Source organism: Cyrtonyx montezumae, unplaced genomic scaffold (genome assembly GCF_038088225.1).
Source record: "Cyrtonyx montezumae isolate F1298 unplaced genomic scaffold, pur_monq_1.0 scaffold_3, whole genome shotgun sequence".
NCBI classification, from domain to species: domain Eukaryota; kingdom Metazoa; phylum Chordata; class Aves; order Galliformes; family Odontophoridae; genus Cyrtonyx; species Cyrtonyx montezumae.
The window spans coordinates 81,624,349-81,696,437 of record NW_027072034.1 but is presented as its reverse complement, the minus strand read 5'-3'; the positions used below and the strand labels follow the sequence as shown (position 1 = coordinate 81,696,437).

Below are 72,089 nucleotides of genomic sequence, written 5' to 3'. Positions count from 1 at the left end.
GGAAGGTGAAGGGGAGTAGGAAGTCATCTCATCTCCAGTGTCCAAAAAGACATGCTGTGCTTCATAAAGACATTTGAGAAATTGACATGTCCTAAGAACAGGGCCTGGGATGTTTTGTGTTGGGATGCAAGAACAGAGGCTGTTTACACTGGTGTTTGCTCACATGCCGGTGGGAATAGGCTTGTTCTTGGATAGCCAGGCACTTTGGCTTAATAAATTCTTGTCTATGTCTGAAGCACATGCATTCCTCTGGTCCATTTCCATGACGCAGGTGTGTTTTTAGCCCTGTGCCCGTGGGTGCTCGACTCATCACCTTCTCTTCTTACTCCTTTGCATTCCCATTAGCTGACACACCTCTCCACTTTTGCTGGCAATTGGTAGCTAATAGCCACAGAAGCCTTGCTGGCTTAGCGCTTCTCTCTCCTATTTCTGCTTCTAGTGCTTCATTTTGTTGAGCAAGCATGAGCCATTTGGCCCTTATGGATTATTTATGAAGATGGAGACCTTTTCCCTTAGCAGCTCAGCAGTGGGGTGGGTTGGCATGGCAGGAGCTGATAGGGTGGGAGTGGAGAAGGGGCATACATCAGGCTGGACACACTGCTGGGATGATGCACCCATTATGCCAGTAGAAGATGAGGATGTACTGATCTCCTTGGGGTTTGACAGTGCAGAGGTGCTAAGAAAACACCAGCAAAGGATGAAGCACTTTTCTAGTAAAAGGGGACATGTTTTCAGGCTGGAGTGGGCAGAGAAGGTTACACCCCGCATGGGGTGTGGCTGGAGAAGAGCTACAGCATGTTCAGGGAGCTAGGGCAGAGACTGAGAACAAAGGATGCACACAGTTCTATCCAGGCACGAAGGGGGAGAGGCTGCAGCTCTCCGGTGAGACCACATGCCGTGATTTCTGCAAAACCAGGCAAGTCACGCACTTGTGATGGGTCACTGAGACCTGCTCAGGTGGAAACGGAAAATGAGTTTCCCTCCCCAGCACTCAGCCTTTCCTAGCCAGCTCTCCTTTTGTGTTTTTCCCCTTTTCATTGCCTCTCTGCTCACACAGCCTGCTGGTAGTCCAGAAAATGGAAAAAGAAACACAGATGAATAAGTGTTCACAAAGAGGAGTGTCTATATGAAATAATGCACACCTGGGAAGGTACGAGAATCGCTCCAAAAGTAATGCCGCCTATTTATTTCCATGGAAACTGCAACAGAGACGAAGAACAAGCAACACTATTTGACTGAGCATATTCTCAGCAGCAAAACAACACAGCCACCATTGCTCACTGTGCATTTTGGCCAGCCGTGAACAACAGCCTGCATGCTGCACTCACAACAATCTGCACCGGCAGAGGTGCCCCACTGCCACTGTCACCAGTGCTGAAACACACCACCACCACCACTTCACTGTGCTTACATCTGGTCTTTATAAACATTTGGCAAGCATCAGTGAACGTCAGTGGGTAACAGTAACAGAACATTGGTGGGAAGGTTCAACCACTACTGTCACACCAACATCCACCTCTGATAACATGGGCCAACTTAACAAAATAGGAGGCATTACTTTCAGAGCCTCCTTGGTACGCTCATGGCATCCATCACACAGACACAGAGCTGACAGCCTACAGAGGTGTCGTTCCTTCCTCTACACACAGGGACATGGCACAAATCCATCACATTCTGAAAGCCGCTCTAGAGCAAAACAAATAGATCAGAACTGAAGGACAGAAGCTGAACTGCCTTGTGAATGGATATGCTATTAGAGTGCAATGCCAACAGGATAATGGACTATCAGTCGCTGTTAATACTGAATAGGAAACCAACACAGAGAGAGTTCAATATAGTTCTCCTAAAATTTCTTGTCACTACTGCTCTTCCCTTCATCCAGTAACAGGTGAACCTGTCGAACTCCAATCTGCCCCATGGCCCACGGAAAAAAATGTTTATGGAAAAAAAAATTAAATGCTGCTCCTACAGCAGCCTGTTTGTTACGTGAGGTGCCCTAGAGGTGATAAGCCAGATATAGTAAGGCAAACATGAGGAATGAAGGGCAGCAGCATTCCCCTCCTTCAGTTGCATGTGACTGTGGTGTGCAGTGATGTTCCCAGGTGGCACAAAAGCAGAAGAGCATGGGGTATCTGTGAGGTAGCTGCAGTCAGACAAAAAAGTACATGAGGTGTCTTTGGTCTGCCTTAGAAAAGGATGGATCCCAATGTTCTTTAACATCACTTGAAAAATGTCTTTCTCCATCATGAGTGGGGCAGCATGGATGGCTGCTGAGGAAACTGAAGTCCCAGTGGCAGGGGTGCAGCACCTACACTGCAGCACAGGTATCAGAGCATGCAGACTGGGCTTTTGGGATCTCTCATGGCTGACCACATGAGCCAGGAGTGGGTGCTTCCCTTCAACCAGCTGCGGGGCTGAGCTTGCTGTGAGGCTTGCTGAACAAAAGTTAAATCTTATCTTATTTTCCCCTCCAGCAGTCTCAACTGCAGAAAAAGGCAGGGCTGGTGTGTCTGCACAGCACAGGGCTCCCTCCTTGCGGTGCGTGGCTCTCTGGCTGCTCACTTTCCAAACACTGCAGCACCCTGGGAGCTGCTGCCCCAACCATTTTTTTCCCCAGCACAGCATGTGGAGGAGTCCCCCATTGCCCATTCACATATTAAACTCAGATACTGGTAAAAGGCTAACCAGAGAGTGTGCTGGTTTGCCCATCAACCCCATGGGCAGCAGGGGAGGACAGAGTATGGATGAGGAGCCGAGGGAGCTGCAAAAGTGCGCGGGTGCTCCCCTGGGGCACTACCCTTAGCAAAGTGCTCTCTGCAGAGATGCTCCCAGGGGGTCTTTTCCCCTCTGAGTGCTTTATGAGCAGGAGCATTCCCCAGAAATCATCCCCAGAGACACTTCTACCCTCAGAAGGCAGCTGTCTTTGTGGTATGTATTTTTACCAAAGCTTAAAGGTATGTTTTATTCCCATTCTCTCCCCCGCAGAATAAATACTCTGGAGCAGAGAAATTATTGATCTGATCTGCACAAGCTCCCGAGGGATGAGCTCTCTGCAATTTTCCTGTAAGAACAGGGAGGATAAGTCACATCTTACGTGTGTAATGGGCAAAATGTAAGGCTGTGTTTGTTGGCTTCCTTCTGGTTTCAGACCGCAATGTTGATGTGTTAGTTCAGGGCACATCTAACACCTGAATTTCTATTTTAAATGAAAGGGGACTTTCTGTGCTGTCATGACAAGCACTGGGAGGTAAAAAAGGTTCCTGGTTCTGGGCTCTACAGACCCCAAGATCCCCAGGATATCCAGTCCCCAGAGAAGAACGATCTTAATCATAAAATCATAGAGACATAGGATGGCTTAAATTGGAAGGGGCTTCTAAGATCATCCAGTTCCAGCCCCCTGCCTTGGGCAGGGCTGCCACCCACTGGATTCAGGCTACCCAGGTCCCTATCCTGACCTTTAATGCCTTCAGAGGTGGGGCATCCACGACTTCTCTGGGCAGCCTGTGCCAGCACTTCACCACCCTTTCAGTGAAAAATTCTCCCTGACATCTAATCTAATTCTCCCCTCTTTTAGTTTTCTGTTAATGGTCTCAAATTCTTCCAGTCTGTGCAATATTATGACAGGATTGTCAAGTGAGTTTTGCTAGTGCAATGCCACGAGGAAGGAAATGAAGACAGCTATTGTTGCATGAAGCTTCCAGACCCTATCAAGCCAACAGAGCAATGAAAGGAAGCCTGAATCCTTCTTCCACCTGTCCTTCATACCTCGGTGAAATCACCTGAGAAGGTACAGGAGGTGTTTGTGTTTTTTGCTGCAGGGCTGACAGAAGTGCACTGGTAGAAGCTGAAGGCATAGCCGTGATCTTTGCAGATGTCCCCAGACTCAACCCAATGCCTTCAGAAATGTTCTGCTCAGCCATGAATGGCACTCTCATTGCATGAGATGCATTCTCCTGCCTCACGGAGCAGCCAGCACTGGAAAAAATTATGCCGAGTACCTGCTCACTGCATTTTGAGCCAGCCTACAATACATTTCTGTGTGGCAAGTATAAGCAACTACTTGCTTTACAGTGATGTAAATAGCAATTTTTATTCTCTGGGGAATGTGACTAGAACCTATTTGAGTAGGGATGCACTGGGATTGCTTAGGGAGAGTCAAGCACTGTAACAGCTGCATCTCAAATAATAAAATCACAGAATATTCTGTGTTGGAAGGGATCAAAAGGATTAAGTCCAGCTCCTGGTCCCACACAGGATCACTCAAAACCCAAACCCTATGTCCAAGAGCAGTGTCCAAATGCTGCTTGCACTCCATGCCCACTGCCCTGTGCATCCTGTTTCCATGCCCACCGCCCTGTGGTGCAGCCCCTGTCCCTAACCCCCAGCTGCCCCTCCCCTGACAGCTCCATGCCGTTCCCTCGGGCCCTGTCGCTGTCACACACAGCACAGCTCAGCGCTGCAGCTGCCATCAGGCCTCCCCTCAGCTCCTCTGCTCTGTGCTGAGCACACCATGGGACCTCAGCCCCTCCTCACACATCCTCCAGATCCTTCCCCATCTTCATTGACCTCCTTTGGACACTCTTCCATAGTTTTATTTTCAGATGTGTGAGAAGAGACAAGACACAAATCTGAGTCGCAAGCTCCATGCTGGGACTCACAGAGCACCTGTCTTGCAGCATTTTCTTCCCACCTCAGCCAGAACAAGCAGTTCTCCCTTTATTATGGAAGTGCCCATTTGCCATGCACCTACGTATGTCAGGGTGAAACACATGGGAAAATGAGCTTTATCATTTCCCCTTTCTTGGTACTTAAGTCCTTGATTAAATGTTCTTTTTATACAGTGAGTTAATTGCAATACTCTGGACCTGGCGTGTTTAAACCCAAGATATTCCATGGCTGCTGGTGCATAGCTGCTGGTTTGCAAACTTCCCTCTCCCCTGCCTGCAAGCACACAAATAACCCCATAACCGGACTCCCCTCCCTCTTGGGTTCGTGGTCATGAGCTCCTGATCGCAAGCACGGTTTGGCAGTAAGGTAAAAACATGCAGACTCATTCACAACGCTGCACAGGGCTCCGCAGCAGAGCCTGTGGGCGTGTGATGAATACCTAGTAATTAAGCTGATTCTTGGCACGCTGATTATCACTTCATGAAGATGTGGAACATCCTGCAAGCACTTACACAAACAGCTGATTCCTAAGGCACACACACGTGTGAGGTGGAAGTGGGGGGGGAAGGGGAAGCAGCTTGTCAAGCACTTTGAGAGCGAGGTAAATAGGTGCTGGCGTGTCTGCAGCTGTGTTGGGTTTTTTTGTTTTTTTTTTTCCCTGCCAGGCAGAATTGGGAGCCCCTGGCTGAGCACCTCTAAGTAGTTTGCAGTGGTTGCACTCTTGTAGCAAGAATCTGTTTTCTCAGGGCACTCTCCAGGTCCTGCTGTTATCTGCAGAGCCACTGATAAGAACTTCCACAGGACTTGCCTGGACAAGCTGGGTGCCCCATCCTTGGAGGCATTCAAGGCCAGGTTGGATGGGGCCCTGGGCAACCTGATTTGGTGGGGGCAGCCCTACCCATAGTAGGGGATTGAATCTGGAAGGGCTTTAAGGTCCCTCACAACCCAACCATTCTGTGATTCTATGATTCTATGACTTTCATTCAGAAAATGTCAGACTAGAGAGGGAGAAGACAAGAAAAAAGGAAATGAGCGCACCTGCGAAGGATCTGATTCATATCACGGCAGGTTGTGTCATGAAGTCTGACCGCTTTTGCTCTGTGCAAGGGGGGAATGCACAGATACCATCTGGTCCTGATCTTCTGAGACATTTCCTACAACGGAGTGCAGTGGCACTGTTTATCACACCCTTTCTTTCCAGCAGGACCTTTGCTGTGTCTGGAACTGAGCATCTGAAACCCTGCACACTTCTGCACTGCCTCCCTGAAGCTCTGGGCTTTCCCTGTATCCCAGCACAGCCTCAGTGCTGAGGTGAGGAGGGAGCTAATTGCCTCCAGGCATTTTCCATCAGCCTGTGCAATTCCTGTAGAGCTCCTGGCTTCACAGATGAGGAAGACAGGCAGGGAGACAGACATGTGCTGTACGTCTACAACAGGGTTGGGGCAGCAACTCCAGGGAGTACTCTGCCTAATTGGTTTCCTTCCTTTCCTGCTGTATTAATCACCTTCCTGCGCATGCTGCCCTGGGCTCATTTTGAGGGCCCAGCAAGAGAGATGGGAGCAGCCCTGGCAACTCTGGTCACAAGCTCAAGTCCCTTCCTCTGCCTCCCTGGCTCCATGGCGGCCTACTTTCCACTCAGTCCCTCTTCAATGCTCTTTAATGGAGGAGGAGGCGAGCATGAAATGGACTGCTAAAACGCATGAATATTTCAGAGGGAAAAGTCAAGGGACTCCATTAAATCCTCTTCAGTCTCTGCAAATGGAGTGGGGGAGGGTGCACTGGTTAATGAGAAACTCCAGCGGCATCCAGGCTATGTCAGGAATGCACCCAGCAGCTTCCAGGCTCCTGTTACCATATGGGTTTCACCCCATATCCTGGCACCCCTTCTCCATACCTCACTGTCTCCGCAGCCATCCAGCACTGTTCCCATATTCTCCTTCCCCAGACAGGCCTCAATAATGTCACCATCCATTGTGTCTTCTGCTGCTGCAGCCCGGCCCAATGTGCCTAACCAATGATGGTCACCTGGCCATTCTCTGCCCCTGCCGCACTTCCCACTCTCATACCCATTTAGTCCCAGCTGCCATTGCACATCCTTTTGCCTGGCTTTGAACCCCGTGTTCTCCTCCAGGAGCCCACCCTCTCTCTCAGCCACCATGTCACCTTTGCACAGCCCTATCCCCATTACTGCTGCCTTCAGACAGCTTCTCCCTCAGTCAGCAAGCGGCGAGCATGGCGGCAGCTTTCATAGCAACAGCCAGACACCGCCTGACAGCCCCATATGTTTCAGCAGAGACAGTTCCTCCCCCTAATGGGCCCAGAGGAGCACAGCTTTCAAAAGATTCAGTGTAGAAGTGACAAGCTGGAAAGCCTTATTAATGGGATCTCGGCTGGCAAGGGCCTGGTAGGGAGTGTGGGTTTGCCCAACAGTGGCTGGAGATGACGAGAGGGAGTTCACATCTCCAGGCCACTGCCACCCTGCCAAGGACAGTGACATGCCACCATCTTTCCCACCCTGCCTTCACCCTACTCAGTCCTCCTCCTCAGACATGAAACATAGCTGCTGTGTCCCTGCAGTCTTCAGGTTTTTTCTAGTGTCTAGTAAGTCCGCAGGGTCTTTTAACACTTCTTTTCGCCATCTAGAACAGGACTGACACCTGTGTGACCAGCTGGTCCCCAAAGGAACCCCATTTCTACCAGGGATTGACCTTTGGTCTTTTAGTGTCTTCTAGAGAAGATGACCCGAACCCTCATCAGCTCCAGGGCTGCTCCATAGCTTCCAGGGGCAGCAGTTTTCCACATCCCAACTTGTGTCTGCCCATTAGACCCCAGCACTCTCTTAGGCCATGATTACACTTAGGAATTTCATGACTTTTCCTGTGTTGTTCCTAAAATGTTCAATCACAACACAAACTGAAGATGAATATGGAGGTGAGGACTCTGCCCCACACAGCACCCACAGTTAAATCAAGCCTACATTTAAACATGAGCACAGACAGGAGGTGAATGAGGCCCATCAAAATCTAAACCACAGTCTGAATGAACATTCACAAATGGCCATGGATGGGCACACATGGCGTGCACAGGACAATTGAACCTTCTCCATTAGGCCTGTCCTTCACCAAGAAAAATTGGTTCTCTCTCTCTTGGTCAGGGTCCTAAGGATGGCCACAAAATCCTTTCGAAGATGACCATCTGAAGAGGAAAAAAAGAAAAGAAGAATGATAGACTCGCTAGGGACTATGCCAGCAGTTTCCACCCCAGCCCAGATAAGCTCCCCCTGCTATCCAACCAGTGATGGCCTGCATCACCCTTCCTCTCTCCCTCAACAGATAATGACTCTTATCTCTCTCCTAGCTTAGCATCCACCCATGGTTCCCAAAAGCCTAATTACATTTTATTCATAACTTGTTTCATCAATTACCATAATTAAATTACGCTTGAAGCAGTGCCTTTCTACCTGTACTCAGCTCGTAATTTGGGTTGTAGGCTGGTTCATTTAGAGACTAAAGCACCCTGAAAACCACCTGTTTCTGCAGCTACTGCAGCTTGCCTGGTGCAAGCTGTCACCTCTTCAAACCTTGCCACTGCACTACAGATTCAGTGGTACTCCTTGGAGAGAATCAGGCTTTCACTGCCTTGACTTTCTATTATTCATGCTCACCACCCTGCGCCAAGTGAAATTAAAATTATTTCCTCTTTAATAAACAAAAACAGTCATACAAACAGAAAAATAATTTCATTTTTGATAAACAAAAGTGATCTTAGGTGCAGAAGTGCATAATTTCCTTTGTCTGGCATTTCCTGCTCTTCTTCAGGGGGCAGCAGCCTCTGTCAATCTGGATGCCAGATCTGCATACAATAGTGAAACAGGGCAAAGTGTAACCAATTAGGAGGCAGTAAATGCCTGCTGCAGGGTGCTTGAGGAAAGCAGACTTAGAAATGTGAGTGAAAGCAGCTAATCTTCTGCCCTGACACACTTTTGAAGCTCTTGGTGCACTTTCTCCAAGGAAAGGACATCTCCCAGCAAAGCGTGGGATGTGTGGGCAATGCCATGGGAACCAGAAACACATTCATCTGCCCACACCTCACAACAGTCATGGGGAGGCTGCTGACACAGATCCAGTATGTAAAAACCTCCTAGAGAAGGTTGTGCACCTGGACAGGGAGGCAATGGGTGCCCACACCCAAGGTGAGCCTCATTTTGTACAGTTCAGGCAGAAAATCAATTCTGTCATTCTCTGTGATGCTCAAGGATCTTTGTGGTTGGAAAGGCCCTGGAGAGGACTGACATGAGCTGAGAGTCTCTGCTGACATGTGTGCCAAGGGCTAACCATTCAGCCTCCTGCCCCTACACTGTCATGCAAGGAGCAAGGCAGCCCTGGCACTCCGAGGGAGCCATTCACTTGGAGGGAGGCCTTTACCTTCCCCTTCCTAGGTGCTTCCCCCCACCAAAGCGAAACCAATCTGCCAAGGATGAGCCCTACAGTCTGTTTCTGCGGCTAATTGAAACCACTTGATTTTGAATGCTAAATATTTGTTTGCACACAAGCTGGAGTCTACGCCTTTTTTGGAGAAGCCATGGGGCAACTGATGATTACATGCAAGAACACAGACATCTAATTGTGTCATTTTCATTTGCAAATTGGCACTTTGTCCAGAGCCCATGTGAGATGCTGAGGTCTGCTCTGTTTCCCAGGCAGCTCCTTGGAGCCCCATCAGGAATTTTCCTGGGCCCTTGCGAAGCCAGCTGTTGTATTTCAGAGAAGAGATGCAAACGGTTTCTAAACGGTGCTTGCAAAGCTTTCTGGGATAAATAGATGAGATAAAAATGTCTGATTTCAGCTCTGCTCTTGAGCTGCTGACATATACAGCACAGTATTAAAGGCAGCAGCCTAGCACAGCTTCAGGCATCACTGCACTGTTAGTATTTCATTGCACTTGGCACAAAACTGATCCTAAAGGAAAGAACTTGGTCGGATTCCTAAGGTTGTGAAATATTTATTCTTATCTCAAAAGCTTCTGGAGTTTCCCAGTGGGTTACTGAAGCTTTAATTCCTATGGGGGATTTGATACCTTTAGGTACAGTTGCATTAAAAAAACCCCAAAACAACAACGAAAAGCCCCAACATATTGTCTGATTGTTTAAAAGATTTGGTAGTCACTTTTCCTTAAACATGCAGAGTGCCTTCCTTAATGGTGAGTCACACTGCCTTGCACATGCTAGCAAATTCCTCCACCTAGAGCATCCCAGGCCCAGCAGTTTGCTGCAGACATGGTGCTGAAAGCTCAGCTTTCCTCAGTTCAGCCACATCCTGGGGAGCACCCAGACAGACACAGGCCTTTTCTGGGTCAAAAGAGTCTGCAGTAATATCTGTCTCTTATATAAGTATCTGTTACTTTCGCATGGGAAGACCACATCTTGCTTTGGTCCTGTGTCTTCTACCTCAACATTTATTTAACAACAGCGAAACCATACCAGGCCTTTTACTTCACCCTTTCATTTTAACGTAAGTTTTTTTGCCCAGAGAGAATAAGTAGTATTTCTTTCCACCTTAACAAGACTTAATTGCTAAGGTTGAGGGAAAATGGAATGAGATCTGTCGCAAAAGCACTGAAAATGTACATGAGGGAGAAACTGCTATTCCAAGAGCAAATAATTGCACACAAGAGCACATATCTATAAGTGAGAGACTTTATTTGAACCAATTTTTCAAATACAGACATCTGTATTATTCTCACTTCTCGGGAATGTTTTCTGCTCAGTTTCGAAGCTTGCAACCTTAGGACAATATTCAGGACATATGTGTACATTAGATCTCTGCAGATGGACACATTCATAATGCACAAGTACAATGAGTGAGAGACTCTTTCCAGATCCTCACACAAGAGCATCGGAAATGGGCCACTCTAATCAAGTTCTGCTCTTATTAGCTTCCAGACACGTCACAGTTCTTTACACTCTCTAGGCTGTAGCCTTCTTTTTCGGGCCCTGATTTACCACTGTGTTACTTCAGCTGTATGCCAGTGTAACTCCTCAAAATAGGGCTTAGGTGATGCATAGGGATATGTTTTGTTCATTGGGAACAGGTATGAGCAGAAAAAACAAGCTATTGGATGAACGGCTATCCTAGGATTTTCTTTTATGAGAGCAGTCAGGATCTCGGGCTGGGATTTTTGGAAGTGGCCGGTGGTTCTGGGTGTGTAATACATAAATCTCGATGCTCAGAGTACACAGAGGACCTATAGTTTGTGACCCAGTAAGGAGTCTCCAAGTTGGGCACTCCAGACCTGAACCACTCGGTCACTAGCCAGTTCTGCAAATCTCAGCCTTCACCTTTTCTTCTGAGTATTGCTCAACAGAGGAATGTGGTAATAAAGCATCGTAGGTAAGAATGCAGGCTCGCACATGACCTGAGATCAACACCCTGAACAATGGATAGAGGGTAGTGTTTTCAGGATCACCTAAATGACTCGGGATCTTTAGCTCCTTTTTCCAAAATTGACTTGAGAATTTTAGGCGTGAGCCCCGACATGGGCTGCAGATAGAAGCTTGGACATCCTTCAGAATCTGGGCCTTAGGAGCATTAAGTTTCTTTGAAAGACAGTGAAATGTATATTCTTAAGCACCCACGTCACTTGGGTTATTCTGAAAATGATACCCTATATACATATGGGTAGGTAAGGGGCAGACTTTCACAGGCACAAGTGGCAGTTAAACATGTAACTCCCATTGATTTTTTCCCCCTCGGGGACCTGGAAAACTCCCCCCGAAGAGTTGAATCCTCCTCTTGCATTATTTTCACACCAGATTAACACCACTGCTTCCAGTGGAGCGACTCCTGAGTTACCCCAGTGTGAGCGAGAGGAGAACCAGTCCTGAGGTGCTCTAAATATCCAGTGAAAGTGCTAATGTGGCAATGTGGAAAAGTGGGGAATCTAGCACAGGCCTGGAAGAGGACCCCGCCACCGCCACCCCAAGTCACTGAGCTCAGGTGGTCACTGAACAGACTCTTGGCCAAGATGGCCATGAGAGCCTTCCCTCCACTTCTGCAAACCACAGCCTCACTGCTTGCCTCCAAAGACACCTATGACAAACACCAGACCTTTGGTAAAAAAAGCCTCGCGTACTACTGTGTGCCATTTGGAGAGCACTGAAAAACAATGAACTACCTCATTTTATGTTTTACCTTCCTTCCTTTCTTCCTAAATTATGGTCACTTCTTTCGTCTATAGTAACACGTTCCCCTAGTGACAGTGCTCATGTAGTCACCATAGATGAGTTCCTTCCAGCTAAGGCCTCTCATGGGGCTGTGTTAGGGTTTGGTGCTGGAAAACACAGGGTCTGGAGGGGTCCCAGCAGGACGCACTTCCCTCCCTTTGGAGAGTGGCTCACAGAGGATCTTCTTGGCTGATGCAATGCTTCCAGGTGTTGTGGTTTTTCATATGCTATCAATGCATCAAGTCCATGGATGCCACAAGCATTGCAAAGCAGACCAAATGCAAGCAAACAATTCATTGCACTGATGGGGGAGTGGGGCTGTTAGTTTTGGATTTTTTATGGTTTTCCAAGGCTTAATCTAGATGAGGTGAAATGTCAAGAGCCGGCCTACAGCTGTTAGGAGCATTCAGTACAGATGTGGCTCACTAGCACATCTCACTACAGAGGCACCAAAAAGTCCCTCCTGGACTCAGCTCTGTGCATGAGGCCAGGCACCATCTTCCCTGTAGGAGTCACTTTGTCATCCCCTTCCCTCTCCATACACAAAGCAACAACCACAGACACCTTCAGGCAGGATACACGCTTTAGGGAAAGAGGAGCAGTCTGTTGCATTATGAGCAGTAGAAAAGCTCCGGCTACTCTGCTGGATACTCCCTGCTCCCCTCTTCACTTTCGGGGCCTCCTGCCTTTTGTGCTGCTCTCAGATCACTTGATACCCTGCTAGAAAAATCATTCCCCAAATACCCCTGTTTTCCTTCCAGTTTCCGTCCCGTGCTACATCCTTTGAACTGCCTCCTTTCAGCCTTTAAAATCTGTCTGAAGAGGCAGCGCAAGGAAATCCAAATGCTTTTCTCTGCTCTCTTCCTGTACCCTGCAGACAGCCCAACTTCCTATACAAATCTTGTGTACTACACATGAAACCACCTCGTGCTCAAGGCAGGGTTTGTCTGTGCGCTCTCTCTCACGCTCCCTTTGCCCTGACTCTCTGGCAGGATCAGGACACGGTACAATAAGAAAGATAGGGGGGGTCTTGGTTACAGCCAGTAAATTTTAAACTGGAACCAAGGGAGAGGAATTAGTATTTGAATTTTTTTAGGTTTGTAGTTGTCCACATACCCCATTCTCTTCTTGGGGGGGAAAAGAAAACACAAAACCCAACCCTTTGTTCTCTAAGCAACATGGCAAAGTATGTTCTTACAAACGGTGGCAAAACACACGCGATGCCCCAGCCATCAGCCAAGGGGGAAGCAACATGCGAAATGCAAAGATAAAACATTCGCAACGGAGAGAAAATGTTTCTGTTTATCAAGGAGGGAGGAAGGTCTATGTCCAGGAAGACATAAGAGGTCGTTTTCTTTTCCTGATAAAGTGAAAAATAGCAATAATAAAATGGAGGGAAAAGGGAAGGTTTGGGGTCTGAAGTCAGAACAGCAGGGATACCAAGCGGTCCTTGCAGACACACAACCCTTAAGAAAACCCTTCTAAATGGTCATGACAGGAGATGAGGTCAAATAAAAGCCATGCTTTCTCCTTCCTCCCTCCTTCTGAAAACCTCTCCCGCACTCCTGAGAGCTGAACCTCGCTCCTCTCCATGCAGTGCTAGAGTTGCAGAGCGTCCGCAGCGTCCTGGCCGGGCACCCAGCGTGCTACGAACAGCAAACATACTCTGCCCCTCTCCTGGTGTGCCCCGTGCCCATCAGAGCGCTCTCCCTCCCATACCCCATCTGCAGGCTTGTGAGACCTGGCATACGATCCAAGCAGTGCCTGATGCCCGCGCTACATTTGCTGAGTTGAGGTCAGGCTGGAAGGTGTCTCAGGGTTTACTACCCATCATGACATGGGAATATTAGCATATATATCGTTTATGAAGTATGACACAATACCTATCTGTCAGTCAGCCCATCCTTCTACCTATTGAGTCTGTCTATTCTACTTCATCTAGCTACATTTCACTATCGCTATCAATCACCTATTGCTCCATGTTACCTAATTTCTTCCTGTCTCTCTCTCACCTTTTTCACTCTAACCTTTCTTACTCTAGCTATACTCCCCTCTCTCTCCCTATCATCCATCTATCGACTCTAACATCTTTTTTTCCCTTCCTCTCTCTAATCCCTGTTTTAAAAAATCTCTGTCCAATCTCTCTCCCACTCTCTCTTTCCCTCTCTTTTTTCAATCCTCCCACTCTCTCTCTCTCTCTCTTATTTCCACACAAGGCCAGGAAGCGCATGGAAATGAATCCCTACACATTTTGATGGCACTTCCAGTCAGCAGTTCAAAGGGATTCACTCTGAGGAAGCGCAGTTAATCTTTTCTCCCTATTTCCAACGAAGAGATGGAGGAGAACAAAGGAAGCTGGAATTAGCCAGACTTCGGGGCTTTCAGCATACCCATTTTTTTGGTTCTACTATATTTAGGCCAATTTAATCCTGGTCCTGCCAACAGCATTGTACAGCAATCCCAGCAGCCATTCGGCCTCTGGGCTGCCCATTCTCCACCATGGAAGGCCAAGTCTAGCCAGCACTCATTTGGGGACAATCCCGCACCCTGTGGGCGGTGCCCAGGAGGTACACACAATGGTGCTCAGCTGCAGAGCCCAGCCTCAGCTGTGCTGAGGAGGTGGCCATAAAAGACAGCTGAAGCCCAGGCTGGGTGAGTAAATCTAGGTTTTGTCAGGCAGCAAGGGACAAGTTTCTCCAAGTGCTGTCGGCTGGCTCTGACACCACCAGACCCTGACCATGTGCCTATGCACTTAATGCACTGGCCCAATACATTTTGCCAAACAGAACACTTTTGGAGAACAGTGCCATATCACTCAACAACTTCTTCTCCATCCCAGTGAGGCAAGCACCAGAGGGGACATGGCCCTTCCTGATGCTTCCTGGCCCTCAGTGCATTCCTTGGCAGGGCTCTGAGCTTCATGTGAACCAAAGCTGGCCGCTCAGATGGCACCCATGGGGCTGCCTCGAATCACTCTTCTAAAGTCACCGTGCTCCCCTAAAGCAGGACCTAAGGGACTCCTAGAGGTGCACTTCTCTTGTTCTTTCCCAAGACCAATTTTGCTACTTTTATTTCTTAAGCTAATTCCTCGCTCGTGCTGATGCCTCACTCAAAATCCAAGTCTGCTTCCCTTGAAAATCCCCTGAGTGATATCAAGGAGAGCGCTCGGCCGCTGACCGACGGCAGAGCGGTGGCTGAAGAGCAGAGTGGGGCCATGCCACCAGCAGGCCACCAAAGGGCCATCTGCACGCAGAGGCCAGCAGGACGTATAGCAGCATAGAAATGCGACACGGTGATGTTAATGATCATTATTCTCATTTATTATAATTATTGTTCAGTTTGAAAAAGGAGCCTGGAGCCAAGCATTATGCTAATTGGCACTTTTTGTTGTTGTTGTTGTTTTTGTTCTAGTTCTGAAAAGAAAATGGGATTTAGTACTACTGTTTGTTCATTTGTTTTGTTAGGTTTGTGGGTTGTTTTTTTTTCTTTCGTTCATTCCATCACATTGAAAAAGGAAGAAAAGGATTACTATTCTTTTTTTCCTGCTTTGCTTTTGTTTTAAGTCTGGACTCCTCGGATGAATGGAACATTGCACACACACACTTGGAGAAGAGAGAGGAGAGAGAGAGAGAGAGAGAGCGCTCGCGGTGGGCAGACAGACACACGCACGCGCCAGGTCAAAGAACTCTGATACAGTGCAAGAATTTTCCCAAAATGATTGGATCATCATTACCAAAAAACTCGCCATAACAACACCAATAAACAAAGAAATGTTTAAGCCACACTGTTTGACTGGGATTTTTCCTGCTTTTTTTTTTTTTTTTTTCTTCTTTAAATGTTTGCCACACAGAGAGAAAAAGGGTTTAAGTGGGAATGGGAGAGGGATGGACAGTCTCACAGACGTGAGCAGGAAGGGGGGAGATCAAGATTGGGGCGGGAAGGAAGGATAGAGGATAGGGGGAGGGAGGGAGGGGCAATGGGGAGTCATTTCTTAATGTTCAGGCATTTTCTTGGTCCGCCTTGCTCTCTTCTTCTTTCACCTCTTCCTGCTGGGCACTTTCAGTAGGTTTGGTTTCTTCTACAGCATCTAGTGAGGAAAGAGATGGTTCAGGGTTAGTCAGCCATGATCTAGAGCATCCTGAGCATGCATATAGTCACTGAATAACAAAACTGCACGGCTTTGGGCTTCTCTCTCCTTGGGGAGACCCAGGTCTCAAAGTAGCATGGGAAGAAGATGCCCAGTTTCAGCCTAGCAGACGAATGCATGGCTCTCATGCGATATCTCCAGCCCTACCAGAAACCAGGTTCAACTGGGAGGAGCCACCTAGAGCCCTAAGCCCAGCCTCCTGCTGATGCGTTGGGCAACTCTCATTCATTTCACCACATGCACTGATGAAGCTCTTGGCTTGTGGGGTGACACCAACTAGATCCAGTGTCCGAATTATCCTTTCATCAATCACACCCACTGGCTGTGCCAATCACCATTGAATTTCTCACCTCTAATTACTGCTACTGAACTTTTCAGAAGCTTGAAAGAGGGAAAAAAAATTGTAACCTGTAATTCAGACTTTTCTTACACTGAACATAAATAACAAATGGTAGCCTTTGGACAGGAGGCTGTCCTTCTTGCCAGTTTTCAGGGCTCTTCTTTCAAAGGCAGAGCTGCCTGGGGGGGATAGAAGTGAGCACAAACGGAGGCTGGGTCTGCAATCCCACAATAAAAAAATCAACAGGGAACTAGCATTGAGGGGAAGGAAAAAGGCAGTGGTTCATCCAAGGGCTGAAAGGATAATGCAAAGTGTCTTAGTGCACTGGTGTGGTTGGTATGCTCTATCTCCAACTCTCCCCATTGCATGTTTACTATTCCTCAACCCACCCATACATATGCACTAACACTGTGGAGAAATCAACCAAGGAGCATCACTCCAGATTTGGGATAAACAGTGGAGAAAAGACGTGCCAAATATATGCGTGGTACAGGATGGGGCACAGGAGTGGTATGTCACATACCACAGTGCTGGTGCTTGATATACATCTACATTGTCAGTGTATCTCTGCTGGATTCAGGAGTCCCTTTGAAAAAACAAGTTCCTGTCTTCTGTGATGGGCTATCATGTTGTGTTACATTAGCAAATAATCTTATTTGTGACTGCCCCCTGCCCCTGGAGCTACATGGCACCACTCAATTCAGGTCCATATAGCTATAATCCTCGCTCTTCAGAACAAGAGAGGATGTGTCTGAGAACTGTCTGGGTTACAGCTAATTGTGTGTTCAAAAACCACACCATGGTCCACTCTGCCAGCTTAACAATACACATGTTCACATGACAACGTTTAGTTTGTGAAGGTAAGCATCCTCACACCCATGTTTATCCCTAGTCAGAATGCTAACTGGGATGTGAACCATTCCTGACTAAGGCTGATTATGCATTTTTGCCTCATCCATTCAATGCCATCAGATGGCAGACTTGTATTTGCTTCCAGCACTGGCAGCAGGTGCTGCAGTTCTCATACCCCTCTCTCCCTCAGCTCCTCAGCCTCTCTTTTATATGCCCTTCTATGCACCGTTTCCATGTCCACCACTGTTAAGGTGTAACATCCCACCCTGAATCAACTTCATCAACTGCTCTGCTTTTGGAACTTAAAACATTTTTTTGTTTTGTCATAGTGAAATTCACAGACTGACCTTCCAGTAAGAAAAATTCTTCAAGAATATCCCCATCACCCAATATAATGATCTGAGGTCCTGCACTCACCTGCCAGCAAAAGCTTCTAAGCACTTGCTTTCCCCTGATACTGAGCAGCAAAACAGAGTGCTTCATAAAGACTGTTTCCATATATAGTACAGCTACAACCATGAACTGAAGACAAAATAGATTATTGATAAAAATGGGATGTAAAAATTGAATGTTAAAATGGGTTGGATTGCAAAGCAGACTAACTTGCCTTTTGATTAATGTTCCTGAATTATTCGAACACAATTCCCATAGAGGATAGGGAATCTCTTTAACCCTGCTCTTCTGCAAGGCATTCATAGCAGGGTACATGTTGAATTATGGAGCTGAGAGCATGCATGGCCATCTACATCTCAGTGTAGGACAAAACAATATTGTTAGCCAGCAGCTTTGCTAGACTAGATCTTAATAAGACAAAAGGTCTGATTTCCCATATGTAAATCCAAGAGAAATGGAAGGTCAGCAAAGGATGGGCAACACAGCTTAAGGAATACAAGACTCAGCTACATCATTTCATTTCATGTTTTAAATTTGTGTTTAAACTTCCTGTGTCTTAGTGAAAATGCACACAGATTTCAGCCAAGAGTCCCCATAGCCTTCTCAAGACAGTGTAACAGAAGGGCACATAATGCAACAAGCACAGGGACAGACACTGGGAGGTCCTGAATTCCTGCTGTCCATACTGAGAGCTTTGGCCAAGCCATACAAACCATTAAGTTGCACAGATGCCCCCACTGCAGTTAAAACTGGGGCTATGCTTCTACAGATGTAGGAGCCTATAGTAGTAAGTTTTTGACAAATGTTGTAGTGATGTGAACAGGGATTCTGGTTGCATTCAAAGCAGGGAATAGTGTGGGATAGCTCATGATACTGTACTTGTTGGCTCACCACAGTGGCAAATCTGATTTCCAAGGAGTGACTGAGGCACCTAGAAAGCCTTGGCTGGCAGAGGTATTGCCTCACTGCAGAGGTGCCTTGCTGTTCTCCTTGTTCTTCTCCAGGAGCAGCTGGCAGCAGGCAAACTGCACTGATTTCTGCCATGATGAAGTAGCCTGGATTTACTCTGATGTCAGCGAGCAGCGGAAATACTATGAAGTCACTTCATTACATATTCAAGTCTTGTGCAGGACCGAAAGGAATCAGAAAAACAAACAAACAAAAACATATGCTGAACACAACCTTGAGTCCCATTTCACCTTTTATTAATGGCCCAAGTATAAATAAGAGCTCTGTCTTTCTAACAAGAACTATCAAGCCAAATTCAGCTAGCCACTTTCCTTTTAATTTTACATGGTTTTGAGTCAACAAGGAAAAATACCATACACACAGATGCACCCTGCTGCCACTAAGCTATGTCTCACTTCCTAGCAGCTTTAGCATAATTCCATTGATCTTTAAGACAAGGGAAAAGAAGCAACCTGGTGTTACTATTCAGTAATGAGCTTCAGCAAGAGGTAACATCACAAAGGGTAAACAATTCAGCATAAAAAATGAAGTTCAAGCTGTGGTACTGCTAAATCATAGCAGTGAAAAGAAGAAGGTTCTCCCTGAGCAATGGGAGCATCGCAGCACAACCCTACTGACATCAGGGCCAGTTAATAGCAGCTTATGATTCACAAGGAGAGGTGAGACAGTTTGCCTGACTCACCCTTCACTGGTTTGTTTGATGCAGGCTATTTCTGCAGTATGTTCTCTGGGGTTTTCTCCTATCTAGTTTTCAGTGTCCCAGCAAAGGCTGCTAGGTGTCCCTGGAGAGATTATTAGAGACTTATCCTGAGGGATCTCATAGATCAGAGAAGAGCTCTCTTTCACTGCTTTTTACTGGATTCCAGGCTTGATTTCCCACTGCCTTGAATTCTGGGCTGTTGCACCTGTTGGTTTGTAGTAGATCAGTACAGTTACACAGCCAGACCTGTACAGCCTTGACATTTCACATTCACTTTGCATTTTCTAGAACTAGGCGTAAAAGTTGACCAAGAAAGCATGCGAGAATTCAGGGCATTGAGGTGAAATGTTCTGCACTCTGCTTGAGGAACAACAGCATGTCATCCAAAGTGGTCAAACTTCCATCTTTCTAAAGCTGCCCCTTCTGAACACACAAGCGTTGTGAAGCCCCAACCAGCAAGATCAGAGTGCCGATGTCCACCCTCAACGGAGAGAACAAACAAGTGGCCCTGACTTAAGATGGACCTGGACCAGGGCAGCAGAGAAATGCACTGGGAGACATCACAAAATGGGAATGTTGAAGTAGGAGAGGATAAGGACCCTATTCGTTTCCTGGTAGATATTCACAGACAATCATAATCTGGTCTTCTCATCCCACTCTCCCTTTCCAATTAGTGGAGATAAACATGACATTTTTAAGGCTATTAACCTAACCTGTGAGGGCTGCTTCAAAAGTAATGGCTCATATTTTATTATGTTGACCCATGACATCAGAGGTGGATGTTGGTTGTTTGGCATAAGCCTACATGACACACTCATCAAGATCTGCACCAGTAGAGGCACACAAGTGCTGCTTTTGCCACTGCTGAGACACACCACCCACTGTCTCACTGTGCTCACACCCACTGTTTGGACTTCAGAAATGTTCAGCAAGTGTCAGTGAATGTCAGTGGGTGAAGAAACCTTTTGGGCAGCCTTGGACAAACTGCAGGCTGTGATCTTGCAAGTGCTTTAGGGATAGAGCTACTTGGTGTGAGGGGCTGAAGTATGCTTGCTTCCCAACTTAAGGGCTCTATCTTGACAGTTGCTTCATACCTAGAGCTCCAACTGGTACCTGACAGGGAATTTTAAGTGCTTTGTCCTTGTGAGAGAAATAATACAGAAATGAACTACAGATCCTTGTTGAAATAGGGTCTTAGAGAGCTTCTACTCCTCAGCACTCCATTTATTTTGCTGGAAAGGATGAGAATCATATCTGTGAGCTCTGCTGGTGAGCAAACGTCTTGAACATATTCAACCCTGGCTTCTGAGGAGTCACAGCAGGCATGCAGGCAACAGCATGGCTGGACGGTGGCACCTCCAGCTGCCTTTGCCTGTGCTGCACTCTAATGGCTGAGTGTGCAGGCTCCTCTCCAAGTCTCCCCACTGCCCTACATTAGTGAAATTAGGTTGAGTGGATTTCCGGGTAAAATACTGTCTCTTGGGACCTGCCCAGCTCCCATCTGACTTGCCAAGATTAATTAAATCAGAGCAGACATCAGTTTATGACCACAGTAGCAGTAACCTCTCTACTGATCATTTCTTTTGTGGCTGGTGGCTTGGGTTTTGTTTTCCTTTTCCTTTCTGTTCCATTGTAGATCTTGAAATTACTGCAGCTGATGCCAAAATAAAAGAAATTGCACAAACACTCTGGGACTCTACTACAGATGCAGGAATTTTGCTTCTGCTGCTTTCCCACTGTTTGCATAATTATGACTGATATTGATTGTGTGGTTTGAACATGTCTGCATGCTAACTCATTGCCCATCTCTCCTCAATAGCTGCTCTTTCTCAAGCAATAGCCACAGTGTGGGTCCATTTGCCACGTTTACTCCAGTTTCTCTCTGCCCTCTGCCAGATACAGCTTGGCCAGAAATGGGACTGAAAGCCTGCGCCTTGTCTGGTCTCCTCTTTGCTTCCAAATATTAATCTTGGTTTTGCTGCTCTGTTATAGGCAGCCCTCGTTTACCCTGAGAGAGGCATTTTTTGGAAGGTAATGAATTCTGGGAGGACCCATTTGAAATCTGTGACCTAAGCATCTCCTAGTTTTAATGACATTTGGGTCCAGATTTGGATCCAGGCTTCACAGCTTGATTCATCTGTCCCAATCCATCTGTCCTTCTTGCCAGCCAGAAGCTGCTTCCAGGCAGACTATGGTAGGTCTGAAATTGCTGAAATAAGATGCAGTTCGGGTTCAGAGCTGTTGCTTATACAGCTCCCTTCCTGATCCAAGTTAGCCCATTGCAGTCAGCCCTGCTATGCACCATACACAGCACTAAAATCCTACACCCTGTCCGCTCGCTGCTTCTGGAGGCTGACAGATTTATGCTGGGAAGTGAAGAGCTGGGGAACTCAGAGGAGTCACAATTCCTGCTCCAGGGAAACAGCTTGAGAGATTTTTCCCCAAACCTTAGGGAATCCCTTGCTCGCTATGGGCAAACCCAAGGACCAGGAAAAGCAGCAGGGAGATGGAAGTAATATGCGTTGTGTTCATAGATAATGCTAGTGAAGGGAGCATGTGGCATGCTGGGGGAGTGTGAAGGTTAGATCAAAAAGGGGAATATGGCTACAACACACAGCATTTTGGGCCTCCCACTCCTGCACTGCATTACCTCTGTTTCAGCCCCATGTACACCAACCCTAGTTGCACCAGCAGAGAGAGGAGAAACCACTTCTGCCAGTGCCACAGCTGATGACTGTGGGCCCAGCTTGAGCAGCCTTCTCCTTCTGCTCCAGCTCAATCCTCAGAGGACAAGCCAGCCCCAGATCTGTCGTCCCAGCCGCATTTGCGCTTTGTCAGGCCGCCCAGCTTAGGGATTTCCCCTCCCTGCCTTCCCCTCCCTGCCTTTCTTCCCCAGCACCACAGAAATCCCACCCTGCGTCGGCATCTGTGCGTGCAGGAGGTGGGAAGGGAGGAGCAGGCGATGGACTCAGGGCGGGGCTGCTAAGGGCCTGCAGCTCCAAGGCCCAGCATCTCTCCCAGTGTCTAGACACCAGCTGCCAGGTTGCCATGGAAACGCTCAACTTGGACGGATGGGCAGGAGCGTAGGGGTCTCCAGAGAGAAGGGAGTGGTATAGCATGAGGGTGGGGAGAGAAAAAAGGAGATGCTCCTCGCGAATGTGAGGTGTTAACCCTGTTACAGCTACGTTTGCAAATACTTCTGCTTCCTGGAAAGGGAAAGGAGCGGCTGTCCTTTTTTCCACTGCTGTTTCCTTCTTACATGCAGAAGCAGCCAAACCTGAAGGTTGAGACAAATGACGTGCCAGCTGCTGGCAGGTGTGTGATCGCTGCCCATTGATAGCACTTTGGACCCAGACTTCCCATATACAGCACCTATGACACTGGGCCACTGCACTCAGATACAGTGGGAAGAAGCCTACCAAAGTGGTTAGGTTTTTCAGACAGTCATAGCGCTCTCACAGCTGCCATCACAGCTACAGTCGAGTGCAGCCCAAGGAGAACACAGTAGCTGAAGAGGAGGCAAAGGAGCCTTTTTTGGTGTCCAAGGCTGTCTGCCTTGGAGTCAGACAGCTGGCAATGAGATCTCCCTAGGGCCTTTTTTTCTCCAAGCTAAACAAGCCCAAATCCCTCAACCTTTCCTCATGGGAGAGGTGCTCCAACCTTTCGGTCATCTTTGGATCTGCTCCAACAGCTCCGCATCTTTCTTGTTCTGGGGTCCCCAGGCCTGGAAGCAGTACACCTCACAGGGGCAGAGCAGAGGGGGACAACAACCCCCTCCCTCTCCCCACTGGCCACCTCTCTTTTGATGCAGCCCAGGATACTGTTGGCCTTCCGGGCTGCAAGCATACACTGCTGTCTCATGTCTGGCTTTTCATCCACAAAGACACCTAACTCCTCTGCAGTGCTGCCCTCAATGAGTTCTTCTCCCAGTTTGTACACATATCTGGGATTGCCCTGGCCCAAGTGTAACACTTCACATTTGGCTTTGTTGAACCTCATTAGATTAATGTGGGCCTAATTTCAAGCCTGTCCAAGTTCCTCTGGATGGCATCCCTTCCTTCTATTGTGTCAACCATACTACTCAGCTTGGTGTCATCAGCAAATTTGCTAAAGGTGCACTCAATCCCATATCTATGTCACTGATAAAGATATTGAAGAGCACCAGTCCCAAGTTGGAACCCTGGGGTCACCACTCATCACCAGCCTCCACTTGAACAAAGAGCCTTTGACCACAACCCTCTGGCTGTGACCATCCAACCAAATTTTTATCTACCAAATAGTCTGGTTTTCAAATCCATGTTTTTCCAGTTTAGAGACAAGGATGGGGTGCAAGACCACATTAAAAGCCTTGCACAAGTCCATGCAGATGGCATCAGTTGCACTTCCTTTGTCCACTAATGCTCTCACTCCATCATAGAAAGCCACCAGATTGGTCAGGCATGATCTGCCCTTGGTGAAACCATATTGTCTGTTTCAGTTCACCTTCTTGCTCACATGTGCCTTAACATCTCTTTCTGGAGTATCTGTTCCATGATCCTCCTAGGCACACCTCCTAGACACAAGCATGAGGCTCACCAGCCTATAGTTCCACAAATCTTCCTTTCTCCCTTTCTTAACAATGGGAGAGATGTTTCCCTTTTTTTACAGTCAACAGGGGCTTTGTCTGGCAGCCATAACTTTTCAAATATGATGGAAAGCAGCTTTGCAACCTCATCAACCAGTTGCTTCATGACTCTGGGATACATGTTGTCCAACCCCATAGACTTGTACATACGAGAGGTATGGAAAGTATGACTGTCAGTGAAGATTGAGACAAAGAACTCGTTCAGTGCCTCAGTCTTCTCCATATCTGTTGAAGCCAGATGTCCCTTCTCATTTATCAGAAGAGATATAGTCTATCTGTCTCTTCTGATGCATGTATCTAAAGAATCCCTTCTTGTTATTTTTCACATCTCCTGCCATGTTTAATTCCATCTGTGCATCAGTTTTCCTGACCCATCTCTGCATGTCTGAATGGCATCCCCATATTCTTTCCTGGCCACCCATCCTTGCTTCTCCTGCTTGTACATTTCTTTCTTTTCCCTCGGTTTGGCCAGTAGGTTCTTGCTCAGCCATGCCAGTTTCCTGCCTCCTCTGCTTGATGTCTTACACTGAGGGATGGAGAGCTCTTGTGCTCTCAGAAAGGTGTCCTTAAGGACCTGCCAGCTCTGTTCTACTCCTTTGTCCCTAAGGACAGCTTCCCAAGAGTACTCATCCAATGATTCCTTAAATAGCCAGAAATTCACTCCTGACTCTGCACTTTGTCCAGCCCACGTTGCTCAAAGTCACACACTTGACCATGGTATGGTCACTACAGCCCAGACTGCCTCCAATTGTAACATCCTTAATGATATCTGCAGCACTGCTGAGCACCAGGTCCAGTAACACTTTACCACTGTCTGGTCTGTCCAATATCTGGACCAGGACATTATCCTTAATGAAACCCAGGAGTCTCCTGGATTGCTTGCAGCTTGCTATGTTGTTTTCCCAGCAGACATCTGGGTGGTTGAAAAGCCCCATCAGTTTGAGAGCCTGCGAGTGATGCTTCTTGTAGCTGAAGCCAGAAGACCCAGTCAACAGGCTCCCTGTGATCAAGCAGAGTGTAGTGGACCTCAACTATCAGATGTCCTTTATTGCTCCAGTCCCTAATTTTAGCCCACAGTTCTCAGTCTGGTCATGGCTATATCTCAGAGGCAGCGCTTCACAGTCTATCTACTTCTTAACACAGAGTGCAACTCTCCGGCTCCTCCTACTTTGCCTAATCCTTCTAAAAAGATTATTATATAGGATGTAATACCTAAATCATACATTGACATCACAAATCTTTGTGAAACTTAACATCCCTTTCCATTGTGACATTCCCAAATTTCTACAGGCAGACAGCAGTGTATTTATGTGATCTTTATCACAATAACAATGGCTTAACTCACAATCATGGTGGTATTTAATTCTTGTGGCCTCCCGGTGGGGAAGCAAGGGCTTTTATCTGCATTTTAGAGAGCACGGTATGAGAAGCTGGGATGTGGTATACCCAGAAGGCTGAGCGTTCTTGGCTCTTCCAGCAGCACCTTCACAGTGGCAGCAGCTTGGTCCTGGTGCTCAGCAAAAAGGCCTGAGATTTCTGAAGTTCCCTAGAGCCCTAATTTCATGCCCAAACTGGAAGTGCAGCAATCTCAGCAGTATTGCCAGTCAGCCATCACAAGATGGCAGGCAGAAGAACAGAAATCATTTCTTTACCTATCTGAAATATGAATACCTGAGAAGAAATAACACAGCAGTTGTTCTTGACTCTTCACATTCCCTACCCCTGTAGATTTCACAAAGGTCCTGTGGACCATAAAGGCAGCTCTTTTTAATTCATTAAATACCTTGTGATTCAAACAGCTTGAATACAGAGGTTTTTACTGGCTTCCAGCTGTGGAATCTAACACTTGGCAGCTGCTCTTGGCATATGCATCAAAAAACAAGATGTCCCCACCTCATACAAGAGCACTCTTGTGTCACCCATCTTTTCCTCCTTGTTGGATTAAATGCTGGATTTGGAAACGGGGAATTCATAAGATGCATTCATTTATTCTCTAGCCTCTCTACTGTTGTTGCCCTGTGAGATCATAGGGGAGAAACTGGAGGAAAGATAAGAGGGAATGGAAATACCCAGAACTGGTCATGGGCAAGTGAGCCAAAAGTCACCTGACTGAAGTGATTACTAGTGATTCCTGTACAACCAAGTCAATCCTAGAAAAGTAATTAATTCAGGAAATGAAGCTTACAGCACTTTGGAGATGGAGGTGCACATTTGGAGAGTCCTGGCAGATGCACAGAGAGTGACAGCTCTGCTGATCAGCCTGGCAATTGTGGTAGGATCAGGGGGGGAAAAATGAACCCAAAACAGTGTCAGCCTGCTGGCATTCATGCACTGCTGATCCTGAAATAAAGAGGGCTCAGGAGAGGAAGGAAACATACAGTGCTGGAGCCTTTGGGTCTCAGTCTTCAGCTTCTACCCACCTTATCACATGGGACAGGCTGTGAGGTTTCTCTTCTCGCCTGCTTCAGCAAAACTGGCAAGGGAAAAGAGGCCAGAAGAGGAAAAATTCTGTAATTGCAGCAAAAAGGTCTAGAAATTCCTTTGGTGCATCCAGAATTCATGTGCTGCTCCTCCCCTTGTTCTCCTCCCCTTTCAGCTGTCACTGACAGGAAAACAAATTGCTGCAGCCCTTACTACAAGCCACGCTCCCGCCTCCCTTCCCCCAGTCCAAAAGACATGTGCCATTCATAAGCTGCCTGACTGCTGGTCTCCATTATTAAACCCTGGAAGGCTGATAAATTGGGGATTCGTGGAGCCTGCAAGCCTCCAACAACTCAGATTGCCATGGAAACCAGAGGCAGCCTCCATCTCCAGCAGAAATGATATTGATCTAGCTGAAGGCAGGGAATTACAATCAAGGAGAGGAAATAAAATGTCTCTTTTTCTTCCCTTTGCTATCCTCCAATTTCGTGCTGAAGCGAAAGGGAAATTTCATTTAGAGATCATTAGTTTGTTTCAGTCCGTCTTCGTACAGCAAAGCTCTGCAAATTTGATGCTAAAATGAATTAAATACTTGTTGTCAGGCTTTCCACAGCCATTTTGTTGATAACTGCCACCAGCGGATGCAATGTAACCAACACCAGCTCTTTGCATCAAAGATATTAACATTTCCCATATGAAGACCTGTAGGATCCCAATGTGTTTTGTGCAGAATAGTCATCAGAACACACCCATAGCTCTCTGGGAGGCAGTTCGGCATTAATGCTATTTCCACTGAAATTATTGAGAGCCTTTGCTGTTCTTTTCAATGGGAGGAGGTCTTCGCATGTGTTGTGAGAGACTGGACTTGGGAAGAGACATTGTGAACAAAGAAGTCTTGTAGAGAAATCTCCATCTGGAGAGATCATGAAGTGGCATTGCTGGTGCAGAACAACTCTTAAATCCAAATCTCTTCTTTGGGACTGCTTAATCACAGCTCTCCATGGCTGGAAAGAACAGGAATAACAGCACCCACCCTGACAAAGTGGATGGGTAATTGGGCACTGTTCGATATAACCTTGCAAAGGTCTGATCCTCCCTGGCTGGGGACCTCTTCCCTTGAGTATCTGTGACAATGTCTAAGGGTTGTGATGTGAGCTTATCTTACAGCAGAAGGCCAGGCAGCATAATTGCCTCTTCTGCTCTAAGAAATCTCTTGCTGTGAAAGGGGCAGCAGCTAGCATCACTAATTCTAGTTTTAGTCTAATTATGGCAGCTTTAAAGAAAAAACAAGCACACCAACAACAAAACACAGCAAAGCGATCTTCTCCTAGGTTTACTCTCACAGGAAGAATATTCTATCCAATATTCTCCAATGAGAGCACTGCATCAAGGTGGCTGCCCCACAGTGGCCATTCATTGTTTTTTCAAAATAACAGTTCCATTAGGAAGGTAATGAATTTGGTCTCTTGAAGCAGGGTGGCTGCAGAAGCCAGGGACACCTTGTAGGGGCACAGCCAGGTTATATCACCCAAAATGGTGGTGCAGCAGGTTCCCCTCGGTTGTTACTGGCAAAGCTGAAGCTCCTCTGTATAGTTCATGTAGTCTTATCTGAAGCATAAACTTGACCAGGCCTGAGCCCTTCGGAGCCACTCAGAAACAGTACTGAAGCGGAGCCAATGGCACCCCACTGTTCTGTGCTAGTGTTGCCTTCCTTGGTCCTATGGATGGTGTTTTTCCCTGCAAAAGTTCTTGGCTCAGGTCCTGCACACTGGTCACAGAGTGGTGCTGTGGGATATCCATGTGAATGAACACGTCTCTGTCACTTTTCCTCTCCTACTGGAGCTGTTCCACTTCCATAAGTCATTAAATATTCATTACGCCAGAGAAGAAGATTGATTCTGTAGTCCGGTAGTAAGGACACTCATCTGGAAAGGGGGAGACCAAGCTCCACATCTTGGTCCCAATAAATAATAAATAATTTATATGAAGTGGAACAACCACAGCGAGAGGCATCAGGGGAAAAATCCAGCACAGCCAACAGCCAGCAGCCTATTGTCTTCCTTGCTAAGCTCACTGGATTTCATTTTCCTGATGTAGGGCACGGACAGATACTGTCTTCTGCCACTTCAGAAGACCTCACGTGCTTGCTACTATAAAAGCAGACAAAGGTTTCTCTTACTACCTTCATCTAGAAATACCACCTGGTACTGGTATGTTATGTTTGATTTTGACAAATTAAAGGAATCTTTAATGAAAACAAGTTTCACAGAAAGAAAATTGAGCCTGACAGGAGTCAGAAGCTCTGCATGGAGGCAGTCTGAACTACAGCAAGGCTCAAGTCCTCTGTTTAACAGAAACACGTGTACTTGTTTTGCTAGAAATGAGGACTAGAACCATGCTACATCATTCAAGAATGACTGGAATTTTCTTCTTGTTCCCTCAGGTAGAAATCAGTGACTCCATCCATCTTTCTCAGTCATTTGGCTTCAGCCGTGAAGGTTTCTAGCCTTAGGCAGAAAGAAACATTTTATTTCTCATTCTGTGTGTCTTTATTGAGTGCAGTAAACAGTACTGGGTTAGTATCTCTTGAGACCAAATCTATCCATTCTCTCACAGCACCGCTGCTGTACAGTGGCAGTGCTGTGTGTTTCTTCCCAGTGCCTTGCTGCTGGGCTGTAGGTGTGTTAGGGAAGTTGTGTCACAGACAGGAGTTGAAGCTAGTCGCTGTGCCTGGGGCTGTGTTTGTCCACATTTAGGTCTCCAGACAAAGAACTGGCAGTAGTGCAGGGAAGGGTTTGTGCTATACTACCTTCATACACAAATAACAGCTTAAGGATGTGCCAAAACCATTGCTGGTTCTTACCAGTCCCACTGACTTGCCAACCTGCAGTACTCTGTGAATGCAGTGAAGTTGCACCCTCTTCTGACCACAAGCGAAAACAGAAGGCCAGTGTTCATAGAATCACAGAATCATATAAACACAAAATGGCAGTTGGAAGGGTCTCAAGGATCATCATGTTCCAGTCCGCATGCTACAGGAAGTGTTTCCAACGCTAGATCAAGAACCAGATCAGGCTGCCCAGGGCCCCATCCAATCTGGCCTTGAACACCTCCAGGGATGGGGCGTCCACAACCTCTCTGGACAACCTGTTCTCACCACTCTCTCAATGAAAAAACTTTCCGTGACATCTGATCTAAATCTTCCTTTCTTTAGTATAAAACCATTTCCTATCATCCAATTCCAACCCCCTTCCATGGACAGAGTTGCCAGTAACTAGATCAAGCTGCCCAGGATCCCATCCAACCTAGCCTTGAATGCCTTGGGAATGGGGCATCCACAGCTTTTCTAGGCAGCCTGTGCCAGTGCCTCACCACCCTGAGTAAATAATTACCTCTTAACTTCTAACTTATATCTGCTCTCTTTTAGTTTAAAACCATTCCTCCTCATCCTACCACTATCGGACCATGTAAAATGTTGGTCACCATCTTGTTTACAAGCTTCCCTCAAGTACTGGAAGGGCCACAATGAGATCACCCTTCAGCCTTCTCTTCTCCAGGCTGGACCAAATCCAGCTTCCTCAGCCTTTTTTTTCACAGCCAGGGTGCCTTCTGATCATCTTTGTGGCCCTCCTCTTGGTCTGCTCCAACAGCTTCTTGCGCTGGATGCTCCAGGCCTGAATGCAGATGGAGCCTCGGGAGAACAGAGTAGAGGAGGAAAATCACATCCCTCACCCTGCTGGCTATTCCTCTTCTGTATTACAGTAGTGCACTGAGCATCTCACAGTGGAAGAAACAAACTGATCATTTGCAAGCAGATCTGAGATGAAGACCACAGACTTGCCCAACTCATATTCTTTCTGAAGTGCAGTATGGCAGACTCCAGCCCAGGGCTGGATCTCCAATGACTTCCCTTGTTTCACCACTGATGGCTGAAGATTATTCTGAATCTCTTACAACACCAGTGCTAAAATAACAGGTGAAATCCTAGCCTTACTTAACTTGGTGAGGTTTATATTTCAGCCCTGTAGCAGCAGCTGCCATTGGTGAGCATTGCTTCCAAACAGTCTGTAAAATATGGAAGTAAAGAGGGAGGAAGAACAAATGGAAGCTTGGAAGAGATATTTGGGATAGGCAACACAGGCTGTCAGGGCTAGGATATATACTGTTTTATGCCTAAACCCTGACTGAATATGGGGATAAAGTATTAAAATTCATCAAAATACTAGGCAGTTATGGACTTTATCCACACAAGCTTGCATTCAAACCTTACTCCTTCTTAGAGGTTTGCATCATTTCCAAATAAACAGGTGCTCAAATCCCTTACGAACCGCAAAGGGTATTCCAAAAGTACTTTGCACCACCTCAGTTCTAATTACTTTTATCCCATTTTCCATCTCTTCCATCAGTTATCTAGTAAGGTCTTCAAAACATTTTTCATGGCTTCTAATACAGTTCTGTAAAGTCAGCAGCACTGGGGAATGCTATTGTGGACTGTCCACAGCTCCCACTCCTGCCGTCCCATCCCTTTCTCTGTACATGAAATGCACTGTCAGTTATGGTTCTGCAGTGCTGCACAACTTCAGCATAAGGATTGGGATGCTCTTCTAAACATTAGAGAAATTTTCTTCTTCATTAAGCCCTGTAGGTTACAGGTAATGTCCAGTCATCATTAATAGCATTCCCAATTACTGTGTCTTGCTGGAGGAAAAATGAAGAGGTTGACTAGTGTCTGTTTTCTTTCATAATGAAAAGGACTCATCAGCTATTGCCTTAAGGTACAGCTGGAAAGTGTGTGGTCATTTGAACACTGGCTAATTGGGACCTTATGACCTCTATCTAAGACTTATTTACATGAAGCCTTGAGTCTCACTGTTCATATCATTAGGATAACAGCATTTTCCTTTGCATCTCTTGTCCTTGTCCAGTTCTGTAGTTCTTTCCCTGAATACTCTGCAGCCCAGCAAAGGGCTGATGTCCAGCATGGGCTCCTGGCTGCCAGGATTTCAGCTGAGATTTTCAGCCCTGGTCCAATGCTGCATGCTGACAGTTATAAAGGCCACAGAAAGGAAAACGCAGCATTTCCACAGACCACGTATTCACCATTGGAGATTATAAAGCCAAGGCTCTGTTTATGGTATAGGGTTTTAGAGCTAAAGGATATGCAAAGGGATCCTCTAGTTGGGAATGCAGGACGAAGAAGAAAACCACAGTTCTACTAGCCTGCAAAACCAAATTCCCCTTCGGAGAAAAGCTCGCAGCACTCTCTTTCCATACATTATCATTAGCCATCTCCTCTATTTTCTGCCTGAAAAACATTCAATACCAAGAGAGAGAAAAACTAGGGAATGAGAAAGTCCTCATTTATGTCTGCCTGCAGCATTAATGTAGCCTTGAGAAATACACTGTGCCTAGAGATTGTTCAAATTGAGCCCGGGTGAGTTGGGGTTTTGGAGGGCCTATTGGAAGTTAAGAACTGGAGCTAGAACCTACCCACAAAGCCAACACTAGAAGCTGTCTTCATGTCAACCACTGTTTTGTAAGCCTCCTTCCATTGCTTCCATTTCTCAGCCAGTTCTCTCAGCCACTGCCCAGTCTCACAGAAAACTATGTGGCTGAATATATTGCTGCTGTGCTTTTAGAAAAAGGACATCTTTCAAGTGTAAAATGGACCTGCATGTCATTGCAGTCACCCATGATCGTAGGGTAACTATGTCCAAATAACAAAGATGTTAGCATGTATGATGGCAGGAATTAAGAGAAACACAGAAGAAATAATGCCTTTCTGGAAATTCATGACAAGTTCAGCCTTTTCTGGACTCATGTGTGTAGTGTTTGTCACCCAGTTTCACAAAGAACATTTGTAGATTGAAGGGGAGTTCAGAGAAATCAACAAAGCCTGGGAGTTCTTTCATAGAAAAAACAATTGAAAACATTGTGTTTTTGTCAGGAAAGAGTGAAATAGCAATATGCCATCTGTGCATATGCATATACAATACACTACATACAATAAGCAACAGCATAATGTAGGGCTATCAGGAGCTTTTGTTCTCTCTGTGATGAACACATGTAAAGAAAGATATTTCAGGCAATGATGTCCAATTCATTGGTAATCTTTCCAGACATGGTACAGTTGGTTGGAGTTGGGAAAGCTGTTGACACTTAGTTAATCAGATATTGTGTATTTATATATACGCCGCATAAAGCCCGAGTTATAATTAGTATTGAAAGAGATAATACATCACACTTTAGCTGTTAAATTCGAAGTGAGTGAGGACAGAGATGGGTCCTAGAGAGGTAGATTATGCCACATCTGCCTATAGCAGCATTTGATGCTGGCCACAGCTAGAGAAGTACAGTAAAAGAATGTTAGGTCTGACTTGTCTTGGCAGCTTTTATGTCTTTCTGCAGTTATTCTATAACTTCACCCTGCCAGACTCCATGGAGCTGCCGCAGAGATTGGAAGTGATCGCTGAACTGCCACTGGTAATCCAATATTAATGCACCTATTATGCAGCACTCAAGGAATGTTTAACTAATCTGATCCCTCTGACCTTCTGAACCTTCCCAGTCCCATTTCTTTCTGCAGTCATCTGTACCACTGAGTCAGTACCACCGCCTTTAGAATGACTCTCTTCAGAGCTGTAAATCCCAGCTGATACTCTGCAAGTTTATATCTGTCTGAAAAGTTCAGCCTACTTGATCCTAGTGTAAAGAGATGACACTGGTGGTGCTGCAGAGCACAGCTGGGAGCTACAGCAAACAGCTGCCATTTAAGTTTTGTTGTCTGTCGGCTGTGTCCAAGAGACTGCTATTTGAAATGTCCTAAGCTAAAAACTTAGTTACCATTTTTGGCTGAGAGGCTTCCTCCCATGTGGGGATTTTGGAGCATTATCTGAGGATGGTCTGTAGCAGGTCACTGCGGAAGACATTGTAACGAGGAGACAGTGATTGAAAGCATGACCTAAGCGAAGTTTAACCATGGGTTTTGGCTGCGGAGACCTGTGTTAGTGTTCAGTGGCCACTACGTAATACAAGCACATCCTATAACATCAATATGTATTGCTCTCAACACCTCTGCATGTACTGCTTGAAAGAGCTCTTTCCTATGGAGGTCTGCAAGAGTATAATGCAAACCTCACTGTATGCAACATATAGAAAGTACAGTACTGCACATGAGCAAGACTTTGTCCACTTGTGAGAATGCTATATAGATGTAAACAACAGCGAGGCTGTTGTTTACAGCCTCTTCATGGAAAGGAAATCCAAGCAGCATGCTGTGATCAGTGAGGAGCAGCTCACCTGATACAGCAGCAGCTGTGGTTCTCAGCATTAAGAGGTGTCAACTTTCCTGTAATTTCTGTCCTTCACAGTATAGACCAGTTAACCACTCCTGAGTGTCCATGGCTTTCTGAGGCTTCCTTGGTCCAAAACAGTGATTAATCTGCTTTTCTTGGGAGGCATTTTCCAGACTCATCCCACACAGTGACATCAGTAAATATGCTTAGTGACACCTAGAATTTCATTGAAAGAGGTCAGGTCTTGCTTTACCACCAGCACTGTCCACATGTATACTGGGCAAGCAGCATCTCATTTGAAAAGGCAAATCTGACACGCACACAGCACCAGAGTCAATATTTCACTCTGCAACAGAGAAGGAAATCTGCATCTTTTACAGGCGATGTGTAAGTTTCCTATTGTCTGGAAAATTCTGCTCCTTGCAGGACTATTACAATACATACCCATCTAGGCACAATTCAAAGACTGAAATTTACAGAGGACTAGGCACATACTTTGTCACCTTGAAGCACGTTGCAGGTAACCTAAATTGCATTTATATTCTTACTTTTTTGGTTGAGTAGTACTACAGACAGGAAAATGCTGGTATGCTTGCTTAGAGTTGTTCCCTCTGGGGCACTCCTGGGAGGACTAGTGCATTTACATTACTTTCCTCAGCTGCCAGGTGTAGCAGCAGAGATAAGCTCAAGTGAAACAGGAATGTCAGTGAGGTTGTTCGGTCTCCTGCCAGCTACCCATGAGCCACGACTAAAATTCCAGTTATACAACTGCAATCCTCTTGCACAGCGCAGGCTGTACTCTCTCACTCTTACGTGGACAGTCCTTCCTTCCAAACCTTTATATAGCCAGTGCTCTCTAGATGCAGCAAGTATTGTCCTTCAATCAATACACTGAATGAGCTAAAAACAAAGAACTTATTCAGCTATAAACCATGAAAAACGATCCATAGGGATTTGCTTGCTGCCTCCAAGAAAATGAAGATGGTGCATCCCAGTGTTCCTTGCTTGGAGGGTACAGGGCCCCAGGGGAACTGTGGGCTTGCACGCATACAAGACAATTGACATCTGGCTGATTTTTCATCTCAGCCGTGAAACTACTCCATTGTACAGCTATTTCATCAAGCAGGAGAAAGCATTCTTCATTTTCCAACAAAAGAAGACCAGTTTGTTTCCTTAGGCACAATTTACTCTTTCACTTTTCTGGGCTTTGTTGTATCCTTACCTGACAACTTGAGAGTGCTTTTGAAGTGAGAGCTAGCCAAGTTAAAAGATGAACCTTGAAAACCTAGTAAATTACAAAGAGAAGCTAACGTTGTGTGATATTCACTTCTTCTCCTTGCAAGGCTCACAGTATCCCTTCTTCTGTAGTTTACTGTGCTGGATGCTGATCTCACTTCAAAGCCATGTTAATATAGATTCTTTCCAATGACTCTGATGGACACTCTCTGCAGATTTAAGTCGGTGCAATCTAGATGTAATATGTCTCACCTCTCCATCCATATGTAAGGTATAAATTCCTTCCAGTCAGCTTTTCATTTTGATCTGTTGGGTAGATTGTCATTTAAGGCAATCTCTCTAGTCAATAGAAATAAGTCTTGACAAGGAGGCTCAAATAAGATAACACCTTTCTGACATGCAAGTCATCCACCAGTCATGAAAAGAACAGAAAGATGTCCTTATATCAGTCCCCCACAGCCCCTGAACAAAACCCACTGACTCATTTCATGGTTTCCTCAGGTTGGAATCTATCTACTTTTCTCAGAGGTGATACACCAAGGATTGCTTAGAAACTGCCCTGCTTTACAATTGGGAATGCCCACGATATGAGAACGACTAATACTGGATCAGGACAGTTGGTTGAAGTCATTTCTTAAGCCACTGCCAAAATACAGGTCGAGTATGTGGAACTGAATAACAAAGAGGGTTGAGGTTTGTCAGGAGAATTAGAGTATTGCATGAAGAATCACCCAGCCTCCCTCCCACTCCAGAAACATTAAATATTAAGCATTAAAATATCATGCAGTTCTCTTTATCCATTAATTAGCCCTTTCCTCTCTTCTTGTCTTCTTTGTCCTGCCTTTTGATGAAGACCAAAAAATCTCCTTGGCTGCTTCTTGTGTTTGCCCATGGAAGATATCCACAGATAACACGATATAGCCTCTATCTACAGCCTGTAGTAAAATTCAAGGCAGATGAACGTCACTGTGCAAAAGTAGCACGGTCGGCACGCCTCACGGTAGTGGCAGCCAAGCATGCTATGGCAACCAGCCAACCAATGACACTGGCAAGGAGCCAATTTGATTTATTTTTGGCAGCCTGACACTGCATTCTACTACTGTGCCAGTCTTCAATCACATAAAACGATAAGAGATGACCTTTGAAAGCCAAGGGAACAACTTCTGGGAGAAGGGGACTGATGAAGCTGAAAGAGGGTCTGTCCCTAGTCTGGCAGAGTACTGGAGTGGCAGATGTTTGGTAGCCCTCCCTCCTTCAAGAACAATCAGCTAGTTCAGCCATGCCAGCAACTACTGGTATGGTTGCTGATAAGTTCCCTGTACAAAGACTGGGAGAAAGGTCATGACACAGTAAATGTCTTTAAGACTATGAGAGGTGTAATTACCAACAGAGAGAAACAGAGAGGTTTGAAGAGATGAGAGGGAATAATAGAATGAAGATAAGCAAAAGAGAATTTAGTCTTTCTATCAGGAAATATCTCCTGTCTGTGGGATCTTTAATACTGTGACAATGCTCTTCTGTGGAAGATGCTTTGAAGAGAAAGCAGCTCCTTATAATTCTGAACGTTGTGCTGTAGAGCATATTGCAGAACACAACCTAGCATCCTCAAAGAGATGGACAAGAAGGCCTATTTAATCTACTTTTTCCATTTCCTTCCTGCATTGCTCTGGGGGCACTTACCCAGCTGTTTGGCATTGTGACTACAAGACTGATATCATCCTTTAATGGGAATTTAGAAAAAAAAACCACCTATATTCATTAACATTTTAAAGAGGATATCATTTTAACTGTGGCCACACACCTTCTATATTTGCTTTCTGCAAACATTTGTAAGCTTGAGTATTACTGCATGCATATCAAATGAGCCAGAATAGATGCACATACTGGCCTTGAACAATCAAATAATCATGGAAAACTCATTTTTAAATACATATTTGATTGTAGATTTTGTAACTTACTCTGTTGGCTAGTTATTTACATAAGCAGCAGTATCATGTGCAAATGTGTACTAAATTGTAATGTCCCCACTTCAAATGATATTAAGGGCAACAAGACCATGGGGAAGATATCTGCAAATGACTCAGAATACTGAGTAGAAAAAAAAATTTGATTACTGATCACTGAAAGCAGGTAAAATTAAGCAAGTGAAATAACCCTAATGCTACAGATTGCCTATCTCTAGCCATTACAGAATATTAATCTGAACCAAAATGGGATGTTAATTCAAAGGAGAATAACTATTCCCATTTAGGAATAAGGCACTCCAAATCTTAACCAAGAGTTAATTTGCACTGATTATTCTGTGTACACAGGGCCCCAAAACACTGATTTAGTCTGTTTTATTTTTACCAGTGATGTTTATACCTTTGCCCATGTATTAAAAAAAAAGCAACTACAGCATGCAACTTAACAAATTAGATTTCTCAAATCATATACCATTTATTTTGACACTCAACTCATCATATAAAGTGAAGGACAAAAGGGACAGAGACCACAAAGAGCCAATGTGGTGAATGCAAATTCAAGGTTTATCTCTAGAAACGTTTAATTGAAAGAAGGTGAAAGAAGCATCCCTTTGTTGTTATGCACTTTCAGATTAGAGTCACACTCCTCAAAGCCGTTCCCCTTGTCCACACATTAAGTCAGAATTGTATTGCACAAGCTCTTCCCTGAGTACTTATCTGTCCTTCTGAATAAATGCTTCCTTGTCTTTCCACTTTGCTGAGTGGGTGCAGTCACCTGGAGCCCTGAGTTAGCTAGGAAGCTCAGAAGCCTAAGTGTAGAATTGGAATTGCCATCTTGGAAGAGAAGTCATAAAACAAATGAAATGAAGAAAAAACATCAATAAGTCTGGATGTAGAGGCTCTCTAACATTTTCATAAGGCTGTTTATGCAAATCAAGATGATAGACTACATTTTTTTCCTCAACAAGATATTGATTGTGGAGTGCCTTCTACAATTGGGTATCTAATGAAAGTGGAGGGCAGTTATGCTTTGCACTGCCTCTTGATCAAGTTTCATGTGGTACCTGCCTCTGATGTACTGTTTCTTTTATTTATGTTGTTCTTTGATAATTTAAGGAAGGTAAAGAACAAGAGCAAAAACGTCCTCAGATCTTTGATGTTTTCTACCTATTTCAGTATTGTAATTCAGCAACAGTTCTTTTTTATGGTTTGCAAACAATATGGTACTGTCAAAAATGTTCACGTTTGCCTCTCAAAACTTTTGACTTCTTCCCAGGGGAGCTAGTTAAACAGACCTGCATCTCGGTCAGGAGAAAAAGTAGGAAAACACCTCCTAGACTGACTGTTGGCATTCAGCTCTCTCTTCTGTCCTCATTCATTGAGCTGTCAGGGTCTTTAATCTTCCCTTTCCTACCTGATCCTATTATCACGTGGGTATAACCTAGATGACTTACATCTGAAAGCTTCATGCAATTGATATGTATGGATGTTGCAGGCTACTCCAAGCAGAGAGACTAGAAGTACTACTTGTGTGAATGAAACTATTAGTGATGCTGACAATAGGTAGAGGTTGTTGTACCCATGATCTCAGCCATTCTTAGGCAGATGGAAAAAAGACTCTGTTTGTTCCTTCTTCACCATCTCACCAGCAAGGCTAAATGGATGCAGTATGAGATTGCTTTTCCCCTGTTAGATTCTCAGCTCAAGCTGTCAGCCTCCAGTGAGCTGCTGTCAGCCTCGGTTGTTTCGCTGCCCCTCTGGAGCTTCCATGTGTTAGTATGATCGGGGAAGTTCATCTCCCTCTGTGCAGAGCTTGGTAGTTCCCCCAGGCTACTCCAGGCCCCACAGCTGACTGACCCTCTCCCAGCACCATGCAGAAAAGGGCTAGATGGCACCTCCATTCAGAGGAACAAGAGCCTTGAAAAGAGATTGAATTTTTTCCAAAAGGTGTTGGGAAGCAGAGGAAAGGGTGTTAAAGAAGAGCATGCACATCCACCACCCACAAAACCTATCAAAGGTATTAATTCCCTCTTTCACTCTGATTCCTACAGTGGAATCAGAAGTCTCAGAGGCATCTGTAAGAGAACAAGGCAGGCACCCATTTCTGGAGAGGCCTACTCCCTACCGAGGCGCTCACTCACCTGTCTTCTCTTCGGTTTGGCTGCTCTCCACTGTCTCCATTTGGGGTTGCGCTGTTGCCTTGGCAGTAGCATCCTCTGCGGCAGGGGTGGTGGTGGCAGTGGTGTCAGCAGCAGGCACGTCGGCTTGTTTAGGCTCCTCTTTGTCTTGGGCTTCGTCAGCCTTCAAGGATGGCGAGTTATCAGTGGAAGCTTTAGTGGCACTTTCCGTTTCAGTGGCGGCAGCGGGTTTTTCCTCCGAGGAGGCGGCAGGAGTGGCAGCCTGAGGGGCTGGCTGCTCTGAGCCCGTGTCAGCGGCTCCATTGCCTTTTTTCTCCTCTGCTGGTGCGCTGCTGTCTTTGCTGCCCTCGTCCAGCTGGGCACTGTCAGCAGCGCTGGCCTCTGTGGCAGCAGAAGCCTCACTCTCTTTGTTCTCGGCTGCTCCGCCAGCAGGGCCTTCGTCCTTCTTGTCAGCGGCCTCAGACTCGGATGCAGGGGCATCTGCCTTCTTCTCTCCCTTGAGCTTTTTCCTTGTTATGTGTCCACGGAAGCTGGCCTGGATTTTGGTGGCTGCCTTATGAGCTTTATCTTCTGGTTTGATGCCATCTTGCTCAATCTTTTGGTCCCCGTCCTCATTTTTTTCAACCTTAGAAGAAGAAAAAGGGAGAAAGGTGGAGGAGAAAACGCATTAACTTAGTTAAGACTTCTCCAGGTGCATCCCAGGCCCTTCTTTAATTGGGAATGTCCCACCTTCCTCTCCCACTAGCAGGTGACAAGTTTGGAAGCAGCCTTTCCATTTGGTATGGGTTTGAGGCCAGTGGCTCTGATTTCATCCTACAGCTGGGCAGACACAGGGAATTTGTGAAATCCATCATCTCTGCTAGCGATGCTCAGAGCACCTTGGCTGTGTGGAAAGGCTTGCACTAGCTGGGTTGTCACTATTGTCATGATTTATTTTCCCATCCATTTTGAAATTTTCCGATTTTTTCCTCCCAGTCATTTTCAAATTACTCTCCCAAAGGCATGTTCCACAGACTTCCCAGATCCACCTATATCCCCTTTGTTCCTTTTTAGTGAAACTTTGTTTCACAGGTGTGTGACTCTAACTACACCAAGTGTTTTGTGCTTTACAGCTTTTTGGCTCAGGTTTGCCTGCAGAGAATATCATTGCCACCCGCCCTGCCACAGACGCATGCTGTTGCACATACACACTAACACTCCTCACAGACGTCCCTCAGCCCTTTTTTTCAGCTCCCTGCTCTTGGTTTCATTGTAGAAATAATGGGCAGATAGGTATCAGACTTTCCAATTTCAGCAGATTATGATTATTTCTCTAGCTGTTGGGTAGAATACTGCCTTACAACAAAGAACAAGCATTCCTCCTGTCTTACAGACTTAAGCCATACATTAAAGACTTAAATGAGACCAAAACAGAGACCATGCTTCATGCTGGTCTGCTGCAGACAGATAATACTCAGTTTGTAAAATTCCACTGAATTTACAGGTCATACCATGCTTCACCCCAATAATGTTAGCAGCTCTTGGGCAAGTAACAGCTCAGCTGCATGCTGATTAAAGGACACTGTTCTATTAATATTCCCATTGGGAAGCAATCAAAAGATCTACTCAGCAGCAGAGGTACTGGCCTCTTTGCTGTCTGCACCTGGTTTCCAATGCTGGCTCAGGTCACAAAAGAAAGAAAATGAGCTGGCTGACAGAGATAGTATGTGTTTATTTCTGCAAGGGAAGAATAAACCACTCTTCAGGCCACTGCAACTGAGCGATGTCATCTGGGGAAAGGACCAGAAGCAGAAGTCTATAAATATGCCCCAAAAGACCAGAGCAGGAATAAGGGAGGAGACAGTTCAGTATGAACACATGGTGCTGGAATTGGGTGACAGTGGACTGGCCACAGGTAGTAGCCACTAGGAAATGGAATGTAAAGGCATTGTTCCCATGCAGAGTGCAAACACTGATGCAAGACAGCTGGGCATGCACATGTGAGCAAAGCAGTGTGGGTGAACCCAACACTGGGCCACCAGCATACAAGAGGTGGTACCCACCACATTCCTTCAGGGCCACCAGTGAGAACAAGGTTCCCTGCCCTGGCACTGGTGTCCAAGCAGGATTGTTCCCAGGGTAAACATGAGTCAGCTTAAGTGTATACAGTGACCAAGGAGCAAGCAGCCCCAAACCATCATAGAAAAGAGCAGCTCCACACACCTGTGCAGGAGTGAAAATGAATCTGAATGCACCAGCACAGCTCATGTACTGTGACCCAGACAAGTTGTGCAGAGCTCTGTACAGGTTCACCTACTGTGTTCTTTAGGCAAGCTTTGAAGTATGCACTAAGTCCTGTGTTACTGTAGCAACATTACTACTAATACGTAGACAAGTTGGTTTAAGGAGAGCTTGAATATATCTGCTTTGACTCTTACAAAGGTCTGTGATCAATTTCAAACAGCAGCTGTATTGGGAAACTGGAAAAATAACGACAAGATCTTAAAGGTTCAGTACTGTATGTCTGACTACTGCCAAGCCACTAGTGAACATGACAAAATTTCAATCCTTGGACAAAAGATAAAAGCCATTGCTTGAAGAGAGAGTTCTCTTGCCACTAAGACAGGTGTGATGAAATGTGGCCTTGTGGCATGCCTTGGTGACAGCTTCCCTCAGAGCAGCTACCCCATCACCTGGGCTATGCAGTTCTGTGAGGGCTTCTCTCCCTCCTGCTGCAGGGTGGGTTCTCCTGACAGGAGAGCTGTTACTGAGGTGCATGAAGGGCTCACTGGCGAGCCACTCTTTACCTGGCCAGGAGTGGGAGAGTGCTTTTCCTCTTCTGGGATGTCAGACTGGAATCTTGCACCCACACGTATTGCATTACAGAGCTAAAAGTCTCATTGCTATTCCAGTGACCTCATTGTCCCCTTATCGCAGTTGGGATGACATCAGTTTGAGTCCCTTCCAGATTGCAAGGTTCACAATTGCAGAATATATGTCCAACTGAGCACTTACAGCATCAATTCAGATATAAAAGGTAAGGAACACAAGGCTGGGTCAGGGATGGGTTTTAAGGTCACAAATTAAAATTTTTTTCTAATAGTTGGACTGTGCCAACTCAGATGGCTCTTAATGGCCCTCAGAAATCCTACTTCAGTTTTCCTCCACTTCAGCATCCTAGGCATTTAAAATGACTTATTTTGACGCTACTTGAAGGTAGCTGAGGTAGAACACGGTATCCATCTAGTATGTACATCATGTAGTGTAACACTGGGTTAGATGAGAAGCAGATTGTTTGGAGGGAAACTTCTGTTCTCACAAAAAAAGACGAGGACTCTTCATCTGTAGATTGTGCACACAACAGATAAGGTTTAATTAAGGAAGCTGTTCAGAAATAACCTGTACACAATGAAGCTCCTGGAAATCAATTTGTCTTCCTTCGAAAGCTAAAAGGGTGAGTCAGCCTTACCAGGATGTATTCAAAAGCATTGCAGTGGAAAACAAGACATTTATCTGTCTTATTTATCCACCATGCATGTATGACATCTTGGTCGTAATATTGTGGCTTCTGATAGAAGAGTGACAATTATTATTAGTGTCTGTACAGAATCAAGAGTCCCTAACCAAAACCAGGCCTGGTAAGGAGAGTTTTTTGCATCTTATTGTTCAGTCACACACCTGCTTCATTTATAAATTTATGTGTAGACTCATACTTAATATTGAAATATTCATGATATTGTAAGCGTGCACGTAACTTGAAAATACTAAGCCTGGTTCATACACAGCTGTCATAAGGGACATACAGAGCCAAATATGTCCTTCTTCAGTTAGACCTTCCCCACATACCCTCTGAAGCCACTGTACAAAGCTTTCCCTTCACAAAACATACTGGTAGGATTTATGTCTCTATCTACACAGCCCACGTCATCTTTCCAATCCTGGAAGGATGATCCTCTCACCATCTCAATCTGCTTGTCTGCCACACCTCCAGCTTTCTAGGACATTCCTTCCCAGGCAGACAGTTCCTGTAAGTGAGACTTTCCTTGCTGTCACATAGCTCAGAGTAGTAGATGAGCAATGAATGCTTAGGACATAGACACGGTAGAGGTTAGTTCATAGGTAATAGGAATGTGGAAATTTCATTGACCCGAGACCCTAAGATTTCTAATCTCCGACCACCTTTCTACCTTCCATCTCCAAACCCAAAGCCTACAGAGGCATCAAAACATAGAAAATAATGAAGAAATCTCTCTTTTAACCTCTAAGGTCGACTAAATGTTCTGCATGCTGGTATATCAAGAAAGGTGAAATGGAGAAAACAGCTGTTTTCCATATGCTCTGCATGCTGGTAGCCACAACAAAAGCAATAAGCAAGAAAGGAGGAAATACTGCTTTCATCTTTGCTGTTTATCAATTTCTTTCTTGTAGGCCCTGGCTTTGGAAAACCGATTTACCTTTAAGAAAAGCAGACTGAGCAATGAACCAGAATTAAAGAGGCAGACAGAAAAATAATCTTGTAGTTCTGCATTTTGTCTATGGGATGGAGAGGTCAAGAAAGAACTTAATGTTCCACTGAAAGGACTTTCAGTATTGCTCAGTTTCCTCTGCCCTGCTTATGTATCTCTTCCTTTCTTGGTATGTGTCAGCCTTCAAAACATTCATCAGAGGTTCAGGCTGCTACACTTGCTGGTAACTTCTTCCTTTCTGTCCTCAGATGGGAGTTCTTCCTTAATGTGACGCCAGCTCCCAGAGCAGCTCACACCTCCATCTCTGAGTGTTCTGAAACTCATGTGTCAGGAGCCCAGGTTTAGGATTTGAACAGCTTTCACTTGAGAAGGCATCAATTCTGGCAAAAGTCTGGCCACCAGTAGAACAAGTGATAGTTATCAAAACTGGCTTCACAGCCCAAGGGAAATATGTTACTCTCATATTAAAAAAAAAAACAACAAACAAACCAGAAGCAAACAACCTTGTGAAAAGATATATGGACCCTAAGTAATTCCATTTTAATGACACCTACACTAAGATATATGTGGAAATCTTTCCTTCAGCTGACTAGGTGAAGTAGTGCTGAATCAGCTAATCATCTGTGGTATTTATGGGGTGAATGGTAGAATGGCCTGGAATGGAAGGAACATCTGGTTCCAACCCCCTGCTGCCACCCACCAGCTCAGGCTGACCAGGGCCCCATTCAACCTGGCCTTAAGTGTCTCCATGGATGGGGCACCCACAGCTCTCTGGGCAGCTTTTGCAGAACCTCTCCGTCCTCTGAGTGAAAAAATGTCTCCTTGACATCTAAGGTAATCTACCCTCTTTTATTTTGAAGCCATTCATCCTTGTTTTATCACTATTTGCCTGTGTAAAAAGATGGTGTCCCTCTAGTTTATAAGTTCCCTTTAAATACTGGAAGGATGCAGTAAGATCTCCCCGGAGTCTTCTCTTCTCCACATTGAACATACCCAGCTCCCTCAGCCTTTCTTTATCAGCCCTCTGGGGCAGATACACCTCAGCCCATGATGCTCTAATCTTGACTAAAGTACAACATATATTTGACTGACATCATTCAAAGCTAGTTGGACACAGACTCACAATGAGATTTGGGCACCTGACTCTCACTGATTTCACAGGACTGAGTCATCTCCAAGCTTTTGTGGGCCTGGCTTTCCATGACCTGATTTGTCTCAGATACAGCATTTAAGGAGCAGAGTGCATTAAAAAAAAAAAAGACCAACTGTCTCCCCAGAAGAAGTGAAACATGGACACGTGAGAGATAGAGAGAAAAAAAGTACTTTCACGTCTTGTGAAGTGAGGAAACAATTTAGCACAGGGAACAGCTTTTTTTTTAACCCAGTTAAATGGTGTGAAGACACCTGGATAGGGGATAGCACCTCTCAGCACAACCTGTCTGCAAGGTGAGGAAACAAACAGAGTTCCTTTTATTCCCAGGCTGGCAATGGTGATGGCGACAAAACACCCCTGAGAGAGAATAGGATAGTTTGTGTCTCCACAGGCTATGCAAGATGATTCCCCTACATATAACTAGCAGGGCATCAGCTCTCCAGCTTTAATCCTTTAGCATTTATTAGGTTTCCATTATTTTCCCCGTGAGATCCTCTCACACGTGAAATTTCCCCTCTATTTTTTAATACCTGAAATGGAACAGGCTTATGATGGTCAGGCAGTTGATGGATGCTATATGTTCGTGTATGGTGACTGAGAAGAGTGGCAGAAAACAACCTAAACTAGATCTACATACGTATTTTTAGTGTGCCTTCTCAATAAATCCACTAAACCTTCCAAACCTGTTATGTGACTCCTTTGTGTTTGTTACTCTGTTTCTGTTAAACTGGTGGTCAACCATGGTGTCATCTACTACCTTGTGGTCCCTATAGTTCCAGTGTTTAAAGTGAGAAAGGCATCACAAAAATATACTCTGCCTTTGCAGGCTGTGTCAAAGAGAAGAAGCCTTGTACCTGAAACTGATGCAAAGTATTCGGTGTCCAGCACTCAGGCTTTTTGGAGCAGAATGGCTTTGGGATATCTGTGGGAAGTAGCATTTGTGTCTCCTTTGGTCTCTACCTAACAGTGCTGTGACCATACAGTACAGGATGCATTCACTCATCTTTCAGCTCCAAATGCCCAAACTCTCAGAAAGAGGACTGGGTTACAGCCCACTAAAAATATGCTTTTACAGTAGCTTGTGTTTTGCATCTCTTACTCATCCCCTCTGTGGGAACACAGGCCTGCAGCCAGCTCTGCTGATGGAAAATATCCCTGTTTCTCCCCAACCCAAGCAAACTGTAGACAGGAACACCACAGCTCCTTCCACTGCTGATCTCTGCTGGCCTCTGGGGTTCACTTGACCCTTACTAGGCTGTGCCTAGGAATTGTAAGGCATATTGTGCTGGTACCATCAGACCATGAGCAACTAGTCCAAGGCCCTGCCACGGGCTTCACACACAATGGTGCTCCTAGCTGGTTTGCCCAGAGTTTTTGCAACCAGCAGAATGACAGTGAAAGTCTCAAGCCCCAAGACCATCCAAGTCCCTAAACCTTCTTAACCTGCCTTATAGCCTTAGGCTTATTCTGGTACCTATGACAGTAACCCTTAAAACTAAACACTCGACCTTGTGAAGAGAGAGAGTGAAGTACCATGTAGCTCTCTCCCTGCTTGATGATAAGCATGGGGATGTATTTATTACTTTTATTATTTTAATGTGCATTGTTGAAAATGGGGACAATTACCTCCTGAAAAAGCATTCACAGATTTGCTGCAGTCAAACAATCATCTCAAGCAATTAAGGAAATCAAATTGTGTAATTCCCAGTGACTTGGGAATCTGCTCAGAAGGTGGGATCTGCCAATGCAGCAGTGAGCTCCCTACCAGCACAGCCATGCTGCTGTCAGGCTGAGCAAAGTTGAGGAGATGAAGCCCACAGTAAAAAGAAGGGACTCTGCAAAGGGTTGGTCTAGTAAGAGAGAAGGCTAGGACAGTGAGATGTCAGATCTTGAGGGAGAGAAAGAAAGAAAGGAGAGTGAAGAACTGGAAAAAAAAAACCCAAAAGAACTAAACTGGGAGGAGAAAAGGAAAGGAGAAGAGGTAAAACCTTGTCAGAACCAAGCCACTTCATTCAGAGCACACCACCCCAGTCAGACCTTTGTCTTTTGTTTTCCTAATCTCCCAAAAGTGAGCCTAAGCCATGTGACCACCTTCAGTCAAAAGCTTCCCGGGGAGCAGGGAACAACCTCTTTAATCATAAGAGACACTTCCAGAAGGCCCAAGCAATCAGACTTGCAGGTCTCTAACTTGAAAAATGCTCTGAAACCGATCATTCTGAAGTATCTCTCATAACCTTTTCAGCTTCTGTTCCAGACAGACCCATGCCACAGCCTCTCTGCAGAGCTAAACAGTGCATATATTGTGATCTTGTATCCTCAAAGAGGATGAATTCATTGGCAAACCTATTGGTACAGACTCCATCTCCTTATAGAGGCAGCTTGTTCCTTTAGTTTCAAGTTCTTAAGGGTTCAATGGCCCTTAAGGGGCCATTACTAGGGCTCTTACTACTGTATGCCTATGGACTCACTACGAGTAATGGGTAAGACATGGACACCTCTTATGGGTCTGAATTTTTCTGACCAACAGCATGTCTTGCATACCAGAAACCTTAAAGGCAACCTTCTGTGAAATTGTTCTTGGCCTACCTTTTTTTCTTCTCATTCCTTTTATGTGCTTGAAGTACAAGCAGAGAAAGGACAGAGATCTGTATCTCCTCCCTACTTACCCTCATCTTATTTGAAGCAAGGATGGAAAGAATAAAACTTACACTTGAAATACCATATAGAGGAGGGTGGGTCCTTAGGCCCACTATAAGCTCTTAGACATTGATGACACAGAAAAGTGTGAGAAGACCTAGACTTCATCTCTCTATTCCTCCTAGCCCAAAGTTTGTACAGGCCATTAACAAACAGTTGCACTGAGATCTTATTGGAATTTCAAAGCCAAATGCAATGCTGGTTGGATAAAGTGGGGTGTAATTCTATTGACTTCAATGTAATTTTCACCTGAGGTAATATTTACAAGTCCTCTGTGGTCCGCTACTCCAAACTGCTTGGGAAAGATGACACTGCTATGTTCCAAAAGGACTCTGATCCTAATTGAGTTAGCATTTGTAGTGCTGTGAGAGTCTCAAATGCACGGTGTTTTAGCAAGACAAAGCACTGTGCAATATTTAAGCTTTGCTCTTATCTATTCCCTTCTGTCAGCATAGGATAAGAACATCCGGAAAGGAGGGATGAGTGCCTGTCAGAAACTGAAAAGGCCTCCAGAGGGGACCTGTATGACACAGCTTCTTTCACTCAAGTGCTTGGGCTTGACTGTCTGAGACCATGCACCATTTGTGTTACTTTAATGCTTTGCAGGGTGAATAAAGCTGAAGAATCAAACCCATGATTGCAGTTGTCACTCCTGGTGGCAGAGTGCCCACGGCTTAATGTTGTCCTTACCCCTCTCCCATCCTTCAGGCAGGGTTGTCACCAGAGCAAAGACAAGGCTTTGATGGGAACTTTCCTCTGGGGCCACAGGCAGAAAACGTGACACTGAGCAGCCTCAGGGCTTAATCACTTATTCTAGAGACTGGCACTGAGCTATGGGAAATGCACATGTGGCTTCAAGCCATTTTGTTTCCTACTTTGCCCCTCTACTGTACACAACCCCATTGAAAAATGAGGAGGGGGAGGCAAGCTCGCAGTGCATGCTGAGATAGATCCTTTGTGGACACTGTTGAGTTAATGTAGTAAAGACCTCCAGCCAAAAGGAACATGTTGAATAGATGTGCCAGAAAAAAAAAAGCCTGAGTGTTTGGATTTGCCTCTCATAAGGGCTAGTATGCCATAAACGCATGTAAATAGTCTCCTAGAGCTTCCCCTAGGCTTCCTGCTGTAGATGAGCTCTTCTGTCTTTCTCTTCTGGACATGCCGTTTTTAAGTAGATTTTATAAGAGGGCTTTAAATGGCTTTAAATATCTTGATCCTAAAGTCTTCTGTTTTGTTGTTGTTGTTGTTTTATGTTGGGTTTTTTTTTTTTGTTTGTTTTTGTTTTTCCATTCTTCACTTGGGAAACATGGCAGTAGTCTCAACACAGTGTGTATTGCAATGTGTTTTCTCCAGGCATGCAGTTAAATCACTCTGTGTCTGGTGATGCAGCCCAATGCACAGGCATACTGTCATCCAGATACCCCTGGAGCCCTCCCTGTGCAGAGTTTTACTCAGCAGCCTGCCTGGCAGAGTGCTAAGGGACAAGGAGGCCCTTGGGGAAAACAAAGCAATGGCTGGACAGGCAGAGTGCACAAAACTCCTTCTACTTTTTCATGTTCTGCTGTGGATGCAATACGGGAAGTGAGTTTTCATCGCAAGCAGAACTTGCGAGGTTTCTTCTGTCATGAGCCAGTGCAAAGACAGAAAGCACTGGCATGCATGCACAGTCTAACATCAAGAAAGTATGCAGAGTTTCATCTTCCAGGAAGAACCAGCACACATGGAGTGCCCAGCTTAGTCACAGAATGAAGACCAAATTGTTAGAAAGCACTGAAGGACATCTAGAATCTCTTCAGGGTCCTCTCAGCCCTCTCTGTGAACTGCAGCAGGGCTGATTTCATTCATATTTAACCAACTCTGTAACAGCATTTCTTAGCAGTATTCACTCATTTCCCCCGAAGATGATTCTCTGGGTTTCTCCTACAGCTTATTCCTTTGGTAAACTAAAAGAGTTCCTTCCCAGTGTTTCGATCAGTCCCTTGCTTCTTGTCCATGTTGAGAACAGCTAGTTTCTGCTTTCTTAGTAACATTTATTTGTATATCAATAGCTCTCACCTGTCATACTATTCTTTCTTACCATTCTTCCCACCAGTCTTAACCCCTACTCAGAGATTCTACTTTCCCTACTGAATTCACACTAGTTCTGCTGAGAAATGACTAAAACATCACTCCAGCTTTAATGAATAACGAAACACTACACTCACAAAAATAATAATTAGCGATGTAGCTAAAAATACATCAGTGTGTAGATCAGACTCCCAAAGGCAGAGTAAGAAAAGCTGCAGTCACGAACATAGATGGTGATGAAAATAGCTCAGTACTTTAGAAAGAAAGAAGGAAAAAAAAGAATTTAGGAGAACTTAGGAATGGCTGAGTGTCCTATAGATAGATAGCAATCCATGCAGACTGTTAACACAGTCCTAAGTCTGACTGCTCCGTTTCCTGTCAGCCTCTCCCAAATGCCATTCAACACATTTAGGAGTTTTCTGAGGATGTCAAGAGGTTGGATAGCTGAAGCCAGCTAGGACAAATAAGATGGAATGGAAGGCAGCCAACCACTTTTCAGAGGTTCTCAGAGAGTTTCCATCCGGGCTTCTATTGTACTAACAGTGAGCTTCCAGATGAAGGAAAAGGTGCCTGCTGTGAGAAGAGCCAAGTGCACGAGTATTTATGACGATGATGATGGTTATTATTTCTACATCCTTGGGATATATCTCCCTTGTGGTGTTGGGAAAGGAAGCAATGAAGCAAACAACAGAAGTCAAGACAATGGGAGAGTGCTGAATACAAGAAAGTGTACAGACAGCACACTGGTATAAGGAGAAAAAAGAACTAAGATACTGAAAGGGACCAGCTTGTGTTCTTCTAGCACCATCTAAAATACAGAGCCATTTTTTTTGCAGATTTAATTTCCGCTTCTTTGAGAAATCACAGGACAAAGCTGGTTCTTGTCAGTCCATTTTATTGATTCATCTTGAGCAGCAACATTTAGTCCTTTGTAAGACATGCTACCCATTAGGTAAACTGTAGGTCTATTCAAATGAAGCAAAGATTATGGTATGCAAAGATTAAGGTCTATGTTATGTGGAGGTTACATCATCAATTATATTCCACTTTTCAGATGAACTGTTGGCTTAGTCATGAAAATAGTCACAAATCCCACATATGCTATTACAGTGAATGATTACCATATCTGGTATTTTAGACTTGGAATCTGCTTTTTTGTTATTTGTGGGCTGGTGTTTGGTTTTTGTTCATTTGAACCTTTAATTTTCCTCCTCTTCAGTCAGAAAGAGGAAACTATCATAGGAGCATCACAAACTGCATGTCGCAAACATACAAACACTTACCTATATATAGAGGAATAAGTCAATAACATGGAATCAATCTACTGTCTGCAGTGAGTTTGCACAACCTATTCACCAAGTCCTGCTGGATTAAAACCAGAAATGAAGCACAGACAGAGAATATTTCCAAACAGATTAAATTCCACAAGGGCTCTTTGAGCCCTTCAAGAAACAGTGAGTTCCAAATGCATGAAACATGAAAGCTTTCTGTACTCTTCCAAACTAGTCTCTAACTCAGGGTTCCATGATCTGACTAATCACTAGTAATATCTAACAGCATTCAGTGTAGATGTGAAGAACCTACTGAGGCTTTCAGATACACAACATTTTAATTTTAGTGTAATGCAAAGGACTACATTTTCCACCTGTATCTTGCTTTAGTTGCAGAAACTAATACTTTGAAGCCTCAAGAAAATATAACGCATCCTCCTCTCTCCTCATCAAGATACTCACTTTCCAGATTTCACTTTACATTTATAAATTACTGGTATTTTTTAGCATGCATTTATGTGCTTTAGATCGGGTGGGTCACTATAAACTTGATTCAGTGGAGAATTAAAGGGTCAAGACTTAAAGAACCAGTAGTGGCCTCTTCACAAATGCTCCTTTGCCTTAATCCTGCTAAAACCAGTGAGAATTAAGCACCAAGGCTCTCTGAAGGACCTGCTAGGCTTCTGCCTATATAAATCTAGTTTGTCAGGACAGTTCAGTAAATTACCCAATGCCACCTTGCTACTGTTGGAAAATAGCACAGTAAATATCTGCTGAAAGATTGCAAAGTAAAACAAAGGAGCTTAAAGAAGACTTGATGATTTAGAGGGAATTCTGGATACTTGAAGCTTAGGAAAGTCAGGGGTTTAAAGGGATTACAGTAAAGTCTTGGTCCCATTCTTTGCAGTCAGAAGGTGGAAAGCAAAAATGCAGGAGGCAGAGGCTTGCCAAAGAAGAACAGATTAGGACACCTGACAAACAGCTCTCCTACAGCACTGCTCTACATTTACAGAAGTCCTCTGTTAGCCTGGCCCAGGATTTTCACAGGGCAACTCCTAGTCCCATGTCCCTAATCTTTAATCAGCTGGCTTTAGATGCTTTGAGTCTGATACAGAGCAGTGCTGAGCACTCAGAGCTGCAGCTGAGATCAAAGTGAATGTTTTTAGATATGTGCAACAGAGAATAAAAACCACTAGTAAAAGTCACTTCTTTTCTCAGAACTGGCACCTGAAATTAGGGACAGGATCTGTTGACCAAACTCTTTGTGCCTCAGTTGTCCATCTGCAAAAACAGAATAAAATATTCATTTATCCCACGTAGGTGTTGCAAAGATTAACTAAATAATATCAGGGAAGCACTCAGAATCACAAGGCAGTCCAGGAGAAAATTAGTATTTCCGATTTCAGAGCAGAGTCTGAAGAATGTTTATTGAATATAGCTGTGGGGTCACACGCTGACTTATTATGAGAGAACAAAATATTGAATAACTGCTCATTAAGTGAATGTTGTCCATTCTGTGAACTGAATGTGTCAGAAATCCATGGACAGAAAAATAAAATTATTTTAATAAAATTCCCGCTATTAGAAGTGTATTGAAATATATACACAAGAGGAGACTCTGGAAAAAGTTACCTAGAAAAGCTGTGAGTACCCCATCCCTGAAGACACTCAAGGCTAGACTGAATTGGGCCATGGACAGACTGAACTGGATGCATGGAAGCCCTATCCACAGTATGGGGGTTGGAGCTCAATGACCTTCAAGATCCTTTCCAACTCAAGCTGCTCTATAATTCTGTTATTCAATTATTCTACATTCAAGAAGTGCCATACCCACAGCAGGTACCATGAATGAGGTGAGGGATTTTCAGCAAGTAGCTTCAAAAGACCCCAAGACTGTCCTCCTGTATGGGAATGCCTGTAGCAAAGTAGTTGCAACACCAGCAAAGTGTGCTGTCAGCAATCTGATGTATCTCCATCCAACTCCTCAATATCTGTCAGTGGCTTAGAAGCCACAGGTTGGCCATCATTGAATTAGGAGAGGCAGAATTATCAGTGGCAAATGAGACATTTTTCTTAGCAAGAAATGAATTAATGGAAAATCTTATCTGTCAATTTAATGAATGCACAATTCCTGCATCAGGGAAAAGCCCCCTGAAGATTTCATCATTTAATATGTACAAAAAGCTACTGAATAGAGAATTACTTTGCTTAAAGGATCAGTTATACCCTTGCCTAGTTTCCAGCAACTCAGTGGCTATCCTGCAGTATATCAGAACTGGAACAGCAATGGTGCTGCAGGGCAAGAGCACAGGATGGTGATAGAAGTGGAACAATGGAATGGCAGAAACCCTGCTCAGCATTTTCCTCTGCTCTGTATTAACTGAGTGCTATTTCACTGCCACTGGCAGCAAACTGACCTCCTGTTCACACCACAGTACCTGAAAATCATGTTTTTTAGAAACTGTGCCCATCTCCGATTGCAATTCATTTCTCCAGGCATTTCTGCACTGCTCAGAGTTTTCACAAATAGATTTCCAAGCAGCAGAATCGCTCTGTACTCCTAAGAGGTACTCAGCATACTCTGCTGTTTGCTGCACCTAACAGCAGGAAAAGCTTAGAGGCAAGCACCCAAGAGAGAATTTGAAACATTACAGGTTGGAGATATCAGCACTGATGATACCACACTGTGTGAAGCTGAGATGCAATGAATCATATGTGAAAGTGGAGCTGGATGGTGCTGGATATGAGGAGGCAGAGCAATGAGAAACATGTTTTCCTTACTGTGAGACAAGGTCAGAACTACAGGAGGAAAAGAGAAGGAAGTCAGGCCTGCCTGTGGGACCACTCACTGTACTTGGCAAGACTGGAAGGCTAACCTGAATGTGGGAAAGCCCATTCAGTTCTAGAGCATTTCTGTGATGCAGCAGAGGATATGCTTTGGTGACCAACAAAGGAGCAAGGGTTTTCCAGGGTGAAATTCCATCTGATCTGTGAGCAGTGAGGACTACAAAATGCCCACCACCTCAGAAATGCTAACACAAGACCTGCATTTTCATTATCTCTGGCAAGCACGCATCTAGTTTTGCCAGATTCACTTTGCAGTGAGGCCTTTTTTCTTCTCTACACTCATAGCCTCTCCCCTCTTCTTACCTTCCTAACTGGCCAAGAGGTGGGGTCCTGCCTCCAGACCTGAAATCAAAACCTTCCCTTATAGCCACCTCCATGAAGTGCCTCTCCACATCATTCAGCCCTGATCAACGAGTCTGCAAAAATCCTGACAGGTGGAGGACTAATTAGAGGAGCAGTCTCATAAAATGCAATGATGGGCACTCTCATCCAAAGGTACTCAAACAGAAGACAGGGTGTCCTTATAAGTCACAGATTTCAAATCATAGCTAGAGTAGCTAGATTTGTCAAGTTTACAGTGTTGCACCATGCTGACACATCTCAAGAGAACAAGCAGAGGCACAAGTCTTCTTCCATGCATGTAGTGCAGGAGAATTGCTTTCATTCAAAGGCTTGTGAATTTCTGAAGCAGGATTTCTCTATTTCCATGTCAGCCTCTGTTAAGACAAAACTGTTCCCTGAGCATGTTAGGCTGCTTTGTGCTCCAGTGGAACAGAAATCTAAACTTCATAAGAGCAACATCAAAGTTGGGACATAGGATCTACAATGCCATAGACCTGCCTGCTTTCTTACTTGTCAAACCTAGCTCTTCCTCAGGAGATCCTCCAACAGAGTCCTACGGCACACACATAATATGACCAGCAAACAAAGCAAACCAAAGATTTCCATTAATCACGCCTCTTCTTCCAGGTGCAAGGGAAGGGGAGAAGAAAAGTATGTTTCCCTTTATTTATCGATTTGTCCATGGAAGGAATGTAAATACTAGCTTAAATGCTATTGATGGTAAACAGAGGAGAAAACAGGTAAAATGACTTTGGCTGATGACTCCACTTTCTTTTGTGCTTCAGTTCCCTAACTTACAGAGGGAACAATAACAAGAGTGGTCCAGGCTTGATCTGTTAGGGATCTAGGATGACAGCAGGGAAAAGGGTAGTACTAGTTTCAATGATAAAATACTTGGCCCATTTTTATCCAATAATTTTTCAACCTCTTGTTCACAGGCACAAGTACAAAGTAGTGTGATTCATGCATTACATAAAAAGCCTGTCCTACAATCATCTTTATGGGCACATGGTACAAGCTGATGTAGAAAAGGTAAAATGGAGACTTACTCTGAAACTTGGCTTTCACTCTTTTTTGCATATGCCCTATGATAATTTTTATCATGTCATTTATTTTTCCTGAATGTCTTCCCCAGCCCCAGCTACTATATAAGATAGGCAAAGCTCACTGAGTGGGTAGCTATTCAGTATTTCCCTTTACCCTGATTTCAGGCATGGCAAAGTGCCTTGATGTATTTGCCACACATCATTCAAACCCAGGACTGAATACAGAATTACTAATTACCTCACAGCCTTTTCTAGGGTACTGTTTTGCCACAGTATCTCTGTGCACCATGAGCCTTAACAGATATTTTCACCCAGGTGGGGTTGTTATCTCTACTTTACAGACACTGAAATCAGACACGAAGAGGAGAAGGTGAAAAAGTCCACGTAATCCACTGATTTTGGGTCCCTAATTTGAGACACCTTGGATTAGCATTTCCCCAGCTCTTTGTGCACGCTGGGAACAGAACTCCACACAATACCAGCTCCGCACTTTTGCCAGTCAGAGCCCAGGTGTCTCAGATGGAGAAACCAGAAAATGAGAACACACCAATTAGTGGCCACCCATGGAAATCTCATTTACAGGCATTTTCAGTATCACATAGGAACCTGTGTCAGGAGGCAGTAAAGATTCAGAGGCAGTATTCAATTGCCATAACATGAGACCATTCTTCTGCTTTCAAACAGCCCTCTGCCCAATTCAATGCACAACCTTCATAGCTGGCAACAAATGAAACAGGAGACTATAGAAAACACCTTCGTTTATGGCAGGACTCATTCAGTCCCTAAGTGTAGCCCATTCTGTGCATTGAATAAGGCTGGGATCCTATTAAAAATAATACAAAAAAAATAAAAACACAGCACACTATTTCACCATATAATTAAGGACCGTACCATTATGCCTGTATATGAGAGAGGGCAAATTAGAAAAGGAAGGAATGGCAACTCTTTAACTAATTACTTACATTCAAAGTGTCTGGCTTTGAAAACTCAGTGTTTGCTTTAAGAAGTATTTAATTTCCTATTTTAAAAATGCAAATAAAAAAAAGAAAGGAAATAGGAAATTCCATCATTTGAAACCATAATGGCATTATGTTTCCTTTTGTTTTAAAGCTACAGTTGTTGCTTATTAAACAGTTCAAAACTCTTACACTTTTTCTTCTAATATCAACTTCAGACAGTCAAACAAAATGTTAAACAAGAAATCCCAATACAAATTTCAGGATGATACCTACCAAGGAACTTCTTGTCCAAATAGGAAAAAATCAGCATAATTCCATGTAGTTGAAAAGATTGACTATTACAGTTTATCTCATCCCCTAAAAGCTAGGTAATCCTGACTACAGGGAAGATGTTTTGTTTCTGTTTTCGTGTTGTGTAAAGGTTTTGGAAGAACCTAAGAAAAGGATATCTTCCTGAGGCTTGTATGGAGTCAGCACATGGTAATAGAAGATACTACAGGTCAGCTTTACTTCTACAATCTCTTGCAGCCGTATTTCTTCTGCTGTAGAAGAATATACCCAGAGAAAGTGAAATCCCTTCAATATTATGTCCCAGCATGTTTTATTTAGTATTCCCAGCTACCGTTGGGACACATCATAATGGGAGCGGAGGGGATTAAGCACCAAAGGTTAGTGCTGGCAGGGGTACAGCACTCCAGTTGGGAATTCCTGAGTGACTGTCATATAAATGCTTTGAGATAATTCATGTCAGACAGGTAGAAGAAGTCACCAACTGATAAATCCCTACTAATCTTCTCCTGAGGGTGAAGGGAAAGAAATATCGACATGGAGTTCCAGAAGATTCCTAAGTTCAGAAGACAGATGTTAGAGTTAAGTCTATGAAGAAAATGAGATGACTTGCAGAAACCACAGCCTAAAGACCACCAGAAAATATGTGCAGAGCTGGACACCTCAGTATCACAGTGCACCAAATAAATGTCTTTTGAACATATCTGCTCATGCTAAAAGCAGAAGACAGAGCAACATCTAAACTGTCTGGATTTAGGCATCTTACTCTGGTTATCAGTGAAGTACCATCTGTTTTGGACTCCATTCCCTGAATGTCTGCTCAAAAAGGAACATAACTATAGTCCTCTCTGACAGCATGGAAACTATAGGCTTTTAGGTAGATATCTCAGTGCTCAGATTACAGTTCCTAAATTATGAGAGATATTCCCCAGTACTCTACTCTACCTGAAAGGATCTCAAATCTTACTTTTCCTTCTATGGAAGACTATTTAGAGTAAGGTTCTTCTAGCTTTTCTCACTTAATATATTAGGCTTATCTGTTGTTGCTGTTGTTTATTGCTTTTTGTTTTTGTTTTTCATGGAAGAATTAAATTATCATGAGTCCAGAGACAGCATAGAAGTAAATCTAGATTTACAGTCCACTGGCTAAGCACTCTTCTGCAAAAGGGCAGATTGGGTCCAGTTCTTGCTTCAGTGATTATTTGTTCCTAATCACAGAAAATCCTCCTGGGACACCACAGGAGACCATTTAGTCCATCTCATGGTTCAGCAATACCTCAACAGCCCTACAGTGACTGGAGATGCCATAGCTTTCTCAGGCTATCCACCCCACTGCATCAGTATCTTTTTGGTGAGAAAACTCTTCCTAAACCCTGGTCTGAATCACTCTGATAGCCCGTTAAAGACCTTTACTCCCTGTTTTATTCACTCTGGACATGAAGAAGAGATTATTCTCATTTTATTGCACTTGTCTTCTATGCATTTGAAGACCTTTATCCTAAGTCCTTTCAGCCTTACTCCTTTTAAGTTAAAAACAAACTAATTATTTCAATCTTTCCTTGCAGATTACATTTCCTTTGACCTCCAGCAATTCTCACTGTCCCGGTTTGCACCCTTTCTCACTGAAGCAGACTTTCTTAGGGTGCAATGAAGAATAAGGCATGGCATTTCAGCTGAGACTTACATGTCCTGATCAAAGCTGAAGGCTTATTAGATGCATCTTACAGCCTCTACTCCTATTTGCACAACCTGATGAGATGAATTTGTGGTCATCTAGAGATGCTGTCTCCCTTGCTGAAGGATGCTGGTTGTTGTGGTGGCTCCCATGGATAGCTGGATGCAATTTATTAATACTGCCCATACAGAGCACTTTGGACTCATTCTGGTGCTTTCCAAGCTAGGTCCTTGGTTTGACAAGATTGCCTTGAATTCTAGTAAATTTCACCATCATATACCTGGTTCACACCATCTTTATTAAAAAAGAAAAAAAAACATTTTAGCCAGTCATCCAGGTTAAAATTAAAATATAAAGTACAATGTACTTAATGAAAACATAAAGCACTAACAGGCCACAGCTCAAGCTGTGGCAATCTGCTCAACAAAGTCTTTTATTTCGACAGGAAATCAGTGAGAGTTACTCATTGAGTAGGATTATCTAAATCAGTTCTGCATCTCTGCTGTAATGTTTTCCTTTGGACCATGCTCGTTTGCTTCACTTATGATAAAAGCTTGGGAGATAATGTCAAAATCCTTAAAAATGACAAGGTATGACAACTACTTTCCCTGTATCCACAAGGCTTGTTATAGAAGAAAGCTAAATTAGTTTGACATGATCTATTCTTGACAGATCTGTGCTGGTTCCTAATCACCTTCTTTATTTGATTATTTCCACTATTTTTTTCCAAGAATGAAGTTAGACTGAGTAGTCTGTAATTTCTTATCTCTTCCTTGTCCCTTTTCAGCTTTCAGACACCTCACCCAGCCCTCATGAGTTTTCAAAGCACTCAGAGTTTCATAGATTGCTTCCACTAGCTTCACAAATAACCCAGGATGACGTGAAACAACCATATTACATCAGTACATTCTGATTTGCTCTTACCCTTTTCTATATCTTGACCTTCCTCCTTTGGCTGCAATTAATTATTTTAGCCATCTACTAGCAGTTGACCATGCAACTGAAGACATGAAAAATGAACATTAAATACTTAAACTTTATGGAAAAAAAAAAAAAAAAACATGATGTAAAGTTTTAACTGAAGCTCTTCCCTTCCCTCCATGAATATCATAGACACAAAGTCAAGAGTTATGATGACATTCTGACACTTCCTTCCTCTGGCCCAAACAATATTTGATTCTTCCATGCAATAAATGATCGATGTGTCCAGGAAACACTGGGGGAAATGAATCCCTGCACAATGTATAATCTAATAGCACATTCTCCTTGGAGACGGGTGCTCAGATCTACTCTGGGAGAAATGGTATGTTCATCATATTTCTGGGTGATTACTTCTACAAAAGTGTTTCTGGATTACAGGAAGGTAGTACATTCTCTTCCTCTTGGATGCACTCTGCAGAGGCTTGACCTGACAAACTTACCCATTTTGGCAGTGCAGGAAGAACTGGAAGAATACTTGGTTAGTTGATACCAAGGTAGCTTAGATGTTAAGTAGGTACTGAGCTGATTGATGTTTATAAAACTAAGATATCTAGGGTTTCCAGGAAGAAATTTTTCAATGTTTTGGAAAATCTACAGGTATATGTATTATCTTAGGACTTGAGTTACCTTTATAGTTGGGAAGGAAGAAAGATCTAAAGTTCTACCATGTCAGACAGACACCTCTAAGAAGGTAGCTGAATTTAGAGCAGCATAGATCACTAATTTATGACTTCAGAACAATAGTAAATGTTGTGATATATTTCAGACTCCTCTTTCCAGCCACACCCTAATTACAAAGGAATGAAATTCTGCAAGATAAGGCATTGCCTTATGGTATCTTCTCCTGCCTTGTAGAATTCCATGACTAAAAGGAAGAAAACAAAGATCATAAAACAGAAATAACTCAACTTTAAAGGAAGATTTGCTGATCCTACACCCTTCAGGCTCATTTTTCACTAATTTGTTGATTCTTTTATTTTCCACGAAGTCAGATGCACTTGCAATCATTATGGAAGGTTCTTTTCACTGCATTTCTAGTTTTACTCTATAAGAGGGTATTGATTCATATAAATTTTCCTAACTATGCTTTGCAAATGTTCTAAATTCTATTTACTTCATGGAAGCTTTGGTTAGCTTCAGTTCTGTTATATTGAGGGGGTAGCTTTTTTTTTTTTTTTTCTTTGCTCTATTCTTTCTTCCTTCAAGAAGGTTGAACCTCTTCTAGCCAGTATTTCTGGATGGGCTTTGGAAACATAAGTCCCTCTAGCAGATCCTGTGCTTCAGGTGGGATTGGTATCATCCTTGTCATGCTTTTTACTGCATTCTTAAAAGTTCCTGCCAATATTAAACATCAGTTCTCTGTTGCAGATGTTTGTCCTCAAAACTCTTTGTAGGGCTTCCCCTGGGTCTTCCACTGCAAATACAAAGAGCAGGGAGGGTTAAAAATACTGTACTTCATCCTTGACCAGGCGGAGTCTCCGTTATGACAGGTTCTGACTCAGCCTGGGCTGTCCAGTTCTTTGAAAGCTGCCTGTCTGACTACTCCAATGTTAACAATTTAAGAAGGAAATTGTAACCTTAAGTTGTTTCTGTTTCTGAGGTACTTAAGTGCAGTTTCATTGTAGCCGTCCAGCCTACACTGAAATGTCCCTGCTGAGCACAAACCTTTAGGTCAGCTTGTAAAGGTCCCTTTACATCAGTTCCCCGTTGTTCCATTTCCCCGGAGTTCCAGGACAGCCTTCCAGCCACACCATGCTCATGTGGAGCAGGTGATGCTCTCCAGGCATTTCCTCAGCAGTGGATGTCACTCTTATGAAACTAAATGCCTGCAAGTTTTACTTCAGCAAATCAACAAGTCAGACTTGTTTCCTTAGTTCTATCTTTCAAAACCCAGATAATTAAATTCTTGTGAAGTCCGCCCCTGAATAACTTATTCCTAAAGCTGTGGGTAAGCAAAAAGCATGGTACCATCCTGCCTCAATATCCCCACCCTTGAGTACTTAACACTGCAGATTTATAAGGTCACTAGATACTATTGATAAAATAAATAGATTAGATTCTATTCAATATTGTGATGAACTGGGTGCCAATTGATAGGTCTTAATTATAAAGTAATTGAAACTAAATTATTCTAAACAACATCAGTTATTAGAAACCTTCCCAAATGATGAAAACCAGAATTTTCTGAGAGTACAGTTTCATTGCTAGGAAATTATGAGAAGAGTGGAATACAACCAGCTTTAAAGCTGGATCCAGATCCAAGCACAGTCCTCTGAATGCTTCAATTTTAGGGGCATTCAAACCAAGTAAGATTCCTTCAGAGTCTACTAGCCTTACTAATTAACAGCCTTCAGAGATACATGTCTCCTACATAGAAAATGTTTAAATATTATGAGATGTCCCGGTTTTCTATAAATATATACCATGATTATAGCTGGAATTAATTCAAGAAACTTCAGAAGTAAGATGAGTAATGAATGAGACTGACATTTATTGGTTATAATTTGAAAGAAGATAAGTACATCCTGGCTTCCCTTTTGAGGAATCAAAGCCAATCAGCCCTGGTGGGAGGAAGGCAATCGCTGGATGCCCTCTTGACTGACAAGACAGCTAGAACTCATCTTGACACCTAAGAGTGGCATTAGCAGCTGAGGAACAGGCCCAGAGAAAGCATGAGCCATCAGGAAGGCGGGAATTGTGATAATGGTTTGTATTGTATGCACTGCTCCTATGGCAGCCATACTCCTACCCAGCAGTCTGCTGGGGTTGGGCAGTTTTTCTTCTACACTGACAGCAGTGAAATGGCTGAGGATGCACCACTCTGCTGTTTCTGACTTTAGGCATTCATTTTCTGCAGCTGCAACACCTACACAAGTGGAGGGGACCTGGAGATGCTACAAATGCCAACTGGAAGCACTAAGAACCCGTATATTTTCTCCCAGCAGTTTCCCTGCTTATACCAGAGCAAGGAGGGGTGAAGGGAAAAGGCTCCTGATGGTATTAGAGGCTGCTGCTGCTGCCAGCAGGAGTCCTCAAGAAGCACAGACTAATGGAGGGCTGGTACCTAGCTGGAAAAGGGAAGAAGCAGCAGGAGGACTGCATGGTCAAGGGAGCAGAAGGGAGGCAAGGAGCAGAACAGAGCAGACAAAACAAATAACAGGAGGAGTCAGCAGGATCAATATAACTCCAAAAGCACAAATTCCTCTCTTTTTTTTTCCTTTTTTTTTTTTTTTTTTTTTTTACATGCAAAACAAATCAGTATTTTCATCAGTATTTCCACCCCACATACATACTGTAGGCTGTACAAGTTGGTGCATTGTGATGGTAGAAGAGCTAGCATAGTGGTGAAAGGTGGGGGGAAAGTTAAGTTGTAGCCTTACTCTCAGGCTCTGTTTCATTGTGGTTAAAAATGAATCTGGGGAGAAATTCAATGCTTTGTGTTAGAGGAGCTCAAGTGGCTAATAAGCATCCCAGCATTGCAGAAGCGACTGAGGAAAGATACAGCAATGCTTTGCCTGTTTAAATCACCTTTCACCTGAAGGCATCTGAATCTTCCCCCCCCCCCCCCCACACTATTTAGTTTCCATTTTTACACAGCATCTTGCAGAGAGGGCCATGGTAGGCAGAAAAACTGTGCCTCCGTCAAGTCAGAAAACAGGTTAATAGTGCTGTTAAGAACAGAAATCAGCTCTCCCCCAACACATTCCAATATACTAACTACTATCCTGTGGTGCTTGCAACCATGAAAAGCCATGGAGTTTTACACACACACTCAGCAGGTGATAGAGAGAGCCCTAAGGATATATAAACACCTTCTCTACATGAGGCCATCAGAACTCTGAGGTTACAAGTTGCCTCCCAGCATGCTCAGAAGGTTCTTGGAATTAGAGATGAAATGACTGTGGATGGATTTTAGACTTTGACTTCGGACTTCAGTACCTGCTTCCAGGATACCTGCCCTGATACTCTTGTATTTCCACTTAGCAAGGCTCATTCACCTTCAACTCAGCCTTTCTAGATGGCCAGCCTCCTCTCACCTGCCCATTATCACCCTGTATGGAGCTAATGGGCAATGATTGTTGCCTTACATTTGGGCACTGGTTCTTCCTAACTCAGATGCAGCCAGATGTGCACTGCTGCCTTATACACTCCTGAGACTTGCCAGCCTCAAAGCAAATGGGAAATGAAATGTACAGGGACTTCCAAAAGGCATCAGCACAGAGGGTTGCCATCATAAGGTTTCCCATCCTAAGGTTTCCCATCCTAAGGTGGCTTTAGCCTGGACCTGTCATCAGAGCTTTCATTCATTCTCAAATCCAGAGAAAGCCCTCCCCATGTAGGGAGGAAGCCTGAAACAATGGAAGAGAACAGATATAGGTACAGGTTACTATGGGACAGCAAGGAACAAGAGGGGAGTTATACAAAGGAAAGGATACAAGGGCCAGCAATACATGAACTGAGCAAATGGCAGTCAGTAATGTACCACCAGCACTGGGTGCTGCACTAATGCACCACTGAGAGTATGAGAGAACTCAGGTTATACATACTTGGTGTAAAAGCAAGCTTTTGCTTCATACTACCTCACCAAAAAGCCAAGCTAGTCCTTGAGTTATGCCTGCTGGTAGCATTTCAGCATATATATACTTACTTTGTACAGACTAGGCCAAGCCCACATGTGACCCACATTCTCTACATGTGGAGCCAAGTTGCCCAGGGGAGCACGTCCCTAGGTGTGAGGCCAGTGAACTTGAGCAAGTATACACCATCTCTGATTTACATCACACAAGTCTATCACCCTGCTTTTATCTTGCTGTGGGCAAAGGGCCAAGTTCACCTTCCTACTAGCACAAGAAGGCTTTGCAATATGGCAGCAGTCACAATGGGCATTCTCCCTCCATCATGTCTCTGGGAAATGGGGAGGGAGGAATGCAGTGCCTGTGTAGGGCAGCTCCTAGATCACAGAGTCTGTGACAACTGGCCTCAAATGAGAGCAGACTTCAGGTGGAACCTCTGTGCACTTTCATCTGCATGTCAGTGAAAGCCATACGACAGCAGGAGGGCTCCCTACCAGAGCAAGCCTTACACCACAGAAGACTCAAGTGTGCCAGGCCACAGCCTGTAGGTACCAGTGGTGCTGCCTGACTGCACGAGGCTGGGGATTCCAAGTCAGGAGCAAGTGGCAAAATTTGAATCAACGGACTGGTATACCTCCTGTCAAGCATTATGGCTGTTCTTCTCTCCCTGGCAACTCTGCCTGCAATTATTTGCTGAGGAAGGGGCTTGTCTGCACCATTAAGAATCTTTACGTTGTGCGATCGAGGAGAAATCAATGTCTCTAATTGTTGGCAATGGCAGTGGAGGAGGATGGGGCGATGGGAGGGGTGTTTCTCTGGAGACACGCTTCTCAGGAGAAATCCCAGTGGTCCGGTCCCAGGAAAAGAAATAGTAAGGACCTGAAGTAATTAAACTTCAGCAATTGTTTACTGAAAGCAGCACAGAAACAGCTATGAGCCTCTCAAGAAGTCCTTACGTTATGCCTCCTTTTAGCTGAATATTCTGTGGGCAGCGGCTTGGCTCTCCCAAGGTGCAGATGCCCCTGAAGTCAATGGCTGGAGGTGATTTACACCACGCTGGTGAGCGCAGAGAGGAGGGGTGTGAATTGCCCCTTTCCTTATCCTTTTCCTTTCCTCTTCCTCCCTCCATCTCAGTGTTTAAAGGCAAGACCATGCCTCTCAAGTTTGGAAGCATCCGCATCGTGCGGCGTAATCAAATTATTCTAAATAAGGTCTGAGACATTTTAATATCCTGAGACCACAAAACCTTAACTCCATGCACATCCTCCCCTCTCTCTTTTTCTCCATTTCCTCCTTCCCGCACACCTCTGCAGTTCCTGGAATGACAAGACACCTCGCTGGCTGGCTGTAATTGCTAAAACACTCCCTAATGCTTTCTCCGATTGCATTAAGCGACTTCTTTAGAGATACAGCCCTGTTTATTCATGCTGCTCGTGTGGAAGGGAAAAGAAATGCAGACTGGCTCTCCCCCTCCCTCCTTTGATTCGATGGGTGTGGCAGGTTTAAACCTTTGCAGCCGCGGCTCGCCAGCACAGGGTGCGGAGCGGAGGACAGAGCAGGAGGGAAGCCGTCGGATATGGCTGGTGATGAATGAGGCTCATCTCACCCACAAGTGGGAAACCTGCTTGCGGGTTATTGTTTAATCACTCATGCAATCCAATACTGAGCACATACCCCCATCACGCCCATCTGTTCCAGTATGCGGTGCATACAACACTTGCATTTCTAGACACCTATCTAACTCTCCAGCCCTGCAAATTACTGACCACATCTCTTGCCAGAAGGAAAGGTTACATTCAATTTTTCAGAAATTGCCTGCCACAGCCCTTCCGCTATGCCTTCTTTTAGCTGAATATTGTGTGGTCATGGATTCAGGGGTGCAATTGGCTGTGGGCAGAAATGACAACACTGAGCTATCTACATCTCTCATGGGCGTAAAGTCAGATACCTCACTCCTCACACTGGCATTGCACCCACAAGAAAGAATCATCTGCAGACTGCAAGTGTGTGAATGCATTTGTCTTTGATGGGAGGGAGAGCAGACGCACACCTAGAAGCAAATGTGAAGAGATTCCTTCCACGCCCAAGCCTGAAATTTCAACGTTTTGCTCTTTTTCTGCCAGAAAGGCAGGACACCAGGGGCTTCCCCCAAAAAATAATTTGAGGTGAGCCGTCCTTATTTTGGGATGGAAGCTCCAGTCTGTCCTGATCAACTCATTCCTTTTTTGTTCTTCCGTGAGAGATCGGGGTGGGGACAGAGGAAGAGCACAAGCTGAAAACTCCAATCTTTTCCTTCTCCAAATTAAATATTTCTCTAATATAACACCAGCATCGCTGACCGCATTGCTATATTGTCAGGTTGGTAATTTCAGTGTGTATTCAGGTATAGGAGCAAGAACTTGGCTTCAAGCCCAGAAACATCCATGGAATATGCACATGCAGGCACATTTAGGATGTATGGCTGCATAACGATGAGAAAGCATGTGCAAATGAGAGCATGTGTGCTTGTGCATATATGTGTAGTATGGTTGCAAGCAATCAGTGAGAACGGATGTGTGCTGCACATGCACGCGCAAAGGGGTGTGTACCATGCGGTGGATTAATGTACAGAGTAGGGAAAGAGGACTGTGTGTGATTCAGACACCTGCATGCCATGCATTTCTTAATGTTTTAGAATACAAAGTGACAGGAATGGATGCACACAGATGTAAAGAACAGGTACACTGAAATCTGAATCAGGAGCATAAATGCTCAACCTGTGAAGGTGTAGGCAAAATTATTCCCCAATAGCTTTTATTTTCCGACTCCAGAGGAACCCAGTGCTACTCACTCTATCTTAAAATTTGCCATGCACCTCCGCTCTCTGCCTCTCTGTCTGCCTGCCTTTTCCTCCTCTGCTCTTTTCATCTCATATCAGCCTGCTGAACATGCTCTGCTGGCTGGCTGCAGTGTGGTCCACCCCCCCCCCCCCAGCCATCACCACCTCCCTCCAGATTTTAGCGAACGTATCATTAATTGCAGAGCATTTGAAACCTGCATGGGGAAAAACACAAGATGACGCAGGGGCCCCTTCCATCCTGCTCACCTGCCCCTCCCCGTTATTCTACAAAATCACTCCTTCATCTGATAACACACATATCTCCGATTCAGAAACACACCTTTCCCAGGATTTTTTTTAAACACTGCACTGTTCTAACGTAACTGGAGATGCTTGCACCAGTGTGCTAAGCTAGGGCTCCAGAGAGCTGCAGTGCTATAGTGTAAGGGATATATCAATGTATGCATATATAAAGTAACCAACTGTGGTTCCACACCCAAGACTGAGTTAAGCTTTGCTCTCAGAACAAGGATCCAAGCTCTTTGTCATTACCTATGAACCTATAATTAGGGGAAGTTCCCCAAATGCCTCATAAAGATATCTGGTGGCCGCTCCTGCCTCCAAGTTTTATCTGAATAAATCCAAGATCCTCTCAAGAAAGTCCAAGAAGCTCCATCAAAATATGCTCTTTTAACAAGGAGCAGGTTTGGGCTCTCATACAAAATAAAAAGGGGAAGGAGGGGAATGAATTATATAGCTTTTTCTTTTTCTTTCAAAAATATCATTTTAGATATGAAAATCTCATCACTGACAATCAGCCGCCACCTGAACTTCCTTATCATATATTTTCCTTATGGGAAAAGCCAGGTGGAATCAGCAAAGAGAATGAACTGGTTTCCAACAGGTTCACACCACGAGCCGCTCTTATCCCACCCGAGTTCAGAGCTGGCAGAGGCGTGGTCCTCTGTCTCCACACCAGCTGGTGCACAGTTGTCTAACTGGTTGTACTATGAAGGGTACTGCAAAGAGGATGCCTCTCCCCTCTCCTGGTCAGTGCTTTTGTCATTAATTAATTACACTTTTCATTACACCATAGGTTGGAATTAAAAAAAAAAAAAAAAGCTTGAAGTTAATTCCTGCTCAGATTGTTGTAAGACAAAAAAATGAATGCACCTGTCCTCCGAGCCACCTCACAGCACATGCCCGTAAAGCATCTCCCATTCATCAGAGCCAGGAGCAATAGAAGGCACTCTGACTAGGGATCAAGGCTCACCGGGCATCCTTTCTTTTCTTGGCATATGATGAAGAATTGCTTCCTTTATCTCCAAGGTAGAGCCAGATCTCATCACGCTTCCTGCCAGCCTCCCCCCCCCCCCCCCCCCCCGGCACCCCCCCCCCCCATCCACACCCTCAGAACCACTGAGAGAAAATCCCAGGCAATGCATCTGATCACAATTAAAGCAAAAATAATGCTAATAGTAGAGGGGAGATGCTGGTAGCTCCCCAAATGTGGACACAGGCCACCCCCCTCCCCACATCAGCAGCCCCGGAAAAGCAAAGCAGTCACGCTGAAGGGTGTGAAAAGAGCCTTCAGTCGCAAGATGCTAAAGAATTGCAAAAGAGACATCTGCTGAAAGCAGCTGAAATGTCCTCCCCCTTGCCCCAGCCCCTACCCAAGCCCCTCACACATGCGGGCAGACACACACCCCACGGACGACCAGAAGCCTGGGAGATTTCTTAGTAGAAAGAAATATAAAAATCTGCAGTTCTACCTGTTTTGTTCTTCTCATACAGCACAGCATGATCGTATTGTCCCCTTCCTTCCTTCTTCTTCCTTCCTTCTCCTCTCTCCTTTTCCTCTTCTCTCTCTTATCTCTCCCCCCCACCCTCTCCGCTCCCTCCCTCCCTCCCTCCCTCTCTCTCCTCTCTCGCACACGCACACACGCACACACGCACACACACCAGGGCAGCGAGCAGTGACTGGAAGGTCCACAGCCACCGCTCGTCGCACATGCACCCGCCGCCTCTCCCTATACCCTGCCCAGAATTGTTCCCCAGCGCTCCCCGGCTCGTCCCCTCCCCAGCCCACCCCACGCCCAGCCCCGCAGCCCCCCCAGGTCCCTTGGCCAGCCTCATGAATAATTAACGTCTCCAATCTGGACCCAATTACCCAACGCCTTTCCCACTGTACAGAGGCTACCGGGGAGAGGGGACACGGTGGGAGCCCCCAGCCCCACTCCCACCCGAGCCCCCGGCCACGGTCGGGAGTGGGATTTATACGTGGAGGAGCACGGGGTGGGCACGGAGGGGAGATGAGGGAGCGGGGTTCTTGCTGCCGCATGCCGTGTGCTTCATGCACAGGTGACGTACCGTAGGTGGGAGCTGTCAGCTAAACGGGAGTTGGAAAATATGTTAAAATGGCTGTTAGAAGCCCCTCTCCCCCTCCCCCACGCACCCGCAAACATATATGCACATGCTGCTGCCTCCATATGTGCAGGCACAAACCCCCGTGGCGGTGTCCTGCAGCACACAACGGGACAACTTTCCCTCTTGTCCCCTTAATCCATCCTATAGACTCTGTGTAGGCACAGAAAATGATACCCCTGCAACAGATTTATCCCTCTCTCTTTTTTTTTTTTTAATTCACTAGCACTACAGAAACCATCCATCTCCCTTCTGTATAGTTCTATATTAATTTCCCTGCCTAAGTAATTTATACATATATTGATCTCAGCCAGCAAATTTCTGCAAACTATGATAAGGGAGATGTGCACATTCACACACGCTACCATCCCTACGCACATGTGGGAGCAACAATGTATGGCTCTGCATGCATAGGAGATCATGGCAGTGAGTGAGCTGGAGTGAACATTAATGCACACACACACCTCCAAGCACACGTCTTGAAAGTTTTAGCATGGTGTTTTCTCTGAATATATATATGAGCAGGGTGGCTATATCTGTCATTGTGAAAAAATATTCCAGACAATGTTTAAAGCAAAGCATGAGAATGTTGAGCATGTGAAAAAAAATGTATATATATATATATATAAAGGCTGCTGGATTTTCAGGATTTCATCTACCAAAATTCAAATTAACTTATTTACTGTGTCTAGGAATCACAGATGCTGTTCCCTTTCATAGTACTAATGCCACAACATCAACTTCTCAGCTACGACATGGAGTTACTCCTAATTTATTGTAATACAAAACTGCTCACAAAAGAGAAAAAAAGAAGTCTCAGGTTATTAATAAGTGCAAATGTATCTAAATACATTATGAATACAAATATTCACACACGTACTTACACAAATAAATACAGATATAGATGCAGTTTCTGGAATACCCCTCAGCACAGACTTCTGCATAATTGTATTCAGTTGCTATGACATCATTGCAATTCCCAGCACCCCATATTTCTTTAAGGAAAGTAAACAGCATTTCAAAGAGAATCTATCTAGCTACATCTGTGTGTAGTTGAAGGGAAGTGCCTTTTGGAGTAAAGCAGGTATAAATATTATTTCTGGATTTACAGTCTAGAAAAGGGAAACTGTGGCACGGTAATGAGATTCAGGGAAGATACTAAACTGGGAAGAGTTGTGAGCACCAGCTGACAGCAAAGTAGACCAAAGGATTCAATAACAAAAAATCAGATTCCTCTTCAGAAGATGCATGCAGAGGGAAAGAAGACAAACCATGCAATCGTAAAAGAAGCCAAGTAAAAGTGGATCTACGGAAAACAATTAGAGATTAGAGGAGGGGGTATCGGTGGCATAAACCATTGCTGACGACTCGTGTCAAGGCAATGAGAAGCAAGGCAATGGCATTTTGGAATATGCCTATGGGACTTATAAGTCTTTGCCCCAGCTTCAAGTGTTCCCGGGACTCATCTTCACAGTGTGTCGTGAGCTCAGACCTGCTTGCTACCCCACAAAAGAGGTGCCCTTGGGATATAGGACTCAACCTGTCAAGCATGCATGTCTCTGTCTGAGAATATAACCCTGGACTCTCTTTGGAGACAATGAAGAGGAATGGGAACTTCTTGGATGTGATTCAGAACATCCTATAGCAGGATCCTAAAGTAGGTCAGATGAATCACACTTCAGAACTGTTTTAGAAGCTCATGTTCTTCCCACTGAAAAGGCCTTTTTAGGGAACCTCCCTGCTGTAGGGAGCCCTGGCAAGGAATGCCTGACTGGCCCCCACCTTTCCCAGACACCCACTTACTCAAGGAGCAGGCTGGCGGCTGAATGACTGCACGAGTACAGCCAGTGCAGTTGAATCCACCATCCTGCACACATTTGGGGTTGCTGCTCACCCCCTGAAGTCAGAGCCAAAGTCAGAGCCACTTTGCTTCACATCCAGCCCCATGGGCAGTCAACGCTCTCGTTCACTGTCACAAAGACAAAAGTCCTTAGTGAGTTTGCCATGCATGTGGAGTTAGTGGTGGCCAACCAGGCCACTGTAGAGTCACATCTGAATTCCCTCTGAATTAATCTTCTCATGTAGAAGAGCCATGTACTGAGACTCGAGTTTCCATGTATGTTATTTCCTGACATCTCTTTCTTTTTAAAAATCAGGACTCTTTAAGTACTTTTAAAAGTGGTATTTTACATTCTTTATCCAATTGCATGGTTTGGACAATGATATGTTTGACAATATAATTTGATAATTATATGTGAGGATGCTGAAGGGAGGCCTCATGGCAGGAGGAGAGAGGAGGGCCAGTGCTGAACTCTGCTCTCTGGCGACAGGCCTGAGGGAATGGCATGGAGCTGTGTCAGGGGCATCCAGATTGGGGGCTAGAGAGAGGTTCTTCACCACAGAGTGGCTGGAACAGGATGCCCAGGGCAGTGGGCACAACCTGGAGCTGCTAGAGTTCAAGGAGCATTTGGATAGTGCTCACAGAAAAGGGGTTTGGATTTTGGGTGGTGCTGTGTGGAGCCAAGTGTTGGACTCGATGAACCTTATGACGAAAATGAGAATTTTCCAGCTCAGGATATTCTATGACTTTATGATATCCCAACATCCATTACCGTGCCATTTTGGCTATGTCATCAATTCAACTTATAAGGTAAATTATCTGAATATCACATAGAAGGAAGAAAGGATGAGTCCACAGCAATTAAAGAGAAGTTGAATAGAATGAGAATTTGAGTATGAAATTAAAGAGGCACACTTCGGCCAAGGTATTGTTGAATATTGGAAGCAAAACTCAAGGAAAGAAGTAGAGGTGAATCCCCATTTCTTAATGTCACGAAGTCAAGATAGGATGCTTTCATCCAAATGATACTTTTGTCTCTCCACTGTGCTGCCAATGCTGGCTCATTCACCGCTCCTTCAGAGTTTCTGGATAACACTGCACTATGCAGTGCAGACGTGCCCTGGAAGGCTCCTTTGACCTTGGCTTTTGAATCTACACAAGTAAAAAGAAGAGCAGTTCCAGAGAACAACATGAATGGGGAACCGGGGAAGAGGGCTGGCAGGAGGGGATGAAAAATGAGCATAGATTTTAAAAGCTTCCTCTGTGAGACTTGACTAAATGATACCTGAGGAGGTGGAGAAACATGGTGTTTTAAAAAGCTGTAAGCCTCAAGAAGGGAAAGGAATTATTTGGTGTGATATATAGCCTACTGTTTGGTGTATGCTGCACGTTCCTCCTCTGTGAATGAGGATTTGGTTAATGCCAAATAATTATTAAGATAACTTCTTTAATTCAAAACCATGTTTTCAGTTTAAAAGACTCCATATTATATCAAAGTAATGACACATATCAGTGATCGTTGAAACATAGGGTAGAGGGAACTGAGAAACACAAACCAGTGCTGATATCCTGTTAACTTCTCCAGCAAGTTTTATCAGTGCCTGAAGGTACCCCAGTAGTTCATGGTCCATATTGGTTCAAAGAAAAACCGTCTTCAGTTCAGCTGCAAATCTAGGTGTAGTAACAGCTCATG

The 72,089-nt window shown here is 44.7% G+C and overlaps 1 protein-coding gene across 1 annotated transcript; it reads right to left on the bottom strand.

The window, feature by feature from the left end:
- Positions 1-15,846: 15,846 nt before the first annotated feature.
- Positions 15,847-68,032, bottom strand: GAP43 (growth associated protein 43). The gene is made up of 3 exons (XM_065742084.1): positions 67,905-68,032; positions 38,973-39,594; positions 15,847-15,977 (listed from the first exon to the last, which is right to left on the bottom strand). The coding sequence occupies exons 1-3, from the start codon at positions 67,932-67,934 to the stop codon at positions 15,889-15,891; spliced, it is 741 nt and encodes a 246-aa protein (XP_065598156.1). The 5' UTR covers positions 67,935-68,032; the 3' UTR covers positions 15,847-15,888.
- Between the last annotated feature and the right edge of the window lie 4,057 nt (positions 68,033-72,089).

Bases quoted from the DNA above. Each gene is read 5' to 3' on its own strand.
- GAP43 (XM_065742084.1), bottom strand. From the start codon at position 67,934: ATGCTGTGCTGTATGAGAAGAACAAAACAG. The intron at 39,595-67,904 runs GTAGAACTGCAG...TCTTCTTCTAAG, and splicing joins GTATGAGAAGAACAAAACAG to GTTGAAAAAAATGAGGACGG. The intron at 15,978-38,972 runs GTGAGTGAGCGC...TTTCCTCACTAG, and splicing joins CCAAACCGAAGAGAAGACAG to ATGCTGTAGAAGAAACCAAA.